The sequence below is a fragment of the Schistocerca cancellata genome, chromosome 4 (genome assembly GCF_023864275.1).
Source record: "Schistocerca cancellata isolate TAMUIC-IGC-003103 chromosome 4, iqSchCanc2.1, whole genome shotgun sequence".
NCBI classification, from domain to species: Eukaryota; Metazoa; Arthropoda; class Insecta; order Orthoptera; family Acrididae; genus Schistocerca; species Schistocerca cancellata.
The window spans coordinates 209,891,645-209,963,733 of record NC_064629.1 but is presented as its reverse complement, the minus strand read 5'-3'; the positions used below and the strand labels follow the sequence as shown (position 1 = coordinate 209,963,733).

The 72,089-nt window shown below is 39.8% G+C and overlaps 1 protein-coding gene across 1 annotated transcript; it reads right to left on the bottom strand.

Moving 5' to 3' along the window:
* Window positions 1–12,216: 12,216 nt before the first annotated feature.
* On the bottom strand, window positions 12,217–71,552 carry LOC126184027 (antifreeze protein Maxi-like). The gene is made up of 3 exons (XM_049926384.1): window positions 71,473–71,552; window positions 29,560–29,806; window positions 12,217–12,351 (listed from the first exon to the last, which is right to left on the bottom strand). The coding sequence occupies exons 1-3, from the start codon at window positions 71,550–71,552 to the stop codon at window positions 12,217–12,219; spliced, it is 462 nt and encodes a 153-aa protein (XP_049782341.1).
* Window positions 71,553–72,089: the final 537 nt, after the last annotated feature.

The window sequence follows — 72,089 nt, the reverse complement described above, 5'->3', positions numbered from 1 at the left end:
TTTTTCTAAATGGGATGCTATACTTTGGTACTTATTTTCTGATATCGGCTATCGAGACGAATCCAGTGATGTGTGATAGTGGGGTCTTTGAAGGTCAACGAAGGTCAAAAAGGTGGTGTGAACATCCATTTACAGAAGGCGTTCGAAGTAAGGACCATTGGTATGAATGCAGTGCTTCAATCTTCTTATCAGGGATTGATTGGTATTCCTTATCACTTCGGCACTTACAGAAGCACATACTCTGACAATTCTCTCTCGTATATTGTGCAAATAATAAATATTTGCCAAATACTAAGTATCCATCTAACATGCCATTGACATGTAAACATCATTCAACAGTTTCGCAATACAACACTAATAGGAACGGTAAGAGTAGTGTCGTCGAATCAAGTGAATGTGAATGATGTATTCCTTCAAAGAACAAGTCGATATGCTTTCCATTTATGGAGAATGCCAACGAAATTCAGTTAGAGCTAGAGACTTGTATGCTGAAAAATATCCTCAATGTACTCACCCTACATGTCGTACATTTAAATATGTGTATGATAAATTCAGAACCACTGGATCTTTAATGCATCAGAAACATATCCGGCAAAGGAAAGTTACTAATGAGGAAACGGAAACTGGTAATCTTGTCACTGTGGTTAGAGATCCTTGTGTTAATTCGTGTCCAATCCTTATGGAATCTGGCATGAGCCAGAGTAGTGTTGTTCGTTTTCTGCATCGCAAATAAATATAAGCCTTACCATATCGGTCTTCACCAAAAATTAACTGTTATGGACTGTATGCATCACATTGAATTCTGCCAATGGGCACAACTTCAGATTCAGAGGCATGACACGTTTGTTAACTTGATTTTATTTACTGATGAGGCTACATTCACGAAACATGGAAATTTTAATTTGCATAATGTGCATTATTGGGCAACTGTAAATCCATGTTGGCTGTGGCAAGTTGCACACCAAAAACCATGGTTGGTGAATGTATGGTGTGGGATTCTGGAGGACTGTTTCATTGAAGGAAATCTTAATGGTAGGAACTACAGTACATTCCTGCAAAAAACATTAGGCCTTTTATTGGAAGAAATACCTTTAGGAACAAGGAACAGAATGTGGTATCAACACAATGGGTTTTTGGCACATTGTTCACTGATGGCTAGAAATGAGTTGCTGAGACAATTCCCAAGTCGTTGGATTGGATACAAAGAAGATGTTTCATGGCCGGCTCATTCATGAGACTTGACGCCTCTGAATTTTTTCTTGTGGTGATTCGTAAAGACATTGTTTATATAGATGTTCCAACTGCACCTAAAGATAAGCGAGAGAGAATTGTTAGAGCATGTGCTTCAGTAAGTGCCAAAGTGGTAAGGAATACCATTCAGTCTATGATAAGAAGATTGCAGCACTGCATTGATACCATGCCACCTTTCAGACCTTCGTTGACCTTCAAAGGCTTTACTGCTACACGTCATTTCATTTGTCTCAATAGCTACTATCAGAAAATAAGTACCAAACTATAGCATCCCATTTAAAAAAACAAAATTAACCTTCACATATCTGAGGCGACCCCACCTACCCACAAAAACCCAACATAATATTAGGCCCAATTTGCCTCATGCAACTTTTCTCCCACAAACTTTTCAGCTCCTATCATACTTTTGGAGTTATTCTTGGTACCTATAGTTAGTGACTCACCCTGTATATTATGATATTAGCCCTTCCACCATAGTTTCACCAGTATGTGTGTTTGGCACATACACTGAACACACCTCCTCCTCCCCCCCCTCTCTGTGTCCCACTGCTCTTCCTTTGTCTGTCCATCACAGCTTTCCACCCTTTATCTGTCTATATCCTCCTCCTCATTCACTCTGTCTCTTGAGCTCCACTTCCCCCCCTCTCTCTAGATTCCTACCAGCCCCTCTCTTAGAATATACCTTCCTCCTCCCACCCTCTGTCCATCTCCACCTTTCCCCTTGCATGCTCATCAGCATGTGTAGCCCCTGAAATACATTTCAATAAAACTGCCCGATACTACCGACAAAACACATCTGTAATACAGGGCAAGCTACACATCAGAGTCTTGAAAATCATTTATTTATTCTTGATATACAGACTGCCATCCAAAGCATGTCAGTAAAGCAGGCCAATGCTACTCCAACACAACATGTGTGACATGCAGACCAAGTTGAATGTCAGCACCTGGAAAACTACTTTCTGTCCTTTATATGTAGGCTGCTCAGTAAAGCAGGTTGATTTGGCAGGCAGCTACTGTTCCCACACATGTCTCTCATGCAGGTCAGCCTGTAAGCCAGGGGCTGGAAAAACAATGTTTTTGTCCTGTCTCCACTCATATGAGAGCTAGAACGGTAGAAATCCCACAGTGCTGATACTTGTGAAACCTGCTGTTCTTGTGTCAACTTTTGTTGAAATCTATCCAGGGATTAGGGAAGAGACAGCAGACATACACACATACACTCTCCCTCATACATACAACAAGTTTCTGTGAACTCTATCTAGAAATTAATAACAATACATTAGAACACAAATAAAGTCTTCAGTAATAAAACACTTTCACTGTTTGAATGAGGGTTATTGAGAAAGATTTATGTGTTCTTTATGTTCATGTCATAGAAGCATTGGACGAAGGTTACTGAGGAAGGTTTATGTCTATTCCGCCTATGCTGAGAGCACAGGGGACATATGCTGTGAAATGATGCATGTATTTAGGGTGTGGAGCATAGTGCACCTGTACCCACATCAGGAGGAAGTTGGGCGACATTTCTTCCTGTGTACTTTTGTTTCATATGCGTGGAGGAAGCTGGGAGAAGTGGATGGAAACTAGGAATAAATGCTTCTTGTGTACCATCAGAGCAGTAGATCGAACTGCAATACGACAAGAGCATATGAAGCAATGTAAGCCACCAGGCCTGATACGACCAGTGGACAAGTACTTGACTTGGCTGAGGATGATATGGAGTGGATCTCAGATGCAAGAAGAATAGACTACATGTTACCACCTCCTGGCTACCTCACAGCAACAATCGAGAACATGCCTATGACATCCTGTTCCAGCTGACACCACCAAAATGAAGGAATTACAGTACAACAGATGTGTATACTGATGAGCCAGACCGAAGACACCTGCAGCTGCCAAACAGCAGCATACCGCCACCTGCCATGTACTGAACCACATGTCTGTTTTCCCCAAACTGAGATGGGAACAGTGCACACCTAAAACGTTAGGAATATGTTTTTATGACAGTTTCTAAAATATGTTTATTTCTGTAAGACATTAATTTTCTTACAAATTGTTGCTGTTTGTTTAGTGTGAACATGTTGGTTTGATTTCATGTAAGTAGATATATTTTACCAGTTCTAGGACACTAAGACAAACTTAAAATAAATTTGGTATTTTATATGTAATACAACTGATATTTAAAACTTCATTATATTTAATGAACTAAACAGATTTTATAACATTAACCAAATACCTATTTTTTACAATAAAACAACTAAATACAATAAAGAACTGATTTCTAACTTCATTTATTTGATTTATAACATGATTCTAACACAATAATATGAATTACTTAAAAAAAAGTTATTTTTAAAAATTTTAAACTGCAAATGTAAGTAAATGTATTAAAATGTATTAGTTAATAAAGGAAAATTATAAAAATTAATGACATGAATATTAGTTAAAACAAAAGTATATTATTTTAAAAATTTTACATAGTGAGTGTAAGCAAATAATTAAAATGTATTAGTTAACAAAAGTAAATTATATTCAAATTTTCAGTCTTTTTTCTATGTTTCTTCAAATGTTTCAGAAATGTATACAAGCATGAAGTTAACACTTTTAGAAATTTTTTAAGTTTTTCACTCATTTATATAGAAGAAAATGTAAATAATTAAAATTTTTGAGTAAGTAATCTATGTTGTGCATCACATGTAAGATTCTTTTTACCATACATAATTATATAAACAAGTGTATCATTTAGAATTTTATAATTAAAAGATGCACAAAGTTAAATATTTGTTTTTAATTCACTTAAAATCAATAAATGCATCATATACTTTAGAAAATTATTTGGTGGATTAATATTCCACATTTCTTGATGAAAACCTCATTTTTACTATATTTTAAATATAAATTGTGCAGTTTAACATGATCAAATAAAGATAAATCTACTAATTGACTATTTTTACGATTTGTCTGAAATACAACAAAAACAAAACATGGTATATAAAATTCAGTAGAGATAGAGTAAATTGTTATATCTAGTTCAAAATTGTTTTTACATCTTCCAGCAACTTCTTCTGTTTCGAGTCCATAAAAAGAAATAGGATTTTTAAAAATATTTTCACATTGTTCAAGTTCGTAATTAGGTTCATATTTAACAACAGGTACACGAATTTCCATAGATTCTATAACTATTTTACCTTCTTTAGGAAGTGTAACTTTTATTTCAACACCAGCATCATTATTATCAAACCAATGTAGAATTGCATCTCCAGAAGATGAACTACATGTAAAAAATACAGTTAAGTATCCTTCAAACATAATTTCTTTATAATCTTTAAAACATCCACCAAGAAATGACAGTGAACAAAATAGTTCATTTTTTACTATTTATTTTCCTGTATTAAGAATATGTCCTTAGAAATTATTTTGTCAGTAAAAAATGAAGTTAGATGTAGTAAAACTATGGATGAAATAAAAGGATGTTTAATTCTAGATAATATATTATTTCCATTTTTATTGTGATAAAGTCAAACAATTTAGTTACATAATTATCCATTAATTTTTTGTTTGATTTTTCATCATAAGTTGGATAGTCTACACCTTCATTTCCAGTAATACTAAAATTCATGTATAATTGTGCATGATTTGGATGAAGCCAACAATCACCAATATTTATTCCAACATCAGTATATTTGTTTGGAAAATTTAAAATACTTTTAGTTTTTTCACTAACAGGAAATGAATAAAAATGATAACTTTCAATTTTATTCATGATTGTTTTAGCAATTACTTATTTATTAAGGTAAAAAATTTATTAAGATATTTCTAAAACAACTGTTACAATAGCAGCATTAATGTCAGTTAAATTATCATTTTCATCAGTTATAGTAACTTCTACCTCTTGATTTGTATTAAAAATAGGAACATTTACAGGATAATTTGGTTCATAAATTATTGATCCAATAAATTTTGCATTATGTTAAAATGAAACAATAATATTAGTTTCTTTATGAAAATGATCATTATGTTTTATATACACTCCATCAGCAAGATTAAATTTTATATTTATTAATTCAAAAGGGATTATTTTAGAACATTTTTACCAACAGCTTTTTCAATAGCTTGAACAATCTGAAAGTAAGTAAACGTCAAATACTCTTGTCTATATCCAAATATAATTTTACGTCACTTTCAATAACAATTCTCTTTAAAATTTCAGCTTCTTTAATGTGTATATAGGGTTTTTCAAACATATGATTTTTTAATTATTTAAACAATATTGACATACAGGAATTTCTATTGTTTCTTCATCACAATAAAGATTATTATTTTTATTGTAATATTTGTTGTTAAAAATTTGAACAAAAACTAAGTAATGAAACATCAGTGTAATTATCTCATATTGGAACAGTTAATCATTTCCTAAGTATAGAGGATTTGTCACTAACTTATAATATTCTATTTGTTTACTATTAATAAAGAAAAATTATTAATATGTGAAACAATTACTAACAACCGAAAAGAATATTAATAAATGGAAAAATATTAATAAATGAAAAACATTATTAATAAATGTACAAACTGATTGGGTACCTAAAGTAAGAATTCCAGAAATTAAGTTACATAACAAACATGGTAAACTTTTACCAAATTCTATAAGACGTGGAAAAATTGGACCAAGTGGTTGTGGGAAAAAACATTAGTGATAATTACATCTTAGCTACTAGATAATTAAATTCGAATAAAATTAATCGTTTGTATCATAATTCAAATAGTTTAGATATCCAAAATATCAAGAACTTATAAAACAACATTAAAAACTGAAGATAAAATTAATGAAAACATTGTTACTTTTATTGACAACACCAAATAAATTTTCCATTAGATGAATGTGAAGATAATTGACTTGTTGTATTTGATGAATTTATTAGAGGAAATCAAGATATTGTTACAAATTATTTTACTAGAGGTAGACACAAAGGTATAGATTGCTTTTACTTAGCTTAATCTTATTCAAAAATTTAAATCTATTAAATATTTTTAAACAAGATTATACAAAGTTAAATTATGAGTTTGTTAGTGGAGATTTAAGGTCTGGTAATTTTAAGGAATTGTGTAGTAAATTTTGGAATGACGGATTTGGTTTTTTAACAATAGGTATGTCTAGAAAACCAAATGAAGGTAAGTTTAGAAATAAAATACAATTTTTATTAACAACATAAACATTAAACATTAACTTCAACATAAACATTAACTTTAACATTAAACATAAACATAAACTTTACTGTTAAACATTAACACAATCATTTGCTTAACCCATGTTAATGTTTTTTCTTCATTAATAAATGTTTGCAAATTATGATAAAAAAGTTGTTAAAAAAGCTAAACAAAATTGGAAGACATTCGTAGAAATAAAAGAACAATTTCAGTTTGGAGAAAGCAAAGAAAAACAAAATAAGAGAAACATAAAAGGGGAAGATCAACCTGTTATTGATGCAATTGAAAAAGTAAAGCAAGGTGTTGAAGGTTAAGGTGGTAATGTTTAAAAATCAATTGTAGAAAATGAAGAAGTTGAAAAACAAATGATGCTGTATCATCATAATATAGATGGCTGACTGGTCTGATGATATTCCTGGAAAATATGCTTATACAATAAGTGACTCAGGAGTTAAAGATACATTAAATAAATACCAAGAAGAAAAAGAAGTAAAAACATAAATGAAACCAAAAACATAAGTGTTAGTGAAAGAATGTTAAGATGTATTCATCATAGTGAAGATAATTTTTTTGGTTCAAAATCTATTGGTATGTTTAATTATGATGGTAGTTTACCAGTAGAATTTAATGCTAATAAATTAACAATTGGAAAAGAAACATATGTAGGTAAAGATGGATTAATGAGACTTTTAACTGAAATGCAAATTACTGTAGATGATATACTTGAATAGTTTCATAGTGAATATTTATCAAAATATGTAGATACATTATTAAATTCAAAAGTATTATATTCTGATAATAATCCAAATAAATTAAATCAAGTAGCAGCAATAAATATAAATATTTAATAAAACCAATTGTTGATGAGTATTTTCCAATCTTAAGAAGAAAAACTGTAGAATCTTCAGAAGTAAGGTTCCTGAAATATTTGTTGAAGTTTCAGTTTAAAAATATACAGATAAGTAATTTGAATATGTTAGGTTGAATTATGTTAGACAATTAATTGATATATTAGCAGTTTTTCATGGCGAAGAAATAGGTGGAAATAATAATTATCATAATGAAAAAGTTAGTATTACACAAAAGTTAACAAAAATATCTAGTACTTTTATGATTCATAATGCAAAAGGAAGTCTATATTTAACTAGGTTTTTAAATAATCTTTCACATCGATTTTGGGAAAGGGATAAATATTCAAAAGGATGATTACCTTACTTATAAATTTCCATTTGAAATGCATCTTCCAGGTTATTAATTTTGTGGTCCAGGTACAAAATTAGAAGAAAGATTAGCTAAAGATGATAAAGGTATATACCCATTAGATGAAGCTGGAAAAACACATGATATTGCTTACAGAGATAATAAAGAATTTCTAACTTATTGCTGATTAAGAACTACAGATAGCTGCAAAATATAGAATGTGTGGAAATGATACTTTATTTGGTGAAAAAGTTGAAGAAACAGCAGTTAGAGGGATTATGCATGGAAAAAGATAATTATGTATGGGAATTGATATTGATGACAATGTTTGGGGATTATATAAATCTTTATAAATTCTTAAACTATATAATATAATTGTTATAAATTTTTTTTCTATACAATAATCTTTATTTATTTTTAACTACAGAAACTTTAAAACTATATGAAAAATTTGTAAATATAAAAACCATACAAAAATATTTATAAATTTTTAAACTATATAAAAAATCTTTTTATTTTTAACTATATAATTTTTTTAATTTTAACTTATTTAAAAAACAATATAAGTTTTTGAACTTATATAAATCTTTATAACTCTTTAACAGTATAAAAATTTCTTTATTAAACTTTTAACTATATAAATTATTAACTTTACAATTGATTATCCTTTGGTAACTAGTGCTAAGAATAAACCAAAATCAATTAAATAATAGTTCAATAATTAACAATTAAATGCACTATTGAATTCCTAATCTTAAAGTTAAAGTATATGATAAAACAAATAAAGGAATTAACATTTATAACAGGTGGTGAATTAAAAATGTACAATTTTGAAATGATTTCGTACTTAAAAAGATTACTGTAGCTGTTATAAATACAAACAGAGATTTAAACTTTAATGATTTTCATATCAAAGTAAGTGTAGCTGGTAAACAATTTCAAACACATACTAATAATCAATCAATAATGGTACACAAAACAATTTTTATAAACATAACAGTGATAGATTCTATTAAAACTGTTCCTGTAGATGCAAATATAATCCTATTTTGTGAAATACTTTAAAATTTAATAAATTTTATATATATATATATATATATATATATATATATATATATATATATGACTGAATAATCACATTTCACTCGTTGTTCTTAAAGTCGATCACATTTATTGTTCGAAATGTACAAAATTTACAAAGATACTTGATTTACATAGAATAATAACTAAAAATGAAAGACAATGAATTGAAGGAATTTGTACAATTTATAATTCTAAAAGGAGCAAATTAACACAAAATTTTGTAGATGCTGAAGGTTTAAATAATATTCAAGAAAATATAATTAATTAACTACATAAAGCAATAGTATAGAATTAAAAAAAAGGAAATATCGTTTTTGTTGGTATAGATAATTTATAACAAGCTGATCTAGTTGATATGGAATCAGGTAAATTAAAAGGAATATCAAAAATAAACAAAGGTTTGAAATATTTAGTAAAATAGTTTAATGATTTTCCAAAATTTGCATTTGTTGTTAAAATTAATGATAAAACTGCTAAAAGTTTAGTTGATTCTTTTTAAACAATTTTTATAATTAGAAAGGCAAATAATTTTCAAACAGATAATGGTAATGAATTCTATAACAAAGAATTTAAAGATTTAATGAAGAAATGTAGCATTAATCATTATTCACCTTGTCCAGAATTGAAAGCTACTCTTGTTGAAAAATTTAACAGAACACTTAAAGAAAAAAAATAGAAGAAATTTGGTTGAGAAGGAAATTATAAAAGGTAAAATTTAGCTAAAAATCAAATTGATAAATACAATAACATAAAACATTTTACAATAAGAATGAAACCAATAGAAGCTAGTGAAAGACATTTAAAAATAAGTAACACTATAGCTACTCAAAATGCTAAATTTAAAACGGGTGATAAGTAAGAATTAGTAAACTTAAAAGTCTTTTTGGAATCGGTTATACAGGTAATTGATCAACAGAAATAATTGAAATTGTAGATGTTATTTTTTCTAAATAAATTACATATAAATTAAAACTTATAAAAGGAAATTTTTATGATCAAGAACTACAGAAAACAAATATCCAGAAGTAAATATAGTTGAAAAAGTTTAAAAAACTTTATAAAGTTTTTCTTAAATGGTACTGTTTTGATAATTCACATACAAGTTGGATAAATAAAGATTAAGTAATTATATAAAGAAGTAGTTTTATATGTAGATTAACAATCAATTAATTTTGAACCAATTAGTTTTTAAAAAATTTATATTAATTATTTACTTTTTCAATCAATTAATTTTTAAATAAATACAAATATTTCCATCGAATTTTAAATTTGGTCATCTTTTGATTTAATTATTTCATCTTTTATTTTAATTCTTTCATGTCATACTTAAATACCCTCATCTTTAATTTTAAGTCTACCATCTTTTAATTTTAATTTTCTCATTGTTTAGTTTAATTACTGTTTGTAGTTTTTCCATAGAAAAATATTTGTGGTTGATTTGATCTTTGTTAAATGTTTCCATGTATATAGAAAAATTTTACATATAAAATATTTTACCAATTTTATATCTATATTTTATTATTAATTTTATATATACAAAATTTTATTTCATTTTTCATTAATGTTGATTTGAAACTTGGTTATGCTAATAAGGAAATAGTGCTAATACCAAACAATGAAAATAAATAAATTAGTTCAGGTAATTAATAAAAAATTAAAAAATGGGGTTTATGGCTTTTGCACTTGATAAACTTTCAACAAAATTAAACAAAAATCAATTAAAAAATATTTTCTCCATTTTTGTTTAAATTAGTAATTAGAAAAGGTGTTTATCCATGTGATTATACGGATTCTTCGAAAATATTTTGTGGTAACACAATTATCAACAAAAGAAAAATTTTACAGTAAATCAAATGATTGTAATATAACAGATGAAGATTATGAACATGCAAAATTAGTGTGGGAAATATTCGATATAAAATATCTTGGTGAATGACTTGATTTGTATCTTAAAACTGATGTACTATTGTGAAGTGATGTTAATGAAAATTTTAGGAAAACAAGCATACAAACATATAATCTATATCCTTCTCGGTATTTTACAGCACCAGGTTACCTTGGGATACAATGTTACAAATTACTGAACTACAACTTCAATTATTATATAATTGTGATATGCTTTTAATGGTTGAAAAATCAATAAGAAGAGGTATTTCACAATGTTGTAAAAGATATGTAAAATCAAATATTTAATATTTAAAAGATTTTAATAATAAAGAAATATATAATTATATAACATATCAAGATGCAGATAACTTAAATGGTTATTCTACAAAATAGTATTTTCCATATGTTTGATTCCAATAGAAGGAAACACATAATCTTAATTGTACAAAAATTTAAAAATTTCAAACAATTGTGAAAATGGTTATATATTTGAAGTAGATTTAGAATATCTGAAAAAATTACATGAGTTACATAAAGTTTTTCCATTAACTGCTGAATCAAAACTTGTTCCACGTACAAATGAAAATAAATTACTAGCTACTTTAGATAAAAAAGTAATTATATAGTTCATCATAGAAGTAAGTTTAAAAGATTACAAATGTTGTTTGTTTATTAATAGGGAACAGAAAAATTAAATTAATTAAAATTGAAAAACATGAAATATATACAATTTCAGTAAACAATAAAGCATTGTCCTTATGATAATAATAGAAATGTATTGGAAAATAAAATAGATACATTGGCATATGGTCATTATAAGACATTAAAAATATCCAATGAATACACATTAAAAGATACATTAAATATATTTTCTATTTTTGGAATATGATTGAGTAATACAGGAAATTCCATATTTTCAAATTTTTTACCAAGTTCAAGATGAAAATTATTATATTTTATTATTTTTTTAGAATGTTGATCTACAGGAAATAAAGCTGATTTCATAGACCTAAAAAATATTTATCATAATCTTATTTACATTAACACAGGCTACTTTGTTTCTTATTACTATAGGTACATCAATGTAAGATAATCTTTTTAATTGAATATATTTTTTAATTACTAGTTCAAACAAATTATTCTATATAATGACCAAGTTGATCTATTTGCTTGAAAATAAGATATTTTCTCTAAAATATCTCATCTACCTTGTTGAAATTTTTTACTAAAACCTTTTTTTGTCATATTAGAATAGTTTCGTGTTTGTTGTCCAAATTCTTTAATGTTTTCATTTATTTCATTTATTTGTAGTTTATTTTCACAACATAAATTAAGATTTATCTTAAAACGAAGAAGTACTTTCAAATAGTTTTTAACAATTTTAATTTTTTATGTTTTTACTGCAGTTAAGAACTAATTAGGAACAAGTATATCATTACTTTTTTCAAAATTTATAGTTTGTAGTCCATTTTCAAGTGGTTTTCCATACTAAATAATCATTAATTGTGTTTATGTCTCTTGGTTTCAGTTTTATATATATATTTGTAGAAAATGGAAATTTTTTTATGGGTCTACCTTCTTTAGTTAGAAAAATCTCAACAATATTATAATAGCTCGCTTGTCCAAATTATTATCACTTACATCATATGTATGATTTTTAACAATTTTTGTATGATTTTCACTTACTTCAGGTGTATAATTTTTAACAATATTTGGTAACTGCAAAAATTATAACTTACTTCAGGTGTATAATTTCTAACATTGTTTGTAAGATTTTCACTTTCTTCTGGTATATATCTTTACCAATATGTTTAAATATTTCAAAAATTAACAGTTACATCAGATGTATTATTTCTAAGAATATTTGTATGATTTTTACCTACTTCAGGTGTATAATTTGTAACAATATTTGGTAACTTTTTCCAAAAATTATCACTTACTTCAGGTGTATAATTTTTAAAATTATTAGTATGATTTTCACTTATTTCAGGTATATAAATTTTAACAATATTTGAATATTTTTTACTTACTTCAGTTATATAATTTTTAGCAATATTTTTAGAAATAATGCTTACTTTGGTGTATAATTTTTAAGAAACTTTTTTAATTATTCACTTACTTTAGTTGTATAATTATTAACAATATTTGTTTGATTTTCACTCACTTCAGGTATATAAATTTAACAATATTTGTATATTTTTTTACTTACTTCAGTTATATAATTGTTAACAATATTTTTATGAATTTCGCTTACAGCAGGTGTATAATTTTTAACAATATTTTTAAATATCTCACTTACTTCATTTGTATAATTTTTAACAATATTTGTATGATTTTCACTTACTTCACATCTATAATTTCTAGTAATAACTGCACTATTACAAATAATAAATCTAATTAAATCAAATTTACATAAATTTGAATTTCCTCATAAATTTAATATTCTATAAAATTCACAAAGCATAGCAACTTTTCATTGTTATAGTTGATAAGCAAAGTATGTTTCCATTGTGTTCTTTCATTTATTAACACAAAAATTGATTAGATTTGCGAAAAATATTTTTTAACAAAATGATAATTATTTATTAAATGGTTAAGGATTATTATTCAATAGACAATTCATCAAAAACAGAATTAGTTTATAATTTACTTTTACGATCAATTTGTTTTTAAACAAAAATTTTTAAAAGAATCAATTTACTATTTAGTTTAACAATCAATTAGTTTACTACTTAGTTTAACAGTCTATTATGTTACGTTTTAGTTTAACAATCAGTAAGTTTTAAAAACTTCTTTAATTAATAAAAAAGAATTATTATTTAATAAATTATGAATCATAAAGTTAAAGCTTTCTTATTCTTAATATATTCTAAAGTTCACTTCATACATTTATTATTATGTTTGTCTTTAGGTGAAGGATTTATATCAAAACAATATAAATTTTTCATTTCTGGAGAATGTCTACATTTCTTTGTAGATGCACTAGTTTCTTTAGTTACTACTTGTTCATTATTCATTGTACATGTAGATTTTTCTTCATTATTTATTGTTAATAATATTTTTGAATGTTCTTTATTTGGATTTCATTGTAAATGTTCCTTAAAATAATATTAAGCAACACTTCTTCATCATACAGAAGGATTTCGATTTTTATTGTAATTTTTTACATGATATTTATTTATACATGGTCTGCATATAGTTCTATAACGTTCGTTTGTATATTTCTGCAAAGTAAAATTATTAATTGATATCTCTGTATTAAAATATTTAGAAAATTTCGGTTTCACAAAACACTCTTGTTGAACTTGCTCATTTATATGTAAAAAATTTATTAGATTTGTGAAAAAGTAAATCTACTAATTTCTTAAAATTTAATGTAATCATCATATAGGATTCAACCATTGTTCAGTTAATGTGATTATAGATATTGGTGTAATGTTGGTCCTTTATTTTTAATAATAATTCTACAAAGTCTACAATTTTCTTTTTACTTTAACCATTTATCAATACAGTCCTTATGAAAAACATGATTGCAGCATGTTTTAACAAATTGATATTATTTTATTGCTTAAACTAATAAGTCAATCAGTATCTTCAGATTCCTCAATTAGTACATAAGTTTCTTTTAGTTTAGTTTGCATTTCGTTTAGGTTCTCCATTTGTAAGAAACAATTTTTGTTAGATTTATAAAAAATAAAAGAATAATTTTCAATAAATCATTTAGCTGTAGGTTCAAAATTACAATTTTTAAAAAAATGTTAAATACAAGCTACAGATTTATTTTTGTAAAAGTAATAAAATTTTTCCATTATAAATGTAAACTACTTCAATCAAGAAAGCTGGCCACAGTGGCACTGCAGTCTGGAACCGCGAGACTGCTATGGTCGCAGGTTCGAATCCTGCCTCGGGCATGGTGTGTGTGATGTCCTTACGTTAGTTAGGTTTAAGTAGTTGTACATTCTAGGAGACTTATGACCTGAGATGTTGAGTCCCATAGTGCTCAGAGCCATTTGAACCATTTGAATCAATCAAGAAACTTAACAGTATAACTATTTATAAAGAAATTAGAAAAGTAAATGAGCTAAAAGTAAATGCTTTATATAATATTATGAACAGTGAATATTTAAATACTAGATATGGAGAACAACTTTGTCTAGAACTCAATAATAATTTTGAAGCTCTTGTACCAAATATATTTTCTAAATTAATTGATGATTTTGATTCTGAAATAATTAAAAAAGGACAAATGAAACTGAAATATAAAGGAATGAACGAACTCGAAAATAGAAATAATGAATTTCACAATCTACAATTTTTAAAATAATGTCCTTTTGTTTTAACTATTCCTTTTTACTATCTTACAATCATGTTGTAAATTTTTATAATTTTCTTTCTTAATTAATACATTTTAACTACATTACTTATGTTCGCAGTGTAAAATTTTTAAAAATAACTTACTTTTTTTTAGCTAATACATGTTAATGTGTTAGAATTGTGTTATAAATCAAATAAATGCAGTTATAGTATTTAGTTGTTTTATTGCAAAATAGGTATTTAGTTAATGTTATAAAATCTGTTTAGTTAATTAAATATACTGAATTTTTAAAAATTAGTTGTTTTATTTATAAAATACTGAATTTATTTTAAGTTTGTCTTAGTGTCCTAGAACCAGCAAAATATATCTGCTCATGTAATATAAATGTTGTTATTTCCATTCTGTATAAAGGATTTATTCTGTAATATCATGATAACGCTTACTGTTCACACAAATGCATCTATAAATGAACTGATTTCATTTTTCGACAGACACAAACCTTTTCACACATTTCTTTCTCTTTTGAATAAAAATAGGAGAACTGCAATGAGACTGTGCTCTGTTATAGTTTTCATATGTATGTGTTGACATTTCTGTGAAGAGTTGCTGTCTAACAATTATATCTAAATGATATCTAAGTGTGCATTCTGCCCAGTTTAAGGTATGAATAATTTCAATATTACTCACTTTCATTTTTTGAAGATGTTTGCCTTTAATCAACAACTGTGTACAGTACATGCAATATCCAATTAACCTCCTACTGGAGAATGGTCAGTTATAAGTGTGAGAGGGGTGTTGTTTCCCAGAGGTGTGAATGTGTCAAGGACATATTTTGTTTTGTACTTTATGTCGCGTAGGTTGGCTAGATGTAACTTTCCCTCTCACCCCAATTTTTCAGCTCATTGTACTGTGAATGGTTCCATCAGTCAGGGTAACTACTGACTAGGGAATAAATTTGATTGTCAGTTACACACTACATTCTACGAAGCATATCATCAGAATAATTTTTTTAAACGCAAGCAGGAGGTGATGAAAATCATTGAAGCCATGTGCTTAGTCTCTTTCGTTCCACAATACTTAAATAAGCAAATTACTACGTTTTAGGTTTGCAAATTAAAGTCAGTCTGGTATTAATACAATTGAAATTGCAGAGACAGCATAAACACATGAAACTTCCTAGCAGATTAAAACTGTGTGCCAGACCGAGACTGGAACTCGAGCGAGGACCTTTGCCTTTCGCAGGCAAGGGCTCTTCACTTTCCCGCAAGAGGCAAAGGTCCCGAGTTCGAGTCTCGGTCTGGCACACAGTTTTAATCTGCCAAGAAGTTCCATATCAGTGCACAATCCGCTGCAGAGTGAAAATCTCATTCTAGCATGAACACATGTTTATATACACTCAAAAGCCAAAGAAACTGGCATACCTGCCTTATATCATGTAGGATCCACGCGAGCATGCAGAAGTGCTGCAACACGACATTGCATGATCTCGAATAATGTGTGAAGTAGTGCTGGAGGGAACTGACACCATGAATCCTGCAGGGCAGTTCATAGATCCGTAAGGTACGAGGGGTTACAGATCTCTTCCGAACAGCATGTTGCAAGGCATCCCAGATATGCTCAATAATGTTCATGTCTGGGGAGTCTGGTGGCTAGAGGAATTGTGTAAACTTATATGAGTGTTCCTCGAGCCACTATGTAGCAATTTTGAAAGTGTGGGTTGTCAGATTGTCCTGCTGTAATTGCCAAGTCTGTCTGAAGGCACAATGGACATGAATGGATGCAGCTGTAGTGGTTTGGTGCCACGAGGTGCCGTATTAAAACTCGTCTGAGCTTTCCAAGTGATGTATTGTTTTTTTGTTACAGTGCTCTCATTCCTCTTGATCTGTGTCACAGGGCCCCGCAATGCTGTGGAAGCACCCCAGTGGCCTGTGTAATGCAATGCTGTGTCAAGCCTGCCTCGTATGCCAGCAGAGTTGCAGTGTGATCAGGATGTTAGGTGTTGGCTCAGTGATCTGTATCAATGCCAACTCAGCGCTTCTCGGTGTGAGCTGCAGGCAGCCAGCTGTGTCCTTCTCGCCAGCGTGGTTAAGAACGCGGTGACAATGAGCACTTGTGACCCGTCGTCCGAATCTGTGGCCCTCGCCTCAGGATGTCTCCGGCGTGTGTCAGGAGCCAAGATGACTGCCTGCATCATCAAGCCAAAGAGTGGCCTACCGCTGGCTGGCTGCGGACCCTGCATCAGCCTCAGGGGGTAGAACCAACGACCTGCCCCGGATTGGAAAGTTGGCACTCGATCTGCTGCCATGTGTAGTCAATGGTGTGACATGCCCCTCCATCCAGGAGAGCTGCCACACTTCAATGAATCTTGTTAGAAAACAGCACCTATTTGTACCTGGCTGTGTGCCTCTGTTTTGCCAAGAGCGCCACTTCGCGCCACGCATACATAACACGCTAAGTTGGCCAGTGGCCCCTTCTGCCTGTGACTTGTGCCATGCAAACTGCTGTGCGTGCCTTCTCCGGCAGTTCTACGCCCCTGTGGCCACTATTTGCCTTCGCAACTACTAGTATGAGTAACCCACTGCAATCCGGCCAACACCTGGCTGTAATTTGTGCTCCAAATATTGCACAAAACTAACTTTCCCTATCCTAAACTGTGGTGCCGCTACACAGGTGATCAGACAAGATGCTTACATATGTGTCACCTGTCAGAGTCGTATCTAGATGTATCAGGGTTCCCATATCACACCAACTGCACATGTCGCACACCATTACGGAGCCTCCACCAGCTTGAACGGTCCCCTGCTGACATGCAGGGTCAATGGATTCTTGAGGTTGTCTCCATACCCGTACGTATCCATCCGCTCGATACCATTTGAAACGAGAATCGTTCGACCAGGCAACATGTTTCCAGTCATCTGCAGGCCAATTTCTTGACGGGGCCAGGCGAGACATAAAGCTTTGTGTCGTGCAGTCATCAAGGGTACACAAGGGGCGTTCGGCTCCAAAAGCCCATATCGATGATGTTTTGTTGAATGGTTCACACGCTGACACTTGTTGATGGCCCAACACTGAAATCTGCAGCAAATTGCGGAAGGGTTGCACTTCTGTCACTTTGAACAATTCTGTTCAGTCGTCGTTGGCCCCGATCTTGCAGGATCTTTTTCCGGCCACAGCGATGTCGGAGATGTGATGTGTTACTGGATTCCTGATATTCACGGTACACTCGTGAAATGGTCGTACGGCACAATCCCCACTTCATCACTACCTCGGAGATGCTGTGTCCCATCGCTCGTGCACTTACTATAAGACCACGTTCAAACTCACATCTTGATAAGCTGCCATCGTAGCAGCAGTAACCGATCTAACAACTGCGCCAGACACTTGTCATATATAGGCGTTGCCGACAGCTGCGCCGTATTCTGCCTGTTTACATATATCTGTATTTGAATACGAAGCCTATACCAGTTTCTTTGCCACTTTGTTGTATATTTGTAATATAGTGATAGCAATGGCACAGGTGATTTCTTTCTCCTTTTTTCATTTCTGCACTTGTCTGTAGACCTCGCATGTGTACTGGGTACAGCTTAAGACGACTTCAGCGAGCTGTGTACACCCCAGATCACTGGACGCTCCAACACGGGGACCTCATATCCCGTCTGCGCTTATCAGTTGGGGAAAAGCACCAGACTGCAGGTACGGGAGAGACCAGAATCGCCTATGGTGTCACTCTCTTCCTGGAGATATGACGCAGGTTGGGTGTCTCAGGTGTATGTTTTACCGCTCTGAATGTCTAGAAAGCGTTTGTTTCAAGGGAGGAAGATTCTTGACGAGCACAGGCAGTTCATCGCACCATTCTTAAGAGAAACTTTCTAGGAGAGACGTACATCTTCGGAACTTTCTATGTGCAGTCTCTGGAAATAATGATCACATTGTACAGCCGTCACTTCGCCGCGTAGGTCAGCATTTTTACTTATTTCTGTCTTCTCACAATGGAAAACGGCGCACCAGAGGCACAAAAAAGTAAGACGCATGGACTGGCTGGACCATCGTGGTGCAGAATTTTTTAGACATATGTTTCTGGAAGTGGAACATCACTACACTTGATTGAGATAGCCACATTTTCTTTGCTGTGGTGGGAGTATAGTACCATCAGCTTCATTTTTTCAGTAGGTGGATGCCAAAGGTAACTTTTCTGATTGACAACTACTACTTGAGGTGCAAGAAACTTTTGTAGACCAGACGCACTCAGCGTTTCTTTCGACATTTCAGATTCTACTCTCAGTTGGGACACTTCAGTCAGGAAGCTTCAGATGGAGACTTCGCACAGCAGACTACTTCTTCAGACCTCGACTAAGGATGATGCAGCTGCTGCGTCCAAAAGGCGTACTTAGCGAGCCATTGACACCACATGCAGCCAACACATTCACACTTCAACGATGGTGAGATTGGTGTGCAACACTGGCTGTACAGGTCGCAATGGATTTAGTGACACACCATAATTTCACGATTAGGTTCAACTCGAACGTTGGGGTAGGCACATTTGCATAATACATTCACTTCTATTTCGAGCATGATAAGCAATCACTCTTGTCGAGTCACGGATTTTATTCAATCATTTTTAATATGTTAGGAAGCTGATTAAACGTTATATACTTTCGTCTTCTAACCGTGTCACCAACAGCTCGTTCCAGTTTTGTTGCTTCGTTTTCTTATTGACGTTCGTCCCTTCAAGAGTAGGTTTACACTGAATTACTTGACAACGTTCCAAAAAATCGTTGATTGTTAATAAACTTGGGGATTTATTTTATCTTTGAATTTCGTTTCACAATTAGTAATTCCGTTCCATAATTAGTGAAAATTAATGTTACCCCCACCCAATGATCCGCTGCTGGGCCATAACTTAGCGTTTATGAATTCTGTTGCACACAGTTTAATTAGCAGTGTTTCATTGGGTAAAGATCTAGGTAGGCGACTAGCAGGCGTCTTTAATCTCTCTTTAACAAAGCCGAGGTTTCGCAGCCTTTTTGGACTGAGGGCATGTAATGTTGTTGACAGTCAAAATTCGTGCTATAAGTGCTGTTTGGAATATGAGGATGTATACGATAGATATTCGGTGACCAATCTGCGCGTCTTTACAGGCCGGTGACTGAGCATAGGAACCCATTATTTACATCATTTTATTCATAATTGAGACAAATGTAAGTAGTAGGGCAAGGATAGCATCAGTGCACATTGCGGGTTGCCTACCTCAGGGGCATGTATACATTCAGGAACAGGTCCTTAACATATTGTTCAACTAAGAGGATTATGACCCCTTGCGATAATCCATGCCTAACCTACTGTTTGTTTGTGTCATTTTCCATGTCTCCCCCACCCCTCTGCCCTCTCACTCTCCTTCCCCCTCCCCTCTCTGGAAAACATGGAAGCACTTCTAATATAAAATGAATTGATTCATTAATTAAATTTATAGAAAAAATTGGAGGGAAATACCTCAGTTGTGCCACTTTCAGTATTCACAAGTTGCTTCGGGTTATTTGAATACTACCCCCTACCACTCTATCAATTTGACTGAGTAATTAATTAAATCCATACCTTCACATTTCCTTGAGCCCACTTCTGAAAATATTGATTTGTGAAAATCGATTGCAGTCTATGGAATATTGTTTTAAAAATTATGGCATTGTGTGGAACAATTTATGAGATTCAAGGCAGAGTATGGAATGTACTTTATTTAAAGAATCTGTCAGGAAATCTAATGCACTGTGTGGAATATTTAAAGAATTTCGGCAATTTTTTCATTCCGATTGGATAAGGAAACACGTAATTACACTGTCACAGACTGCTTCAACATATCACAAAAAAGCCGGCCGCGGTGGTCTCGCGGTTCTAGGCGCGCAGTCCGGAACCGTGCGACTGCTACGATCGCAGGTTCGAATCCTGCCTCGGGCATGGATGTGTGTGATGTCCTTAGGTTAGTTAGGTTTAAGTAGTTCTAAGTTCTAGGGGACTGATGACCACAGCTGTTAAGTCCCATAGTGTTCAGAGCCATTTGAACCATATCACAAAAACTTTGTCATATCGTACAACCTGCGCAAGCTACCCAGAGTGAGGGCACATCGGAGAAACTTCGAAATGTCAATGGCCTCGCTGCACTGCTGTCGGCTTGTCCACAGCCCTGTGGAGTACTGCGCTAATCCACAAAAGAAAAGCACACAACCTGTCAGTATACTATGTCATTTCAAGTGGTCTGTATTCATGAAGCAGCATGTTGGATACCAGCAGACACGAGAGACGCCTTCCGTCAAAAGCAAATACACTATGTGATCAGAAGTATCCGTACACCTGGCTGAAAATGACTTACAAGTTAGTGCCGCCCTCCATCAGTAATGCTGGAATTAAATATGTTGTTGGCTCAGCCTTAACCTTAATAACAGCTTCAACTCTCGCAGGCATACGTTCAATTAGGTGTTGGAAGGTTTCTTGCGGAATGGCAGCCCATTCTTCACAGAGTGCTGCACTGAGGAGAGGTATCAATGTCGGCAGATGACGTTCACCGGACATTCGCCATACCCACACCCTGCCATCGGATCGCCACATTCCGTACCGTGATTCATCACTCCACACAATGTTTTTCCATTGTCCAATCGTTCAACGTTTACGCTCCGTACACCAAGAGAGGCGTCGTTTGGCATTTACCGGCGTGATGTGTGGCTTATGAGCAGCCGCTCGACCATGAAATCCAAGTTTTCTCACCTTCCGCCTAACTGTCATAGTACTTGCAGTGTATTCTGGTGCAGTTTGGAATTCCTGTGTGATTGATGTCTACCTATTACACATTACGATCCTCTTCAACTGTCGGAGGTCTCTGTCAGTCAACAGACGAGGTCGATCTGCACACTTTTGTGCTGCACGTGTCCCTTCACGTTTCCACTTCACTATCACATTGGAAACAGTGGACGTAAGGATGTTTGGAAGTGTGGAAATCTCGCGTACAGACGTATGACAAGTGACACCCCGTCACCTGACCACGTTCGAAGTCCGTGAGTTCCGCGGAGCTCCCCATTCTGCTCTCTCACGATGTCTAATGACTACTGAGGTTGCTGAAGAACCTGGCAGTAGGTGACACGACAATGCACCTAATATGAAAAACGTATGTTTTTGGGGGAGTCCGGATGCTTTTGATCACATGGTGTACTTGACTGGGAAGTTATTAAATAATTAATTTCTGGTCACATGATCGTGACGCACGAGATACAAGGCGGACGCAGAAGCTATTCTCTCTCTCTCTCTCTCTCTCTCTCTCTCTCTCTCTCTCTCTCTCTCTCTCACACACACACACACACACACACACACACACACACAAATTGACAATGTCACAAAACTAGTAGCAGTATAACTTGAAATACAATTTAAAAAGGATCAGAACTAAATGTTGTATGCAAAGAGAGAGGGAGAGAGCTGTAGTTTGCTTTGCAGATGACATAGGAACTAGCATGGGATATTTAAACAATGACACTGTTCCATTCTGATACGGACTCTAAACTGTCCAAGCAGTTAGGACGCACTTTCTTTGTGGTACACTTGACGTTGAATATGAACTGCTTCAGGAGTTATTAAATCTGGTGCGGAATATCATATCTTGCAATTGTCACAAATGTTGCTTAAGAAGATGTACTACAGGTAATATTAATTAAATCGTTAATATGGGCGTTTAAACAACTTGCTTCACACACACACAGTTTAAAAATACTTGGAAAAAAAAGATCGACACTGCACAGTAGTTTGTGTACATAAACAATAGTGTTTTGATTTTGATAAGAAATTTTATTAAATAATCCGAACCTATTAATATTGTTTGACGTTACAACTGGAAGCGGCTACGTATGATCTGATAGTTGAAATTTCAAATTTGTATTTTCATGGTTATGGAGTTCTCGACCACTACAGGCCTGCTAAGTGTATTTTCTTTTTTAAAAGTACTACAGAATTCATGAGGTGACTGGTTATGTACCCCAGGACGAAGAAGGAGGAAGGAAAGGGTCTGTCACATGACAGGATAGTAACAACAACAAATACCATTGTGATGTTTTGAGAAACACGATCCATTCACAGCTAGATGCATGAGATGGCTGAAAACACTCTTATATCACACACAGTCACTTTCCAGAGATCCACACGTAGCGCACTGTATTGCACTACAGCGCCAAACCATGAAGACTGGAGAAAACTACCGCTGTAAACGTGGCCCATGGCCGTCACGGCTGCATACGTGGAAATGCGTATCAGCCAGAGAGAGAGGACCACCAGCCGTGGAGGTCATTCAAAACTCCCAGCTCAGACAGTCGTCATGTTGAATCTCCTCAAATTTCCAAGGACTGTACTCGCAACACGCGTCTTCGCGAAGGCCACCTAAAGAATACTGTGTATCAGTTCACTTTCACCTTTCCAGGGGGAGCTGCAAGACAAATCGTCATAAGCCGTGGCACAACGGATGCTTTCTCGGACATTCCAAACACTTGTACAAAGGATGGGCCAGCCCCAGCCCACAACAGAGTCGACCACTGAGATACTGTTTCCAGCCCCAACCTGCTTGCTTGCTACTATGCTTTCTACGACCATCTCCAGACTCACAAGAATGTTGAGGAGCAGGCACATATTTACCAGTGTACTTACAACAAAATATTACGATTGCTGCTGCAGTCTGACAAGCATCGATTTACTGTAAATGTCTCCCGTTGACCGTTGTGGTCCTGGAACGAATCTCAGTATCTATGGCGAACATAATTTTCCATGGAAAATCTTTCATCCCCTAATGGCTATTGATGTGTTGAATCTATAACTATCTTACGACCGGACAAAGCCATATTCTTTGCACATGCTGGAACACAAGCCCATAGTAACTTTACACTGTAACATATACACATTTCAGACAAGCTGTGCAGCTGTCGTTTATATGTGTATAGCATCCGAAAAATTATGGTCTGCCCACATACACACACCGGCTAGATATTTCGATTCTCCTCAGTTCTAGGGAATTACTTGACGTTTAAGTCTTCCAGTCAGCACGTACAGAGGTGCTACATCCTGCCAACACTTTTTCAAACATGTATTGTAAAGCACAGGCGTCCGGCACTGTGTGATAATCAACAGCACTGCAGTGGACGAAAGGATTGGAGAGACATCACCAATATGGGTTGGTGTACTGTAATCAACATCACAGTCGATAATGCAACAAAGGAAAAATTTGGATCTGCTTAGGGCAGCCGATCAGGGGACGTTTTGTCTAGCCACTTTGTTATTGCTCATACCGTTTATATATTATAGCAGATCCAGTTGAACCTTTCGTTGCTTTATTGAGCAGCTATTTACGAACTAAACCTATCACCCTTTACGTTCGGATATATTCCTCAGGACTGATGACCATAGATGTTAAGTCCCATAGGGCTCAGAGCCATATATTCCTCAACTTGTTGAAATCAAAATTAACCACACCAAATCTATCTTCCCCTTACGACTAGACATACAGGGTTATTACAAATGATTGAAGCGATTTCACAGCTCTACAATAACTTTATTATTTGAGATATTTACACAATACCTTGCACACACATACAAAAAACTCAAAAAGTTTTTTTAGGCATTCAAAAATGTTTGATATGTGCCCCTTTAGTGATTCGGCAGACATCAAGCCGATAATCAAGTTCCTCACACACTCGGTGCAGCATGTCCCCATCAATGAGTTCGAAAACATCGTTGATGCGAGCTCGCAGTTCTGGCACGTTTCTTGGTAGAGGAGGTTTAAACACTGAATCTTTCACATAACCCCACAGAAAGAAATCGCATGGGTTTAAGTCAGGAGAGCGTGGAGGCCATGACATGAATTGCTGATCATGATCTCCACCACGACCGATCCATCGGTTTTCCAATCTCCTGTTTAAGAAATGCCGAACATCATGATGGAAGTGCGGTGGAGCACCATCCTGTTGAAAGATGAAGTCGGCGCTGTCGGTCTCCAGTTGTGGCATGAGCCAATTTTCCGCGGGCTACGCGTGAAACTTGCCCGCACGCGTTCAACCGTTTCTTCGCTCACTGCAGGCCGACCCGTTGATTTCCCCTTACAGAGGCATCCAGACGCTTTAAACTGCGCATACCATCGCCGAATGGAGTTAGCAGTTGGTGGATCTTTGTTGAACTTCGTCCTGATGTGTCGTTGCACTGTTATGACTGACTGATGTGAGTGCATTTCAAGCACGACATACGCTTTCTCGGCTCCTGTCGCCATTTTGTCTCACTGCGCTCTCGAGCACTCTGACGGGAGAAACCTGAAGTGCGGCTTCAGCCAAACAAAACTTTATGAGTTTTTCTACATATCTGTAGTGTGTCGTGACCATATGTCAATGAATGGAGCTACAGTGAATTTATGAAATCGCTTCAATCATTTGTAATAGCCCTGTACATAATATTTTTACGTGAATAGTTGTTTGATTGCATCCCACAAACGTCTGCTGATATGTCGCAACATAAGTCACATTACCTTTACGTTCTAGCAGCATAACATTTCTGAAATATCATTTATAGGTGTATAAAAAGACTATGATATGTCCACACTCACACTGGCTGGGTGCCGTTTTATACTGCCCAGTAGAAAACATTTCTCCCGCCATCACATATTTGTCGATGAATTATGTATGTAATTACAATTTTAAAAATCCTAACCATCTTTTTTTTGTTTTATCGATTTCACCACTTCCATGAAACCTTTTTGTATTTTTGATACTTGTAAATCCAGGCAACACACACATGCGTCATATACGTGTTCAGACCACCAGATCGGAGTTTGTGTCAGTCCATTTCATGCACACCTAGTGTAGACCTACCATCCAGATCATACAAATTTCCCATGGCCCAATAAATCATTCCAAGTGCAATACATAATAGAGTACGTCCATTTGGAGTTAATTTTCAGGGACAAAGAAAATTGGAGGAGAAACCGCAAAACTGTTCTGTATCGAGTCTAAGCACAATTTAAATTCCTGTTGCTAAGCACCATACCTGTTTAACACTTTGGAGCAAAAGGAGGATCACCGTCAGATGGATCTGTTGTTGCAGCTGGTAAAATTGAATTTGTTACGAAAAAAAAGAACGAACCGGTTAACACGTCATACAATGATTTTTTTGTTACATGTGTGAGAAATGGCGACTTAATGATACATACTTGATTAGATCGTATAAAATGTGTGTTGGAGCTGAATTTTAAAAAAGGAATACCATGTTATGTAGAAACCTCCTAAACGTTTGAATACAAAGAATGGTTTATTCAAGTTTACAGTAGACCTCTGTTTGTCCCTTTCAGGACACCAGCTGTATGTCACTGAATAATCACTATGAATCCATCGTCATTCAGTTATTCACCTTCAAGTGTGGGCAGGATGTCTGTGAATAAGGTAATGCCTTAATTCTAATAGCTACTTTGAGGGGTTATAGTGAGTGTATTGGTCAAAGTATCGCTAATACATGGGGATAATAACTGCACAACTCTGCTTATTCAAGAACACAGCTGTACCAACACATTAGAAAAAATATTCTAGAGCTCTTACTTCCTCAGCATATTACGACAATTAGCCTTGAGAATTATGGATTCGCTGGGAAAAGGAGAATGTTACTGCTTAAACGGGTTTGAGCGAGTGAGATCAAGAAATGGGTGTAATGTGATCACGGATATTTATATGAAACTTATTAAGAGCAGACGCCGCGCGAACGCTCTTGACTCTTACATGTTCCCTACACAACTTGTAGCGGTACAATATCATATACAGGGTGTTACAAAAAGGTACGGCCAAACTTTTAGGAAACCTTCCTCACACACAAATGAAGAAAATATGTTATGTGGCCATGTGTCCGGAAACGCTTAATTTCCATGTTAGAGCTCATTTTAGTTTCGTCAGTATGTACTGTACTTCCTCGATTCCCCGCCATGATTTGATACGGGATACTCTACCTGTGCTGCTAGAATATGTGCCTTTACAAGTAAGACACAGCATGTGGTTCATGCACGATGGAGCTCCTGCACATTTCAGTCGAAGTGTTCGTACGCTTCTCAACAACAGATTCGGTGACCCATGGATTGGTAGAGGCGGAACAATTCCATGGCCTCCACTCTCTCCTGACCTCAACCTTCTTGACTTTCATTTATGGGGGCATTTGAAAGCTCTTGTCTACGCAACCCCGGTACCAAATGTAGAGACTCTTCGTGCTCGTATTGTGGACGGCTGTGATACAATACGCCATTCTCCAGGGCTGCATCAGCGCATCGGGAATTCCATGCGACGGAGGGTGGATGCATGTATCCTCGCTAACGGAGGACATTTTGAACATTTCCTGTAACAAAGTGTTTGAAGTCACGCTGGTGCGTTCTGTTGCTGTGTGTTTCCATTCCATGATTAATGTGATTTGAAGAGAAGTAATAAAATGAGCTCTAACATGGAAAGTAAGCGTTTCCGGACACATGTCCACATAACATATTTTCTTTCTTTGTGTGTGAGGAATGTTTCCTGAAAGTTTGGCCGCACCTTTTTGTAACATCCTGTATATCGCAGAGATTTTATTTGGTACCTGACGTGTTTAAAAGAGATGAACTCATTTCAGAGAATGAGCCCAGCTTTAAGCCCTGTGACCCGAATGCGCTATGCCAGATTGAGTGATCACCATTAATGTCCCTTGTCTCACTTCAGTTTAAGCTTTGCAGCAACGTGAGTCTCTGTTTCTCTGAGTCGTATCGCGGTTAATTTGTTATTAAGGTGTTTGATTGTTTCAAGTGCACTCAAAATGCCGTAGAGGAAGAGTTCATTCAAAGACAAATATTTAGATAAATGGTTCTTCATAAAACGAATGAGGCGTGACTATGAAGCAGAACGTGTAATTTCTAAGTGTTATGATATTATTGCTGATGGGGGGAGAGCAGATATTAAGGATCGTTTAACTAACGTAAAGCACTAATCAAAAATGCCTCTGGAAGCACTTAAAGAAGTGGACTCCTACCTTGTTTCAAATTCAGTTACACAAGATCAATTAGTAACAGCTGCGAAATTAACAATGAGCTCTCATATCATTAAACATCATTATATCTTTGAAATCAGTGAACTATACTTTCATGCTAAGCTCTAAACTTTTTAATGTTTTCGAAGCCACAAAAAACTGTGATGCTGGGCACATCAATATCAACTGCAATTGTAAATCATTGTTAGGGCCAGACACCGTCAGACAATATGGAGTGACCTCTCGAAGTTCCGCTGAAGCTGTTCGCAACTAAAAGAGGCATGTACTGTAGTCTTTAACTTTTTTAAGCTTAAGCGAAGTGGCCCTCCTTGTCCCTTGTCCCGGGTTATCCTCCCCTCGCCGGCCGAAGTGGCCGAGCGGTTCTAGGCGCTACAGTCTGGAACCGCGCGACCGTTACGGCCGCAGGTTCGAATCCTGCCTCGGGCATGGATGTGTGTGATGTCCTCAGGTCAGTTAGGTTTAAGTAGTTCTAAGTTCTAGGGGACTGATGACCTCAGAAGTTAAGTCCCATAGTGCTCAGAGCCATTTGAACCATATCCTCCCATCCATTTTTAGTTAGTTTGAGAGAAATGTCCCGGTTTGAGAGACAGAAATTATGGCAACACTAGATACACAGAAAGCTGAACATAGAGCTATACCGTAGTGCGGGCGAGGATTACCTATATTTAATCTCACGTTCGGTTTTGTCGAATAGCAAAAACCCACAACCTGCAGGTCACAAGGCTGTGCTCGCAGACCGGCACAGAGTGCTCAAACCGGCACCGACCAGCCGTGAGAGCTCAGACCAGCATTAATCAGTAGATGAGGTAGAATGCTGCACTTCTATTGGCTCCCTGGGTGAAACGGTAGACAGAGGGGACACCCCACACCCTGTCACCCTCATTCTGTCGTCAACCGCCGTAATCTGAGGTCGATTGCCTTGCTCGCTAGTGTGCGTTACTCGTTAGTTTGGTTCATCTAACATGAAACGTTCAGTTGCATCATGCACCATCGGTAGTGTTAGTGGCGGCAACGACAGAGACCTTTAGAGCCGGATGGAGCGTTACCTGGAAAGTACAGACTCATATCGGTAACTGTAACTTTTTTTCCTCCACTAAGAATTACATACTATTGAATACATTTCTTCATATTGTTTCAATGCATATCTACCAACACCAGAGCGTGGATGAAATGAATGCTGAGGTGCAACAGCAGAGGCGGCGGCTGCAGCTGCAATAACAACAGCAGTGGCTGCATCTGCACCAGCAACAGCAAATGGCAGCAGCTGCACCAGCAGTAACTGCAATAGCAGTGGCAGCAGCTGCATCAGCTGTAACAGCAACAAAAGTGGCTGCAGCTGCACCAGCTGCAACAACAACACTAGTGGCTGCAGCTGTAACAGCAACACAAGTGGCTGCAGCTGCACCAGCTGCAACGGCAACACTAGTGGCTGCAGCTGCAACAGCAATAGCAGTGGCAGCAGCTGCACCAGCAGCAACAGCAATAGCAGTGGCAGCAGCTGTATCAGCTGCAACAGCAACAGCAGTGGCAGCAGCTGCATCAGCTGTAACAGCAACACAAGTGGCTGCAGCTGCACCAGCTGCAACGGCAACACTAGTGGCTGCAGCTGCAACAGCAATAGCAGTGGCAGCAGCTGCACCAGCAGCAACAGCAATAGCAGTGGCAGCAGCTGTATCAGCTGCAACAGCAACAGCAGTGGCAGCAGCTGCACTAGCAGCAACAGCAGTGACAGCACCTGCTGCAGCAGCAGCAGTGGCAGGAACTGCAGCAGCAGCAATATCACCGTAAATAGTATATACACTCCTGGAAATTGAAATAAGAACACCGTGAATTCATTGTCCCAGGAAGGGGAAACTTTATTGACACATTCCTGGGGTCAGATACATCACATGATCACACTGACAGAACCACAGGCACATAGACACAGGCAACAGAGCATGCACAATGTCGGCACTAGTACAGTGTATATCCACCTTTCGCAGCAATGCAGGCTGCTATTCTCCCATGGAGACGATCGTAGAGATGCTGGATGTAGTCCTGTGGAACGGCTTGCCATGCCATTTCCACCTGGCGCCTCAGTTGGACCAGCGTTCGTGCTGGACGTGCAGACCGCGTGAGACGACGCTTCATCCAGTCCCAAACATGCTCAATGGGGGACAGATCCGGAGATCTTGCTGGCCAGGGTAGTTGACTTACACCTTCTAGAGCACGTTGGGTGGCACGGGATACATGCGGACGTGCATTGTCCTGTTGGAGCAGCAAGTTCCCTTGCCGGTCTAGGAATGGTAGAACGATGGGTTCGATGACGGTTTGAATGTACCGTGCACTATTCAGTGTCCCCTCGACGATCACCAGTGGTGTACGGCCAGTGTAGGAGATCGCTCCCCACACCATGATGCCGGGTGTTGGGCCTGTGTGCCTCGGTCGTATGCAGTCCTGATTGTGGCGCTCACCTGCACGGCGCCAAACACGCATACGACCATCATTGGCACCAAGGCAGAAGCGACTCTCATCGCTGAAGACGACACGTCTCCATTCGTCCCTCCATTCACGCCTGTCGCGACACCACTGGAGGCGGGCTGCACGATGTTGGGGCGTGAGCGGAAGACGGCCTAACGGTGTGCGGGACCGTAGCCCAGCTTCATGGAGACGGTTGCGAATGGTCCTCGCCGATACCCCAGGAGCAACAGTGTCCCTAATTTGCTGGGAAGTGGCGGTGCGGTCCCCTACGGCACTGCGTATGATCCTACGGTCTTGGCGTGCATCCGTGCGTCGCTGCGGTCCGGTCCCAGGTCGACGGGCACGTGCACCTTCCGCCGACCACTGGCGACAACATCGGTGTACTGTGGAGACCTCACGCCCCACGTGTTGAGCAATTCGGCGGTACGTCCACCCGGCCTCCCGCATGCCCACTATACGCCCTCGCTCAAAGTCCGTCAACTGCACATACGGTTCACGTCCACGCTGTCGCGGCATGCTACCAGTGTTAAAGACTGCGATGGAGCTCCGTATGCCACGGCAAACTGGCTGACACTGACGGCGGCGGTGCACAAATGATGCGCAGCTAGCGCCATTCGACGGCCAACACCGCGGTTCCTGGTGTGTCCGCTGTGCCGTGCGTGTGATCATTGCTTGTACAGCCTTCTCGCAGTGTCCGGAGCAAGTATGGTGGGTCTGACACACCGGTGTCAATGTGTTTTTTTTTTTCATTTCCAGGAGTGTATATATATGATGTGACAAGCGAGCCTGTAGATGATTTCGAGGGACCAAACTCTTTAACTGTTACTTTTTCGCCAAGAGTTTCGTATTGTTTCAGTACATGTCACGTCTAGGTGCTTTCTTTCTTTAAAAATAAAAAAAAAACATTGTATATGTAGTATGTTGTTCTAGTTGCTGTCAAAGATCAAAAATCGATAAATGTTGCTTTTTCAGAAAGAATTTCATTGCTATGATTAGAATTTCATTTTGTTGCATATATGCTGTGTATATACAGTTCCCTTTTGAAACTATTTCATCGTTTACGTAATGTGTTGTTGCTGTTGTAGATGATTTCGAAGATCAAAATCGATAAAACGTTACTCTTTTCTCTTTACTAAGAATTTCGTATTATTTCAGTAAATATACCCATTAGTTTTTTCACCCTCATAGTACTGTGTATACGTAATTAAATTTCATCTTATATGTAACATGGTGCATATTCTTTGTCGTATATGATTTCCTGGAAGCTGAAGAAGGGAGACTGGGAGGAGTATCTGCTGGAGATATGCAGGAACCATCGCAGTTCTCATGTAGGTGCATATTCTAAAAAGGTACTTTTGTTTCCTGTAATTTTTGTGCTTATATCTTTTTATTATTAGATCATTGTATTGTAGGTGATATTATTGAGATGAACCGACAGGCCCTCCCCAATTCAGGCGAGGGCGAAATGCCACAGTGAGTGGAGGAGATGCAGCGACACCTTCGTCATCACGAGGTGATGAAGGAAATGCCAACGGGCAAGTGCGAAGTCGGTAATACACTCTCACTGCACTTACAACTAGCAGTTTTCTTTCTTTCCTTACAGCAGCAGCGGCAGCATGTGATCCATAGAACGCTGTACTTAATTTTTTTCGTTATTCTTTCTCTCATATACAGTGGCTGCGTCCGGGGAACAGTTTCCACAATACACTGTGGCTCGTGTACCGGGGTGTTCGAGCCTATAACAGCGAGATGGGGTCCTGTGTCACATGCTACGCCAGCAAGGGCACCGCTAATCGCCGTGCAGGACGCCGCCGCCTCTGCCGCCGCCGCCCTCACACCAGTTCCGCAATGGCATCCATGGGTGAATCTCATCCTCACCGATCTCGCGATGTACAGCACATACCCTCAACACACCGCAAGCAGCTTCATCATCTAGTTGTAGTTATTAGTAATAGCAACGATCCTGTGCCTAGTGGCAGTTTCCTCTCCCGCCCTTTTAGTGAAGCAAATTAGGTCAGTGTCACCGTACTGCAGTTAGAATACTCGGCGATTGCAGACGTCTTTGAGGAGCGAATCTCGTTCACAAGGATCGAGAATCCGGCAGGAGGGTACCACCACCCTGTCGAGTTATTAAGAATGTGTCTTCCGTCGTGGAAACGGAGCTCCTCAAGGTGGGCACAATCTGAGGTATCACACCATGAAATGCAGTGTAGTAGTGTGCATCGAACTGTCACATCCGCCCAAAGTTGTCTCTGGTATTGAAGAGACAAGTCTTCACTAACTTTGGGGGAATAATGGCGTGATAATGCAAAGCACATCAATCTGCGGGTGGTCTCGTGAATCCACCTTGAGTGCTATATGGACCGATTTTCCGAGATGGAAGTTAGAGGGCCAGCTAAAGTACTCAGCTGAATACTACACTTGGACATCCATACACATCTCTCTGGTCCGGTAAATGGAGGGTCCAGCTATATAGAGCTACCTAAAGATATAGCTATTAAGAGGGCATGCATTAATGTCGAAAATAGGAAGGATCAGGCTTGTTTCGCATGCTCAATCGTGGCTTGCGAGAGAAATCACGATCATCCTGAGCGTTCCGGTACATACCATGTAGATGATAATGGTCGTGGGTATTATAATTTTGGTGGTATCGAGTTCTCCGTAAAGATCCAGGACATACCTAAATTTGAGGTTCAGAATGCCAGAATGTCGATGCATGTCTATGGCCCGCAGAAGAAATAAGCCATATGTGCAGGACAAGCATATAGTCGTTGGCCCCCTCCATTTCTCAAAATTTGCGTAAGGTGCATGTAGACTTGCTGCCCTTCTCTAAAGGTGATAATTATCATTATGTTTGGATCAAAGACACGTCCCAACTCCTATTCCCTGAGTTGAGTAAACTTGAACATCAAAAGCATATGTGCTCAAGGTGCCCCAGTGCCTTTTCCTCAGACAAGCTATTAGCAGAACATCGTGCAGATTGCGCTTCCGAGGGCCCAGTACGTCTTCTTATGCCTACTGTGAAAAACAAATTCATAAAGTTTTAAAATGCTCACCATCAGGAGCGATTCCAGTTCGTAGTGTCGCCGACTTTGACTGTTTCCTCGCTCCTGTGACCCACAGTGAAGATGACCCTATGACCTCACACACCACTTTCGCAGAAAAAAAATTTACCATATATGGCAGTGTAACAAACTGTCTCGTCCTGTGATTCGAGTCTTAACCACTATAAATTTTTTTCTGGGGATAATCCTCTAGTTTGGCTGCTCATTGAGCACGAAAAACTTTCATGGGAGTTTCATAAGCTTTACAGTGACAACGTTTCCATGACCAAATCGAAGGAGAATGAAGATCTGTACAATAACGCGATTGACTGCCTTATTTGCGGGCTGCCATTAGACAGAAAAGCGGAAAATCCTCGTAGGGACCACTGCCATCTTATGGGGAAGCTCACAATACATGCAATTTGAAGTATCAGCTAGCAAGGCACACACCCGTTTTCTTCCATAATTTAAACGGGTATAACGCTCACTTTCTTGTTGAGAACTTGGTTGATTTCGGTCGGGTGAAAAATGAGGTCAGTCTCTTACCCGAGAGCGTCGAGAAATACATTTCATTCTCGAAACGAATGACGCCGCGAATTATGCTCCGCTTCCTTGGCACGCTGCGTTTTATGCAGGCGCCACTCCAGAAACATGTTGAGACTCTACCTCGGGAGGATATGCATGTCACTCGAGCTGCATTTCCCAAGCACGAAAAGTTTCGGCTTGTGACTAGGAAGGACGTTTTCCCATACGAGTATGTGCATAGTATGGCAAAACTTAACGAAACCAGGCCTCCCGACATAACTGCATTCTCCTGTAACCTTACAGGCGATGCCATAACGGATGCAAAGTATGAGCATGCCGTGAATGTCTGGCAGGAATTCAACATCTCCACCTGACGAGTGTGTGTACAGCATTACATGGATACAGACGTGCACTTGCTTGCAGACGCTTTCAAGAAATTCCGGAGTCTATGCATGACGACATATTCCCTGGATTCCGTCTTTTATTACACCACACCTGTGTTGTCTTGGAATGCAGTTCTCTAGAAAACGAAGTGCAGCATTGCATTATTGACCGATGCTGATATGCTTCTTTCCTTTGAGCGAGGGATCGATGGGGGACTTTGTCAATGTATCCATAGGCATGCGAAGGCAAATAACCCATGGATGGGTTACAGGTTCAACACATACCTTGTTATAATAACTTATACAGGCCCGTCATGCAACAATCACTGCCGATTGGTGAGTTTCTATGGGTGCTCGAAGACGAATGCAAGGGATTAGGTGGAAATATCAATGGAGGGTGTGGGGGGGGGGGGGGGGGAAGGGTTGGCAGTATGTAGTGGAGGCAGAACTCACATACCATATTAGTTTGCATGATAAGCACCCCGATTTGCCACTGTGTCCAGAGCGACTAGTTCCACAAGGAGGTTCCACCCCAAAACTGATGACAACGCTGGGGAATAAGTGGAGATACATTATTCACTATCTTAATCTCCAGCAGTGTCTCAACTGGTTAGAATCAACCAGGCTATTTCCTTCAAACAGTCCCCTTGGTTGAAGGATAATATTGATCTGAATATTTGACAGAAAGCTTCTGCAACGTGTGATTTCGGAAATATTTTTATAATTTAATGAATAATTCAATTTTTGGCTAAACAATGGAGAATTTGAGGGAACGTTGCGAAATTTTGATTAGAACCGAATTGTATGGGCACTATGGCGTAAGAAAATCCATTGCCAGACCAAATTTTAAGGGGATCACCGTATTCAATAAGAACTTTGTTGCTGTGAAGATTGCGAAGACTGAAGTAGATTTTACGAAACCTATTTACGAGGAGATGTGCGTACTAAACCTATCCAAACTCCACTTGTGCCACTTTCATTATAAGTTTGCGAAAACTCATTTTGCAGATCCTAAATTACTTTATATGGGCTGCGTGGAGTGGCCGCGCGGTTTGAGGCGCCATGTCACGGATTGCACGGCCCCTCCCGCCGGAGGTTCGAGTTCCCCCTCGGGTATGGGTTTGTGTATTGTTCTTAGCATAAGTTAGCTTAAGTAATATATAAGTCTAGGGACTTATGACTTTAGCAGTTTCATCCCTTAGGAATTCACACACACACTTTACATGGATACAAACAGCTTCTTCTGTTGGGCGAAGAACTGCGATCATATGAAGTAATGAGGTACCGCAATAATGAATTCGACAAGTCTTCATACATGGCCGATAATCCTTATGGTACTGTTCGACAGAAGAAGAAGGTTATCGGCATTAAGGAAGACGAAGCGAATGGACTGCCGATTGTGTAGTTTGTAGGTCTACGATCAAAAATGTGTGTGTATTGCACACTGGAAAGTGTTACCCAGAGGCGGGCTAAGGGTTTGCATTGTATGGCATCAAGCCCTGTCTCTATCAAAGGCTATTTGCAGTGCCTGTACAGCGGTGTTAGCAGTGCTGCACCACAGCTGCCGCGTATGTAACGGCAAATTAGCATTCGATTGTGAGGACACGGAGTGTACACTGCTGCAGTCTAAAATCGGCCTGTCGCCTCATAACGATAAAACGGTCATTTGTGATGACGGGACTGAAACTCTCCCATAACCACACCACTCACTTGCAGCGGGAGAAGGAGTGACAGACTCTGATTGAGTGTGAGGGAGAGAATGAGTGAGAGAAAAAGCGTGTGTGTGTGTGTGTGTGTGTGTGTGTGTGTACTTATTAATTGATGTGTACTATGTAACACATGTATATATACACTCCATGTGTGCGGAAAAAAGGTAAAAAATGTGTATTTGTGAAAAACTGAAAAAGTTAAAAAATGTAAGCAAAGGCATAAACAGAAAAATATTTGTATATTTATTTATTCATACAGAATGTGTATGTACCATGTAATTATATATATCTACATATCTTGAGCGCCTTGTAAATAGAATAGTTTTTAACTCTTTCACCTGCCACTGGCCATCCGAGTCTCATTAGTTTTCCAGTATATATACTTAAAAAGTAATATATATTTTAAGATTTCACTCATCCATGGGATCTTCGCCATCCCCTTGACGTAGATAGTTGCCGAATAATCGAATATTGTAAAAACCTTTACTGTTGGGACTGTGGAAGTTAGTTTCTAAGTGTACACAGTCCAACAGAATTATTGTAAAAGGTATGCTACTGGCAACTGTTGAATTTAATAGCAGTAGTAAAAAAAAAAGTATCTCCGCATTAGTTTTTCATAAAAAATGTAAAAACATTCTCATCTAGCGTTATTCGAAAAAAAATTGTAAAAAATATTCTTAACCAGTGTTAGTGCAGCCGCGTGTAAGTTAAAAGTAGCTCTGCATCTGAATATCAGAGCCAAATTGTATCTCGAGAACTATATTGTACCTCAAGAACTATATTGTAACCTCAAGAACTGAACTGTAATCTCAAGAGCTGAAGCGTAACGACAGGAACTATACTGCATTCGCAATAACTGAACTGTGTCTGTGTGAACTGAATAAACGAAAAAATTCGTTAACAAACATCTTTGTTGTTTTTACTTACAGTAAACCTATCCCTTATTGCATTGTGTGTATATAAAGGATGTGCATGACACAAATGACATTGGTTTTTCTGAAGATGAACGCTATTAAGGAGGTGAAGTTTAAGACAAAGAATAACAAAATATTTGTAATGGTTGCATGGGGCTCGCCGGCCTGTGTGGCCGTGCTGTTAAAGGCGCTTCAGTCTAGAACCGCGTGACCGCTACGGTCGCAGGTTCGAATCCTGCCTCGGGCATGGATGTGTGTGATGACCTTAGGTTAGTTAGGTTTAAGTAGTTCTAAGTTCTAGGGGACTGATGACCACAGATGTTAAGTCCCATAGTGCTCAGAGCCATTTGAACCATTTTTGCATGGGGCTATGCCTACTGCGCTGCATGAATTGCATTATGGGGAGCAGGAGGCACGTGACCGCATCCGCTTCCAAAGACATACAGCAAATATGTCTAAAAAATTATGACTGGGAGAACCACAGACGTGGTATCTGGGAAAATTTGCATAAAAACGAAGTGTGTAAGACAAAATGTACACACAGAACGTGAAGTAAGAAACTCATTTATTTCTCAAAGTAATTTTAGATTTTCGTAAGCAGATACAACACAATATTCACACCTATTGTTGAGTCGATGGAGAGCAGGGCACCCGTAGAATTCCCGGTCTCGAATACTTGTGTACTTCAAGATTTCACGCATCCATGGGATCTTCGCATCCCCTTGACGTAGATGATGGTTGAATAATCGTAGCGATGTCACCACATCTTTATAGGGTGTACCAGGATCATCGCAGTGAAGGCCACTGTAGAAATAGGTTAACCACTTTGCACCCTTCGGTGTTTTACGACACTTCACATGCTTGAAAGACCTCCGCAAGCAATGCTTGCTGATAATGTATCAATTTTACCAGTATGTTCTGTGTATGCAATATCTTTAAATATTAACTGTCTAAGCTCATCATCATAGAAACCATGAAGTAAAGCAATAGCTTATTAAAAAATTAGTAACATCTTACTTGGCTACGGCACAGACATAAATATTATTGTTATTATTATTGATGTTTTCAGATATAAAACCAACACAATACATTTTACTTGATGGTGGTCCGTCAATCTGGCATCGCGAATTCGAGTCATGGTGTTTAAAGCAAAGCTCATCATTTGAAATACATCAGATATCAAATAAAATCTATGCATTATATATGATATAGTACCGGTACAAGTTGTGAAGAGAACATGTAATAGTCAAGAGCTTTCGCATGGTGACTACGCTTAATCAGTTTCATTTCTTACACACATTTCTTAATTTCACTCGCTCAAACAGTTTAAGCAGTAACATTCTCTTTTCCCAGCTAATCCGTAGTCCTCAAGGCTAATAGTCTTAGTATAATGAGGAAGTAAGAGCTCTAGAATATTTTTTCTATGTCTGTACAGCTGTGTTCTTCAATAAGCAGAGTTGTGCAGTCACTGTCCTAATTTAATAGCGATAACTAAATGATGACCATACTTTATACATTACATTCACTGGCACTCCTTAGATTCACTATTCGAATTACGGCGTTACCTTATTCACAGAGATCCTGCCCACACTTGAAGTTGAATAACTGAACGACGATGGATTCATAGTGACTGTTCAGTGACATACAGCTGGTGCACTGAAAGGGACAATCAGAAGTCCATCATACGCTTGGAAACGTCCCCTTTGAAAAATTTAATGAATTACTGTGCTGATAAACCTCTTACATTATTTGATTTTCAAACAGCTGAGCAGAACTGAGCTTACTCAGACATTTCGCTCTTTACCTATTCTGATCAATACTAGACTCACACAATATTTTTAGCGCAACGCAATCTGACTTTCAATAATCCCTTCGAAAGAATGGCCCTGACTAACATTAAACTATACCTTTCACAAATCACTTAACTCACAAAAATCTTCGTTACCGAACTACTGCAATACAGCGAGCGCCACTACTGCCAGCTAATAAAAGATTCAAACTACTGAAGGCACTAACTGCTGATAGGCATAGTTAGCAAATGAAAGATTTTGATAGAGAACAAACAATGTATTTACCTTAATAGTGTTCAAAAGTCATAATATATACAGCAGTTCATGACATCCAGTCTTACAAATTTACTATCTCTGATGGACACACGTCCAGATCATCCGCTCTCAAAACTCCACCATTTCTCTCCCCACATCCATCACTGCTGGCGGCTCACCTCCAACTGCGCAATGCTACGCGCTGTTAACAGCCAACTGCCCAACGCTACAACAGCAAATTCCAACAATGCAAACCAGCCACAGACTGCACACAGCACAGCCAGTGATTTTCACACAGAGCGCTATGTGCCAATACCAATATAAAAACCTAAACAGCCTACTTACAGCTTGGATAAAGGGTTCTTTGCATTCAAGGCCAATGGGAGATTTCTACATAACATGATATTCCTTTTTGAGAATTCAGGTCTCGCACACACACACACATGTTATAGAATCTAAACAGTTACATATACACTCCTGGAAATGGAAAAAAGAACACATTGACACCGGTGTGTCAGACCCACCATACTTGCTCCGGACACTGCGAGAGGGCTGTACAAGCAATGATCACACGCACGGCACAGCGGACACACCAGGAACCGCGGTGTTGGCCGTCGAATGGCGCTAGCTGCGCAGCATTTGTGCACCGCCGCCGTCAGTGTCAGCCAGTTTGCCGTGGCATACGGAGCTCCATCGCATTCTTTAACACTGGTAGCATGCCGCGACAGCGTGGACGTGAACCGTATGTGCAGTTGACGGACTTTGAGCGAGGGCGTATAGTGGGCATGCGGGAGGCCGGGTGGACGTACCGCCGAATTGCTCAACACGTGGGGCGTGAGGTCTCCACAGTACATCGATGTTGTCGCCAGTGGTCGGCGGAAAGTGCACGTGCCCGTCGACCTGGGACCGGACCGCAGCGACGCACGGATGAACGCCAAGACCGTAGGATCCTACGCAGTGCCGTAGGGGACCGCACCGCCACTTCCCAGCAAATTAGGGACACTGTTGCTCCAGGGGTATCGGCGAGGACCATTCGCAACCGTCTCCATGAAGCTGGGCTACGGTCCCGCACACCGTTAGGCCGTCTTCCGCTCACGCCCCAACATCGTGCAGCCCGCCTCCAGTGGTGTCGCGACAGGCGTGAATGGAGGGACGAATGGAGACGTGTCGTCTTCAGCGATGAGAGTCGCTTCTGCCTTGGTGCCAATGATGGTCGTATGCGTGTTTGGCGCCGTGCAGGTGAGCGCCACAATCAGGACTGCATACGACCGAGGCACACAGGGCCAACACCCGGCATCATGGTGTGGGGAGCGATCTCCTACACTGGCCGTACACCACTGGTGATCGTCGAGGGGACACTGAATAGTGCACGGTACATCCAAACCGTCATCGAACCCATCGTTCTACCATTCCTAGACCGGCAAGGGAACTTGCTGTTCCAACAGGACAATGCACGTCTGCATGTATCCCGTGCCACCCAACGTGCTCTAGAAGGTGTAAGTCAACTACCTTGGCCAGCAAGATCTCCGGATCTGTCCCCCATTGAGCATGTTTGGGACTGGATGAAGCGTCGTCTCACGCGGTCTGCACGTCCAGCACGAACGTTGGTCCAACTGAGGCGCCAGGTGGAAATGGCATGGCAAGCCGTTCCACAGGACTACATCCAGCATCTCTACGATCGTCTCCATGGGAGAATAGCAGCCTGCATTGCTGCGAAAGGTGGATATACACTGTACTAGTGCCGACATTGTGCAAGCTCTGTTGCCTGTGTCTATGTGCCTGTGGTTCTGTCAGTGTGATCATGTGATGTATCTGACCCCAGGAATGTGTCAATAAAGTTTCCCCTTCCTGGGACAATGAATTCACGGTGTTCTTATTTCAATTTCCAGGAGTGTAATTAAGTCAGATTTTCTCGCACGTGTAACAAGCAATACCTATGTATGACGTTTCAACAAGCTCATTCGGTTTTTTTCGTAACCAACTGAGTTTTGCCCGCTGTAGCAACATAACCGCTTAGCGGTGATCCTCCTCCTACTCCAAAGTGTTAAACAGGAGTTTAGACTCGATACAGAACAGTTTTGCGGTTTCTCCACAAATTTTCTTTGTCCCTGAAAATTAACTGCAAATGGACGTATCCTAGTATGCATTGCACTTAGTATGATTTCTTGGGTCATGGGAAATTTGTATGATCTGGGTGGTAGGTCTACACTAGCTGTGCATGGTATGGACTGACACAAACCCCGATCTGGCGGTCTGAACACGTATATGACGCCATGTGTGTTACCTGGATTTACAAGTATCAAAAATACAAAAAGGTTTCATGGAAGTGGTGAAATTTATAAAAAAAGAAAACAAGATGCTTAGGATTTTTTAAATTGTAATTAGATCCTTAATTCATCGACAAATATGTGTTGGTGGGAGGATTGTTTTCTACAGGTCAGTGTAAACCGACGCCCAGCCAGTGTGAGTGTGGACATACCATAGTCTTTTTATACACCTATAAATGATAATTCACAAATGATATGCTGCTTGAACGTAAAGGTAATGTGACTTATGTTCCGACATATCACCAGACGTTTTTGTGAAGTAATCAAACTACCATTCATGTAAAAAAATTATCTATGTCTAGTCGTAGGAGGAAGATAGATTTAATATGATTAATTTTGTTTTCAACATGTTGCGGAATATATCCGAACGTAAGGAGTGATAGATTTATTTCGTAAACTGCTGATGAATATAGCAATGAAAGGTTCAATTGGATCTGCTATAGTGGATAAACAGGACGAGCTATAGGGCTGTAACAAAGTGGTTAGACAAAACGTTCCCTAATCGTCTGCCATAAGCAGATCGTAACGTTTCCTTTGTTGCATTATCGACTGCGATGTTGATTACAGTACACCAATCCATATTGGTGATGTCTTTCCAATCCTTTCGTCCACTGCAGTGCTGTTGATTATCACACAGTGCCGGACGCCTGTGCTTTACAATACTTGTTTGAAAAAGTGTTGGCAGGATGCAGCACCTCTGGACGTGCTGACTGGAAGACTTAAACGTCAAATAATTTCCTAGAACTGAGGGGATGGAGATACCTAGGCAGTGTGTGTGTGGGCGGACCATAATTATTTTGGATGCTATTCACATATAAACGATAACTACACCGCTTGTCTGAAATGTCTATATGTTGCAGTGTGAAGTTACTGTGGGCTTATGTTCCAGCATGTGCAAAGAAAATAGCTTTGTCCAGTCATAGATTCAACACGCCAATAGCCATAAGGATATGAAAGATTTTCCATGAAAAATTATTTGCGCGATAGATATTGAGATTCGTTCCAGAACCAAAGTCATCAGGAGGCCACATTTCCAGTAAATTGCTCGGTGTCAGACTGCAGCAGCAGTAGTAATATTTAATTGTAATTACACTGATAAATATGTACCTGCTCCTCAATATTCTTGTGAGTCTGGAGATGGTCGTAGAAAGCATAGCAGCAAGCAAGCAGGTCGGAGACTGAAACAGTACCCCGGCGGACACCTTTGTTCTGGGTAGGGGCTGCCCATCGCTTGTTCACCAGTTTGGAGATTCGGAGAAAGCTTCCGATGTGTCACGGCGTATGACGATTTGACTTGTGGCTCCCCCTGGACAGGTGAATAATGAACTAGTACACAGTATTCATTAGGTGGCCTTTGTGAACGTGCTTGTTGCGAGTATATTTCATGGAAATTTCACAAGATTCAATATGACAAGTGTTTGCACTGGGACTGTTGATAGCGTTCGAACGTATGGTGTAAGCGTGTTTCCAGGGATCTCAGACATCTAGTCGTGAATGGATCATGTTTCTCTTGTTGTTACTATCCTATCATGCAGTAGACATATTCCTCCCTCCTTCTTCGTTCTGGTATAGCTGAGAGAACCAGTCAACTCAGGAACTCTATAGTACCTTAAAAAAAGAAAATACACTTTGCGGGCCTGTAATCGTCGGGAACGCCACGACCATGACTGAGTAAATTTGAAATTGCAACTATCAGTTCATGCATCGCCACTTGCAGTTGTGACTTCAAATAATAACAATAGGTTTGGATTATTTAATGAAATTTCTCACAAAAAATTAAACACTATTGTATATTTGCTCAAACTACCGTGCCGTGTCGCCGTTTTTCAAGTAGTTTTAAACTGTGTGTGTGTTTGTTTGTTTGCGTGTGTGTGTGTGTGTATGTGTGTGTGTGTGGGGGGGGGGGGTGGATGGGTGAAATAAATTGTTTAAACGCCGCCGGCCGCAGTGACGGGGCGGTTCTAGGCGCTTCAGTCCGGAACCGCGCGACTCCTGCGGTCGCGGGTTCGAATCCTGCCTTGAGCATGGATGCATGTGATGTTCTTAGGTTAGTTAGGATTAAGTAGTTCTAAGTTCTAGGGGACTGATGACCTCAGATGTTAAGTCCCATAGTGTTCAGAGCTATGTGAACCATGTTTAAAAGCCTATATTCACGATTTAAATAATATTTCCTGTGATACGTCTTCTGAAGCAACATTTGTAACATCTTCAAGATATGATATTCCGAACCAGATTTTATAGCTCCTGAAGCAGTTCATACTCAACGGCAAATGTACCACAAAGAAAGTGCATCAATAAGGCTGGGGCAGTTTAGAGTCGGTGGCAGAATGGAAAAGTGTCATTGTTTAAATGTCCGATGCTAGTTCCTATGTCATCTGCAAAGCAAACTACAGCTCCCTCCCTCTCTCTTTGCATACAACTGTTAGTTCCGATTGCCGGCCGCTGTGGCCGAGCGGTTCTAGGCGCTTTAGTCTGGAACCGCGCGACCGCTACGGTCGCAGGTTCGTAAACTTCCTCGGGCGTGGATGTGTGTGATGTCCTTAGATTAGTTAGGTTTAAGTAGTTCTAAGTTCTAGGGGACTGATGACCTCAGATGTTAAGTCCCAAAGTGCTCAGAGCCATCTGAAACATTTTTAGTTCCGATCTTCTTTAAAGTGTATTTCGATACATCCTGATACTAGTTTTGTGACATCGTCAATTTGTGTTTGTGTGAAATAGCTACTGCTTCCGCCTTGTATCCCCCACATCACAATCATGTGACCAGAAATTAATTATTTATAAACTTCAGCAGTATTTCTGAATCGATTCCTAGTCAAATATTTGCTTTGGACAAAAGGCGTTTCTCGTGTACGCTGGTAGGCTGTTTGACGCATACAGACCACTTGAGATGGCAAAGAACGGCGACAGGATGTGTAGTTTTTTTTTTTTTTCGGGGATTAGCGCAGTACCTCAGAGGGCTCTGAAGTAGCCGACAGGCGACAGCAGTGCGTCCAGCCCGCTGGCATTTCCGCGCCCTGGCTCCGAGCAGGCTGCGTTGGTAGTGAAATGCGAGAAAAGCTTAAAAGCGGTCTGTGACAGTGCAATTACGTGTTTCTTTACGCGAGCAGAATGATAAAAGTGCCGCAATGTGTGCTGATGCCGCCCTTGCCCAACTATTGATGTAGATTACGTTATTATAACTGAATGTTACGTTGTCCTCTATAATCCCGTCCCCTTAGATATTTTTGCAAGAAATGGGTATGTTACTTGAGAATAATCTGAACTGTGCTGGGTATTACTTTTTCCGCGATTATGATCGTCGTTTACTGATAGAATGTGAACCGATCGTGCTAATTGTCGTACTAATATCGTTGGTGAGTGTGTAGCTATGTTATTACTGAGGAAGGTCTTTGAACAAGAAATCTGTGTATAAAGATCAGATTTTAAAACGCGAATTTTAATGTAGTCCTATTTCTTTCTTTGTCTTCAATGTTTGTCTTAGCTGTGACAGTGTCCGGTAATGATTGATAATTAATCGCAGGCAGTTATTTTACCTTTATGGCGTTGAAATCTTTCGTCACTGTGTAATGGAACAACGTAATATTTTAAGTTTACTGTGGAACATTAAAAATTTGTGTTTGATCGATGAACTGCTGCTATAAATCCTTGGCCAGATGCCCTCCCTAACGCCGCAGTTATCAGTTACGCTAATGGAGGAACGTCTTGAGTTCTATCTATCTGTCCATCATGTAAAATCTTTTTTTTTTCTTTTTGTCGTCATTGAGACGATAGGGCTGAAAAGGAAAAGAGATATCGATTTGTTTCTTGTACGTTGAATTCAGGTCTTATTTTGAATGTCACTTGCCCGGTGCACAGTTATCAGCATTTCCACTACTAAAGTTATACAGCTACTGTTCCACCACCTCAGAACCACAAGATCATTTTCACGGAGTGATCAGGGAATGTTAAGTTTCACGTTGCACTACCTCGTTGATTACGTGATGTAATCCTATACATCAGACACATAACATGAACAGTTACCTCTGGTGCAACTTGAGACAAGCTCCAAGGACGGATGACGCGCAATGTTTCCATGGATATAGCTGTGTATAACGATCCATGAGCGCCAGTAAACAAAATGCTCATTCGCAATCTTAATTTCCATATGTAATAAACAAAAGTTGCAACAATTTTCAATAAATTAATACATTTCAACTAAAAAAACATACATGTTAATACACTTCCAAACAATATACATTTCATCTTTGATAGGTATTTTGTTTGATTGTAAAAAAAAATGGCCCTGAGCACTATGGGACTTAACATCTGAGGTCATCAGTCCCCTAGCCTTAGAACTACTTAAACCTAAATAACCTAAGGACATCACACACATCCATGCCCAAGGCAGGATTCGAACCTGCAACCATAGCAGCAGTGCGGTTCCGGACTGAAGCGCCTAGAACCGCTCGGCCACAGGGGCCTGCTTTGTTTGATTGTTATTAGTATTATTATTACGCGCGTGAACTCTCGTCCTTATTTAGCGTCAAAAATTATTATTCATTGTGAAACGAACAAAAGTGCTATGAATGTGTGTAAATTTCTTGCTTTCCAAACTATACAAGGAAATAAAATTTAAATTAAAAACAGTCTTTTTAAAGGAATTGGCGCCCGATTCTACAAAACAGAATTTACGTTATTCGTGACAAAAACGTGGCATATTGTTAATAAATTACTACATACAGTCATTCTGTTATGTAACAAGTAGACGAGAACTGCAACTTCGTTCCAACTATGAGCTGTCGCTGCGTTTGACACCGACACTGGATGAGTGAAGGATTTATTAAGGTGCTACGTATGCGGAACGACCAATAGTGTATATGCCTCTCTGTGGTCGTCGTAGGGGGTACGATTGCAGTGCACACACAGAAATGTTTACTGATCTGAAGGTCATTGGAAGGTAGTTTTCGTCAATTATGAGTCCATTTTTAACGAGAAAAGTAATCGAATGTGTTTTGATTTGACAAGAATCGAAAATTAATTATCATCCATCAAGCATTTCTGATAGAAACGCATCGACAAAGGCCATGTGTGTGGTCTCTCAAAACATCACGCATTTCCATGTGGTGTTACGACTTTGTAGGTGTACAGATATGATGTCCTTGATGTTTATGATCGTCTTTACGGCAGTCATGTAGGTAATGATTTCACCCTATAAGACAACAAAGCTTGAAGCTGCGTTGGCTCATCTCGTGAATGAATATCTTCTAGCTCGATTTCTCGACGTAAATCTCACACAGTATGTGGGAAATTCCTATTTGGTGCTCACAGTCCTCGACCCCCTCTGACGTGTGCCAACAGTCCCTATATTCAGCCTATGGTCAACATTTTGAACAGCAACTCGCATCGACGCTTGTGCAGTACTGCTGCTCACAGTAATAAAAATCTGTACTGACGGTGCACCTAATTAGAAAATTTTGGAATGCCCTAAATTCCGAAACAAATCGATGTCTAGCATCGAGATTTTATATATTTTTCTCATGCGTTCTACTTTCGGCTAAATTTTTAATCATTCAATGGGTACCTTTTTAAGTGATCGTTATATTTGCGATTCGTATTTGAGTCATGGGAACTACAATTATGAACGAGCGCCGTTAGTACCTTATAGTCTACAGCCTCGAAAAAATATTAGTAACACTAATCAAGTCATAAATATCCTGACCAAAGCGGGAAATCAATTCTTTTTGAGGTCACTCAGCAGCACCTCACAGTAAAAGACGGGGCTACCGAAAGTAAATTTAATAACACGTAGCACAAGTGTAAGAATGAAGACTTAAGTATCTCTCTGAAATCTGCTGCAGTCGTCTTGGTGTACATACGGCAAAAACTACCTCAAGAAGTTATTGTCCATAGCAAAATCATTTTGAACAGCAACTCGCATCGACGCTTGTGCAGTACTGCTGCTCACAGTAATAAAAATCTGTACTGACGGTGCACCTAATTAGAAAATTTTGGAATGCCCTAAATTCCGAAACAAATCGATGTCTAGCATCGAGTTTTTATATATTTTTCTCATGCGTTCTACTTTCGGCTAAATTTTTAATCATTCAATGGATACCTTTTTAAGTGATCGTTATATTTGCGATTCGTATTTGAGTCATGGGAACTACAATTATGAACGAGCGCCGTTAGTACCTTATAGTCTACAGCCTCGAAAAAATATTAGTAACACTAATCAAGTCATAAATATCCTGACCAAAGCGGGAAATCAATTCTTTTTGAGGTCACTCAGCAGCACCTCACAGTAAAAGACGGGGCTACCGAAAATAAATTTAATAACACGTAGCACAAGTGTAAGTATGAAGACTTAAGTATCTCTCTGAAATCTGCTGCAGTCGTCTTGGTGTACATACGGCAAAAACTACCTCAAGAAGTTATTGTCCATAGGAAAATCAATGCATACTAAATTAAGAGTGGGTACTAGAAATACAAGCATTGTATAGATAATGAATCATCATCGTCATCATTATTTATTGCAAGTAAACAAACCATTTAGGCCCATGGCAGGGGACAAAAATATACAAATTCACGAACATAAAACATAACGAAATGATCAACATATCCAAATACAAATGTAACATTACAAAAATTTATTACATATATTTCCCCATTTACTTCTGTTTCGAGTATCCTAAATCCTGGTTGTTGGATGTGCTTCTTCCAGGGTCACTCAAGTTCTGTCTTTCCATCTCGCTCACGAACGACCTCTTCGACGTCTGCCAGTTGGCTGCTGTACCAATACTTTGTTAGGGAGGAGAGTGCCCTCTGTTCGAAGAACATGTTCTTCCCACCGTACCCTTCTTCCTGCAATCGCTCTCTCAATACCAGCTTTATGAAACCACCGATACAAATCTTCATTGTATCTTCTTTCCCATCTTCCATTTTCTGTATTTGTGTACTGGATCACAAATTATCCTTAAAATCTTCCTCTCAGACGTAAGGATGTGCTCTTGAGTGGTGTACTTGCCCATATCTCAGAACCACAGTATATCGCCGGTCGTACTAGTGACATGTACAGCTGTATCTTGCTTTGCTGAGATGTTATGCGTGGCATGTATAGGTGGTCTAAACTGTAGTACACCCAGTTTGAATGTATTATTCTTTTTTAATTTCTTACTCTATCTCACTTTTATTCGACAATATTGACAAAAATTCGACAGTTTACTCACAGTTAGCATACATCGAAATGTATCCGCTGTAACCACATCCAGGGTTTCGTCCACAGTCACCACATCATCTACAAATGCAAGGGTCCTTTCACTTCCAACCAAGTGCACGTCTCACCTTTTCCAACGCAATGTTGAACAGAACTGGCGACAGAGGGTCGCCCCCTGTCAACCCATTCTTAACTGTGAAGGGTGCCGACAGTTGATCTGCAAACCGTACTTGGCAATTTGATCCGTTTTAACAAGCTGCATTCAGCCTTTTGGCTTCATTGGTATAAAGAATGAATAGAGTAAAACAATGAGCAGAGTTTAAATAATTGAGGTAAAATAATATGTACGCCGCAATAAAAATCAGAACAACGATTCACTCCAAAAATTATGACGTTTTATATCAGGCTGTGCTAGTTCATTGAGCGTATTAGCGCGATAGCCTCGCAAATTCCTTCATTCAGAATTAGCAAACCAGTTGCATTTAAGCATTTACGTGAAATGTTAATCCGCAAAAACTAATGGCTTGGATAAAGCCTATGTCATATTTTGATACCTAGCATCTGGCTAGTTGCAGTCCGGACTGAAGCATCCCAATATCGCAGGGTGGTCCATATTTCGACCGGCGAATTTCTGAATCCTGTATACTAAACCGTGAGTAAATTTATATCTTACAGGCTAAAACTGTCCACCGACAGCTATTTCACGAGGACTCCATAAAAAAACAGGAACGTTGTTATTTATTTCGTAACATTAGCTCGTCGGTAACTTTCTGAATAACAACTTGTATACTTCAAGTTCCTCGTGTATCACTTAACCAGTTTGACAGAACGGGATGTTTTCCAATAACTGAAACACTAATAAGCAACATCTGTTTGTAGAGACAATGACTATTCCTCACAGATGAGTCCGCTCACCGCTCACTGTTATTACGAGTTAACGTTCATCAGAGGATCAACAAGAAGAAATTAGGCCGGAGGCATAGATACAACTCTTACTTAAACTAATGTTTAGCTGCGCGTAAAAAGTTGATGGTAAAACTCGTAAAACCACATCGATTGTCTTTTGACTCAACTGCGACCAAACAGTTGTACAACTATCAACAGACAGCCATCGTATGTACACTGTTCTGCGTTGGCAATCACATACATTCAACTAAGCAGTCGATCCTCAGTGGTTCACATACATTTTAACAGTCAATATAGAATGCCACATTCTTCGTTGAAGCTCTCAATAGGCTTATAGCGGGAATTGTCACAGTGGCACAGATTTTTGTGTGGATAGAGCAGAAAACAGGCCTGCAACATATTTAAAATTTCTGAAAGCGTATTCCTGTGAAAGCTTTCTCCAGAAAGGGTATATCTTCAATGTGTGGCAAAAAATCGAATTGAATATTTACATAGGCCTACTGACAAAAACCAGTAAAAATTTATATTATATATGACAGTTCCATAAATGCTGAAATGTACGGATCGCAACAAACAGCTATGGAAAGGCGTCTAACAGTCAGGAACAAAACATTTAATAGAGAATGAGAAATTTCAAACTAAAATCAAAATCGTTCAGATATTATATTTTTTCAGATATTATTATTATTTATGGAGGATGAAATCTTAAAGTATGACTGCCTTTGAGGAAAACATGACAAACAACTCCACACGACCTACATGCCTCGGTGCAGGATTTTCTCAGTGCTTCCATAGCCCTCTTTTCAACGCCCTCCCTTCCCTGCGACTTCGAATTGTCTGTAAAATTTGTCAACAACCTACGTAAAGAATTTCGGTCCTACACCTGAAAATTTTATACCTGATTCGTCGTCATGGTCATCGCCAGACTGAATGCAGGTCAGACTCTTACAACAGTTTACTTAACAATTAATCATTAATTACTGATTTTTATTAATAATTAATAAATAAGTAATAAAAATAATTCCAGATATTTGCAAATATGCTCGAACTACTTTTCTTCTAGTGGTATACAGCACTTGTATGATGTGTCACGCCCGCATCTCGTGGTCGTGCGGTAGCGTTCTCGCTTCCCACGCCCGGGTTCCCGGGTTCGATTCCCGGCGGGGCCAGGGATTTTCTCTGCCTCGTGATGGCTGGGTGTTGTGTGCTGTCCTTAGGTTAGTTAGGTTTAAGTAGTTCTAAGTTCTAGGGGACTTATGACCACAGCAGTTGAGTCCCATAGTGCTCAGAGCCATTTGAACCATTTTTTTGATGTGTCACGGCGTAGTACATACGATCGAATTACTAACAGTATTTCATTAAAATTCTCTCACGCCATAAAACTTGAAAACCGTTTCTGAATACATCTCTTGTTGAAAGTGTAACGCGTGAAATCTTCCATTTCATGTTCTGTGCCCGATAATGGAATATGCACAGTTTCCACTTCTCGTTTCCTTTGTTTTACGTGCTATATAATCCAAAACTCAGGAGAGTTCGCATTTGTTACACCGTAGAGTGAGTCGGCAGCGCGTACTCGAACGCCTGTTAGCACGTACACTAAGTGATCAAAAGTATCCGGACACCTGGCTGAAAATGACTTACAAGTTCGTGGCGCCCTCCATCGGTAACGCTGGAATTCAATACGGTGTCGGCCATATTGCCTTGATGACAGCTTCCACTCTCGCAGGCATAAGTTCAATCAGGTGCCGGAACGTTTCTTGGGGAATGGTAGCACATTCTTCTTGGAGTGCTGCACTGAGAAGTATCCATGTCGGTCGGTAAGGACTAGCACAAAGTCCGCGTTCCAAAACATGCCAAAGGTGTTCTTTAGGATTCAAGCCAGGACTTTCCGCAGGCCAGTCCATTACAGGAATGTAATCGTCGTATAACCACTCCGTCACAGGCCATGCATTACGAATAGGTGCTCGATCGTATTGAAAGATGCAATAGCCATCCCCGAACTGCTCTTCAACAGTGGGAAGCAAGAAGGTGCTTAAAACATTAATGTAGGCCTGTGCTGTGATAGTGTCACCCAAAACAACAAGGGGTGCAACCCCCTTCCGTGAAAAACACGACCACACCACATCCCCGCCTCCGAATTTTACTGTTGGCACTACACACGCCGGCAGATGACTTACACCGGCCATTCGCCATACCTACACCCTGCCATCGGATTGCCACATTGTGTACCGTGATTCGACACTCCACATAACGTTTTTCCACTGTTCAATCGTCCAATGTTTACGCTCCTTACACCAAGCAAGGCATTTACCGGCGTGATGGGTGGCTTATGAACAGCCGCTCCACCATGAAAGCCAAGTTTTCTTACCTCCGCCTAGCTGTCATAGTACTTGGAGTAGATCCTGATGCAGTTTGGAGTTCCAGTGTGTTTGTCTGGATAGATGTCTGCCTATTACAAATTACGACCCTCTTCCACTGTCGGCGGTCTCTATCAGTCAACAGACGAGGTCGGCCTTTCGCCTTTGTGCTGTACATGCCCCTTCACGTTTCCACCTCACTATCACATGGGAAACAGTGGACCTCGGGATGTTCAGGAGTGTGGAAATCTCGCGTACAGACGTATGACACAAGTGACACTCAGTCAGCTGATCACGTTCGAAGTCTGTGAGTTCCGCGGAGCGCTCCATTCTGCTGTCTCACGATGTCTAATGACTACTGAAGTAGCTGATATGGAGTACCTGTCAGTAGGTTGCAGCACAATGCATCTAAAATCAAAATCGTATGTTTTGGGGGCGTCCGGATACTTTTGATCACATATTGTATCTAGAGCACGAACCCTTCCAACGAAACTGTTAAGTCGATCTGAAATCGTGAGGCACATCAATTGCGATTCAATAGTTTAAACCATGGAAAAATATTATTGAAAGTACCTAGTATGAAGGTACAGGTGTGCTGAATCGATCTGATATTTCTATTTGAGTATGCACAACAAAACGTTATGTTCTCCAGCGTGGAAGCATAACTGCTCACCGCTGTTGTTGCTGGATTTTACTCAGAACACTTCGGCGCGTAGAAGGGAATAAGTAGATGACTATTTGAATGAGGACCAGATCCAAATAGGCAACGTTTCTATATCGCAGGAGCAAACATGTAAAGCAATATGCTCCATCCTGCTGTGAATTCTGGGCAAAGAAGAGATAGGCATTTACTGTAGCTCTGGTAAACAATACCGTTGGCCAGTAGTATCCACTATTCTAGCAGTAGAAGTCGAGTTAATTCGTAACGTGATACGTGAGTACCACACATTTCGTGCGTACCTCAGAACTGGTCGCCGTTTCCATATTAGTTTGTTGCTTACAAATACAGCAATCACCAGAATCGTCGTACACTGCTATCGCTCGCCGCCAAGCACATGCGCGTGAGTAGAACATATTATTTCACATATTTTTTTCCTGTATTATTGAGTCAGCGTGTCTCCGGAAAACGTATCTAATCAAATCATTTTCTACCCTGAGTCTTCTACACATCGTAAGAATTTCTAAGGGTACTTTAGAAATATCCAGTCTAAGGATGATATTTTGGTTGTTCCTACAACACTAACGTTTCTGAAAATTGTAACGGCAGTAAGAATACGTGTGACTAAAATTAATTTCATACATTTTAATACATAACAACGCACAAATAATTACGATTACAGAACTGAGCAGGATCTCTGATGTTGATAATTAAGTACAGTGTGAGGCCAGCACGAGTTGCCACACGGAAAATCTCATTTCACGCTGTCTGTATGCGAGCCCACAAAGCTTCAACAGTAGTTGCGAGAGGACCGCGACAATCATGTTGCCAGCCAACCATACCCAGACGTGTTCTTTGGGCAGTATGTGAAGAGCCCACACAGTCCAGGAAAGCAGTAATACTTGTCGCTCTTCAAAATATCTTTCTCATTCCTTGTTACTCGTGGCTGGGGCATATCGAGTATCAATGTAGCACATCGAGTTTATTGAACGAAGAGCAGTAGCTTGGGCTCCTATACCTCCCTCAAGTACAGGTTGGTGTTTTGGTTTCTCTCAGTACGAAGTCGTAGTCATATACTCTGTCAAAGATCATCACAATGCTGCTTCAGTGGACTGGCTGAACCAGTGTGGTATGTAGTGACAACAGGCTGTGAATTTTTTGTTTTTGAGGTTTTCGATTAGCCTTTATCCAGGAGATACATACAGATATTTAGAAGTGGCGATCGTAGACGTCGTTATTGCCCTACACTGCTAGCCTTAACGGGACCATGGGGTCACCACATGTGGCTCTGGAAATTATGATACGTGGAAGAATTGGAACATAAGATTTTCCTTGCTTTGGTACATAATTAAGACACAAATTTGGTTCCTTCTTATGCTACATACATTCCGTGTGTTAGACACCTCTTTAGAAGTGACTCGTCTTTATAACTGCAAAAAGTTACGAAACGTTGAATAAATGTTATCATTATTGCATTCGTCTATTTTATTTCCAATAAGAATATTAATTTTTATGTCACATGTGGCAAAGATCGATAGCGTTGCTAATTTCACTAACTGTTGCTGAAATTGAAAACTGGCTAACATCTTGCGGCTACTATCAATCAACACATCTACATTCAGTCCCATGACTTCAGCTTTCAAGATAAGTATAGTACAACTTAAATTACTATCTCTCCTTGTTTGTAGAAATCCCATTTCTTCGGATCTTTTATGCAGTGCCGGTCGGTGTGGCCATGCGGTTCTAGGCGCTTCAGTACGGAACCGCGACACCGCAACGGTCGCAGGTTCGAATCCTGCCTCGGGAATAGGTGTGTGTGATGTCCTTGGGTTAGTTAAGTTTAAGTAGTTCTAAGTTCTAGGGGACTGATGACCTCAGATGTTAAGTCCCATAGTGCTCAGAGCCATTTTTTTAATGCAGTAAAGGCTGTCTTGTCTGACTGACCCTTCTGGTCTAGTTCTCATTCGAAAGTTGGTACGTGGATGTCATTTGCTTCGAGCTGACGTGGCTGGTATGTACATCTGCCTTTCTCCCTCTAATTGTTTAATCTGCCTTAGTCGTATTTCAACACAGGGATGGACCACGCTGGAAATGATCGATCTTCACGTCTCCATAACCCCAAATATCTTCCTTCTTGTAACCAGTCATATTGCTCAGAGCTTTTGTCATGATCTGACTAAGCGATATGGCGCAATGTTTAAGACGTTGCAATTTCATTGGGAAGAAATGGGGCTTAAAACCCCATCTGGCCTTTTCCATGCTTTCGCTAAAGGCAAGTACTGGGATGGCTTCTTTGAAGAGGATACGAGCTATTTTCTTTCTCATGATCCGCAGTCCTAGCTTATGCTCTCTCTTTAATGACCTTATTGCAGTGGGACGTTAAACCTTAATCTCCTCCCCTTCATCTCATGAGCGATATGTTCAGCTTTATGTAACAATAAATGCATTTACTGGAACTTTTTTAGATGGATCAATTGGCACTTTTCGTCTTACTGCTAAAGACAGTTGTAAACTCAAAATCTCAATTAATTTTACGTCTTTTACCGAATACTTCACGTACATGTGTTTGCCACAAGTCGTTTGACATGTTCCCTTAACGTACCACTACTACGTGAATGCAGTCCTGGAGTTGATAATATTCTTCTCGGGTATGCAGCCGGATCATAACGTCTTCATGACACAATATTTCCGCGGTCCAACTGGCCGCCATCTTCAGGTGAGGGAAGTCAGTTGCGCTAGGAAGTCAGTTCCGGCGAGATCGTGCACCAGCACCCTCACCTGAAGATGGCGGCCAGTTGGACCGCGGAAATATTGTGTCATGAAGACGTTATGATCCGGCTGCATACCCGAGAAGAATATTATCAATTATTACGCCGGGAAAGCCTTCGTAGCCACAGTCCTGGAGTTAATAAAGTTGGCCACTTTGCCTTTCTGTGGGTTCAAAGCCTGTAATGCTAAGGGGAACCGTTTCTGAGTTTTGATAAAAAAAATCGTCTGCAGGTTTGACAAGCCCTCACATTTTCTTCTTCCTGCGGAAATTCAATGATTATAGCTGTGTTCATTTGCTTGGACCATAAAGTTATGAATTCGCTGTGAAACTGTTTAATAAATGCTACAGGATAAATGCCGCATGACTGGTTAAATTGGTGGAACTGTTCATTGTACAGTAAGGTACATTGTAGTACATTGATCTGGATGATCAAATGGATTTCAGCCTCGCTCCTTGTGAATACAAGTCCAGAGTATTAACCACTGCATTTCCTTATTTGGTACCAAACTCGAAAGATACATAGGGCAGTGTTCAAGTGATTAAGTTTGCAGAGAAATATCACACATACAGGTCCAACAGCGTCGTTTTCAGTGTGACCAGGAAGGTCATTGTTACACCTCGGGTAATCCAAAGGAGACCATAGTATTAAGAACCTTGTCCATCCAAAGACGTTGCAGTACTAATATACTCCTACATTTTCTCTTTGCTATGATTTCAGTTTCCGCCCCTCATGATAGCACTATTTCTTTGATTAGTTATGAAAAGTATGCTAATTGGATTTTCTCGTGGGAGACTTGGTAATGTGGATTTTTCACAGATAACATCCGGCGGCCATTGAACGTATCTAGGACACGCTTGACCATCGCATGTGGATGTTTAGTGGGCTCTTATACAAGCAGCAATGAGGGAGAGTGCCCCATACATGCAAGCATTCTTTGGTTCTCTGCGACAACATTGAAAGGCTCTGGTTGTAGGTTATGGGGGTTTAGTAACGTAGTAAATTCTCAGAGAACGCTCGTGTGATATTAGTTATACGTGTAATATTATGTACCTAATCTCTGGTGAAAAGTTCTTCACATTTCAATTCTCACAAATATACTGAAGAGACAAATCATTGTGACCACTGCCCAGCGCGACGTTGGATGCCTCCTGTTAGCGTTGCGAGCGCGTAACGCAGTAACAAAAGTATGCGAGAGGAGCAGACACAGACGAGGGATCACTCTAGCGAAGACATGGGCTGCAAATGGGACAATCCATTGGATAAGCGATTTTGACAAAGGGCATATTATTATTACCCAGAACCTGTGAGTATCTGGAAAATGGCGAAAGTGGTCGAATGTTTACGTGCTACTGTCGTGTGCAGCTATGGAAAGAGATAGGACAGTGAAGCTACCACCAGGCGCTAAATGGATGGACGTCCATGACTCCATAGAGCGTGGACATCGGAGGCTTGTCTGTTCTGTGAAGTAGTATAGATGGCGATCTGTGTCATCGCTGCCGAGGGAGCACAATGCTGGTGCACGCACAAGCGTTTCGGAGCACACCGTTCATCGTACGTTGTTGAACATGGAGCTTCGCAGCAGAGCACCAAATCGTGTTCACATGTTGACACAACGACATCGTCAACTACGATTGCAGTAAGTACGGGACCATCGGGACTCGACCGTCGATCAATGAAACGTGTCGGCTCTTCGGGTGAATCATTTTTTGCTACACTAGGTCAATGGTCGTCTCCACAAACGCCGTCATCGATGTGAACGGCTGCTCGAAAGGTGCAGCGCGCTACGGATGCAGGCTCGTGGGAGCAGTATTATGCTATGTGAAACATTCTCCTGCGCTTGCGTGGGACCTGTGGTTATAATCTAAGACACGCTGACAGTTACGATCCACCTGAATCCCTTCGTTCTTGATGTCTTCCCCAACGGTTAGGTCATCTTCCGGCAGTATAACTGTCCGTGTTTCGTAGCTAGAACCGTAATATAGGGGTTTGAGGAGCATTATAGTGAACTCAGGTTGATGTCTCGCCGAGCAAATTTGCCTGGTGTAAATCCTATTGAACCCGTCTGTGTCGTTATCGGGCGCAAATCAGCAGCCCGTTATTTACACAAATTACATGACCTGTGCGTAGACATCTAATGCCACATACCTCCACAAGCCTACCAACAAACTGTCGGATTCCTGATACGCAGAATCAGTGATGTATTTCAGTCCCAAGACGGAGAAAGTAGCTATTAAGCATGTGGTCATAATGTTTTGGCTCATCAAAGTGTATGACGAGTCTATTGGAAAGATTGTACAATGCTACGACATATATCTATTCGGAGAGGCGACTATGTAGAGAAGTAGCTGGAAGGTGTAGCCAACTGTTTCAAATAAAACAGTTTTGATTTTCACTGTAGTTTCCATTTCGTGACAGATCATTCCTTACTTTCCGAATAGCCCTCGTACGTGTACGACTGAAAGCTTTTTGTCGTTCGTGCTACAGGGCCTGAAGGTGATTCTCTTGAGGAGTTGAAATTGATCGCTTAAATAAAAAGCTAAATAAATAACGGCTGTTGGAATACAGTTTTAACAATTCATCCCCCAGCCGCAGTCCAATACTCCATAACTGCAAGATAGAGTTATGTTTACTATTTGTGTGTGTGAATTGGCCAGTATAAAGAATTGGAAGTTTGAAAATTTGGTTTACAGAGAATCTTGATATAATGAGCTTCAAGTGAGACTTCACAATGCTCATACGTTAGCCTGCCATCGTCAGTCTTAGTCGAGCTGGGCGCATCTCTTGAAACATAGCAGTATAATAGTTCCTATCATGATCTAAACTAGCGTATAAGGAATCCGAATTTTCAGTATTTTTTAAGTGTATACGTCTATCATTACTCTCTGAGCTAGACCCTACTCCTGTATTTATGTTCGTAGCTACTTTTATATGAATTCACGTTAACATTTCATTTGATACTATATGTATATTTTCATCCTTTATGGTTCAAAAATGGTTCAAATGGCTCTGAGCACTATGGGACTTAACATCTGAGGTCATCAGTCCCCTAGAACTTAGAACTACTTAAACCTAGCTAACCTAAGGACATCACACATATCCATGCCCGAGGCAGGATTCGAACCTGCGACCGTAGCAGTCGCGCGGTTCCGGACTGAAGCGCCTAGAACCGCTTCGCCACCGCCGCCGGCCATCCTTTATGGCTATTTCTTTGTTTTTCTTGATATGATCTGAGTCTCTATTCTCTTAATTTCGATATTAAAACTAAAATGTGATTCCCTGAAAGGAAGTGCCCAGATAATAAGTCACCTGTTCAATACCCCTGACTGTCGTCAGAGTAGTTGTTACACGCGCCAAGAGTTTCATGTTCGCAGTTCGGGAGTTAGTGAGCTCCATTAAAAAGTACGTAGGTCATATAAAAAAGGAGAAAATAGCTATTGCTGTGGCTGCATACATTTTGAGACGATGTGGGATTAGTGCAGTAAATGTTGTTAAGTACCTGATTCAAAATTAAAGGCATCTAAATTGCAAAAATAGTATACCGATAATTTCCACTAAAGAACTTATCATTTCTATCGATATAAATTCAACTTTCATATTAAAAATCTTAGAGCATGCTTCTATATATCGAAACAACGCTACTTGCAAACTATAGGGCATCTGATGTACTCATGGAAAGGTCTATTCGGAATACGTGGTTCGCTAACATCCCAGATGTCAACATATCTCAACGACCTATAGAATATATATAAAGACGGTAAAAAAAGTATATAGGGGCAATGCCACATCACAAGAGTTCGTACGAAGAGTTCTTGATCAAAAACGCATTACCTGAAGGCACTGACTGTAGAAAATGGTAGAAAAAAATTGGTGGGGACGCCCACAAAAGTGATGATTATGTGCTATAATTTTATGGAATTTGGCTTCCTACATGAGATACATCATTAGATGGGGGATACAGTAAAGTAGTTAAGGAATAATGATAATTAGCTCCTGAGAAGCATATATAAAAGGCATATAGGGCTTAATTTGTACTACATTGCATTTTATCAAACCAAAAATAAGTACGGATTAGTCTAGCAGTGCATCAGAGCACCCTTCGTCATAAGCGAAAGCTGTGTCCCTTAAATAACATAAGAGCTCTGTAATCATCTGAGAGTAAACCCGTCTTTGGCTTCTTTCCAACCTCCGCTCCCACACACGGAAAAACCTCAAGAAATTATGTTCATCCGAACATAACCCTCAACGGCGGCAATATAAAAGCAAAACCCAGTACCTGATCATATAGAACTATGAGCTATAAAAATTACCTTTAATAACAGACAGGACGGATGCTTTGGAACCTTAGATCATAAAAGAGGCCACGACAATTATTTTGGTAAGTGTACAATAAAACATCAAAAATCACTATAAAATCGATTATCATGGTACTTAATCTTACGGTTTCTTTTATAAGAATGGAAAAACAAAGAGAATCACACAATTAAACACAACTTCTGAAGTAACTACACTACATACGTTTCGTAATTTTTAACACGTCTTATGAACCCGCGAGCAATCTTATCGACTAGTGTTTTACTGATAGTAGCAAAAATACCGCCATCTAGCCCACACGAATATGTGATCAGTGCTTTGAATAAACACTGGAACCGTAATAAACAGGTAACTACACAGGCTGCAGTGACATTCCGCCAGATACTAGCCAGCTCGGGACTACCACAACCTCGTCAGTTGCACCGATCCGGGAGGGTGAGTACTGCGTGTCTCCCCCACGTGTGTCTCGGTTATTCACTGAAAGGCTTTAAAATAACACTGCCACAGATAGCGAAGTCGCCTAAGATTCCCCAGTCAAAATTTAAACTACATTAAATTTAATGATGAAAGGTCCTTTCAAAAAAATGGTTCAAATGGCTCTGAGCACTATGGGACTTAAATTCTCAGGTCATCAGTCCCCTAGAACTTAGAATTACTTAAGCCTAACTAACCTAAGGACATAACACACATCCATGCCCGAGGCAGGATTCGAACCTGCGACCGTAGCGGTCGCACGGTTCCAGACTGTAGCGCCTAGAACCGCTCGCCCACGCCGGCCGGCAAAGGTCAGGTTCGTTTTTTCACTAGGACTAATAGTTTCTACGTTTCAGAGGATGTAAAAATCAGAGATCATTAAAAATAGTGTTTTAATGGTGTAAAATTGATGTTTATTGTTAAATGAAACGGGTTCAGAGCAAAAAATTAAATGTGCAGTAGAGTTGTGTTAGGGAATAAAGTGTGTTCTGCGGGTGTAACAGGGTGGGAAGGCGGACGTGGATGTTGGAAGAGTAAGGGGAGGTAGGTCGAAGGAATGTGGCCATGCACTTCCTTCCTTCATAGCTATGCAAAATGAAGAGCGAGTAGAAAATTTCCCACATTAAGTCACAAAATCCGGTAAAACATTAAATCTCTCATATCGCTGCTGCCGGAAAAAGATGCTACAAGAACGGGATCACCGACGACTGAAGAGAATCGTTTAACGTGACAGAAGTGCAACCCTTCGGAAAATTGCTACAGATTTCAATGCTAGACCATCAATAAGTGTCAGCGTGCGAACCATTCAACGAAACATCATCGATAAGGGCTTTCGGAGCTGAACGCCCCTCGTGTACCCTTGATGACTGCACGACAGGAAGCTTTAGCCTCTCCTGGGCCAGTCAACACCGAAATTGGACTGTTGAGACTGGAAACATGTTGCCTGCTCGGACGAGTCTCGTTTCAAATTGTGTCGAGCGGATGGACGTGAAGGATTATAGAGTCAACCTCATAAATCCATCTACCCTGCATGTCAGCAGGGGACTGTTCAAGCTGGTGGAGGTTCTGTAATGGTGTGGAGCGTGTGTAGTTGGAGTGATATGGCATCCCTGATACGTCTAGATATGACTCTGACATGTGACACATGCGTAAGCATCCTGGCTGTTCACCTGCATCCATTCATGTCTATTGTGCATTCCGACGGACTTGCGCAATTCCAGCACGACAATGCGCCGCCCCACACATCCATAATTGCAACAGAGTGGCTCCAGGAACACTCTTCTGAGTTTCAACACCTCCGCCGGCCACCAAATACCGCAGACATGAACATTATTGAGCATATCTGGGATGCCTTGCAATGTGTCGTTCAGAACAGATCTCCACCCCCTCGTACCTTACGGATTTATGGACAGCCCTGCAGGATTCATGGTGTCAGTTCCCTCCAGCACTACTTCAGACATTATTCGAGTCCATGCTGAGTCGTGTTGTGGCATTTCTGCGTGCTCGCGGGGGCCCTACACGATATTAGGCAGGTGTACCAGTTTCTTTGGTTCTTCAGTGTATTTCAGTTTATTGAGTACTTATTTCCAGTTGTTAAGTGAGCTTTTATGTAAAATACGTTTCTGTAAACAATGGCTGAGAACTGCTTAATTTTTGTGGTGTTGTTCGCCCCATTAGCTGAATGGTCAGCGCGTTGCAGTGCCACGCACGGGGGCCCGGGTTCGATTTCCGCCTGGGGTGGGAGATTTTCTCCCCTCAGGGACTGGGTGTTATACTGTCCTCGTCATCATTTCATCTCCATTGTCGACGCTCAAGTAGCCCAACGTGGCGTCGCACTCGATAAGACTTGCACTTGGCGGCCGAACTTACCGCCTGGGAACTCCAGGCCACTGACGCCATACAATGATTTCCGCTTTGTGTGATGTTTTCCGTTACCTATGTAGTGTTTATGGGAAAGGGATTGGACTGCTAAATGCGGCACTTGCTGCTGTCAGTCGTTGACAGAATATTTTAAAGCCATATAATTGTGTTGTTGTAGGCACTTGGTGGTGAATTAATGAATGACCAGAAAGCTACTGCACTTTTCTCACCACTAATTGTGTCACTGGAAGACTTTATAAATCTCTTCCTGGCATCTGTAGAAAAGGCTGCTCTGAGTGGAGTCACGTAGCAAACATTCACGGCATATCTTGCAAGGTGGGTGTCATTATGTCTGACGGAACAGGACTAATCATCTTTAAACCTGCAACAGTAATTTGCTGTAATACAGTCCTTGGTTGGTTTTGAAATAGCTGAAGTTCCATAACACCTAGGTGACCTATGTCTCTCACAGAGGTATCAAATTTAAGCCTCTGGCTCTCCTAATATGTCGGGAGAGCTGAGACTGAGGTGATGTATTTCAACGATTTATAGCGAGGACAATGAAATCGACATTGTCGAATACATATTGACAGCATGTTACACTTGAGGTAGGCTCTTCAGTGTGGTAGGCAGCTAATACCTCCAGCTGTTGAGCATTTTTTACATAATAGTTCATTCAACAACCACAAATACATACTTAATACACTGAAAATAACTCCTCTATAAAAACATGAGCTCAGTGAAGTGATTCTGTTTACTCGCATGAGAGAACCAGACATACACTCCTAGAAATGGAAAAAAGAACACATTGACACCGGTGTGTCAGACCCACCATACTTGCTCCGGACACTGCGAGAGGGCTGTACAAGCAATGATCACACGCACGGCACAGCGGACACACCAGGAACCGCGGTGTTGGCCGTCGAATGGCGCTAGCTGCGCAGCATTTGTGCACCGCCGCCGTCAGTGTCAGCCAGTTTGCCGTGGCATACGGAGCTCCATCGCAGTCTTTAACACTGGTAGCATGCCGCGACAGCGTGGACGTGAACCGTATGTGCAGTTGACGGACTTTGAGCGAGGGCGTGTAGTGGGCATGCGGGAGGCCGGGTGGACGTACCGCCGAATTGCTCAACACGTGGGGCGTGAGGTCTCCACAGTACATCGATGTTGTCGCCAGTGGTCGGCGGAAGGTGCACGTGCCCGTCGACCTGGGACCGGACCGCAGCGACGCACGGATGCACGCCAAGACCGTAGGATCTTACGCAGTGCCGTAGGGGACCGCACCGCCACTTCCCAGCAAATTAGGGACACTGTTGCTCCTGGGGTATCGGCGAGGACCATTCGCAACCGTCTCCATGAAGCTGGGCTACAGTCCCGCACACCGTTAGGCCGTCTTCCGCTCACGCCCCAACATCGTGCAGCCCGCCTCCAGTGGTGTCGCGACAGGCGTGAGTGATGATAATGATGTTTGGTTTGTGGGGCGCTCAACAGCGTGGTTATCAGCGCCCGTACAATTTCCCAACCTTTGCTCAGTCCAATTTCGCCACTTTCCTGGATGACGATGAAATGATGAGGACAACACAAACACCCAGTCATCTCGAGGCAGGTGAAAATCCCTGACCCCGCCGGGAATCGAACCCGGGACCCCGTGTTCGGGAAGCGAGAACGCTACCACGAGACCACGAGCGGCGGACGCGACAGGCGTGAATGGAGGGACGAATGGAGACGTGTCGTCTTCAGCGATGAGAGTCGCTTCTGCCTTGGTGCCAATGATGGTCGTATGCGTGTTTGGCGCCGTGCAGGTGAGCGCCACAATCAGGACTGCATACGACCGAGGCACACAGGGCCAACACCCGGCATCATGGTGTGGGGAGCGATCTCCTACACTGGCCGTACACCACTGGTGATCGTTGAGGGGACACTGAATAGTGCACGGTACATCCAAACCGTCATCGAACCCATCGTTCTACCATTCCTAGACCGGCAAGGGAACTTGCTGTTCCAAAAGGACAATGCACGTCCGCATGTATCCCGTGCCACCCAACGTGCTCTAGAAGGTGTAAGTCAACTACCCTGGCCAGCAAGATCTCCGGATCTGTCCCCCATTGAGCATGTTTGGGACTGGATGAAGCGTCGTCTCACGCGGTCTGCACGTCCAGCACGAACGCTGGTCCAACTGAGGCGCCAGGTGGAAATGGCATGGCAAGCCGTTCCACAGGACTACATCCAGCATCTCTACGATCGTCTCCATGGGAGAATAGCAGCCTGCATTGCTGCGAAAGGTGGATATACACTGTACTAGTGCCGACATTGTGCATGCTCTGTTGCCTGTGTCTATGTGCCTGTGGTTCTGTCAGTGTGATCATGTGATGTATCTGACCCCAGGAATGTGTCAATAAAGTTTCCCCTTCCTGGGACAATGAATTCACGGTGTTCTTATTTCAATTTCCAGGAGTGTAAAATGCTGGAGAGGTATAGCCTGTCTGTAGACTGATGAGAACGCTACAGCTGCCGTAAAGGATGACTAAGAATCTAGCATTGTAGGGCAGTGTGGAGAATCTTACGTAGGTGCTGTCCATACATGTTTATTGCGTTAGTATTATTAGTGATTCATATCTGTATTCCACGTAGCGTAAACGCAGTTTGTGGAAACTAAATAGCCCCGGACATGTTTGCACACTGCGTCGCCAGTGTTTCCTCAGGTGACGTGCGGAAGGGTCGGTGTAACTATGTGAAGGACCCTGTAATTGCTTCTTGTGACGTACTGAGGTAAATCTGATGCAGAATTATCCGCTCGCTGTTCAGTTTACAGGCTTAAGAAGGAAGGAAGTGCATGACTGCAATTCAGCAACCTACCTTCCTTCACACTTCTAAGCTCCACTCCTGCCTTTCCTACTACCTCTTACTCCTCCAGAACACAATTTATGCCTCAATACGGTTCAGCTGCTCTTAAACATGGTACAAACATTTACTGTTTGTTTTTAATCCACATTATTTTACATTATACATTAATTTTATAAATTAAATCACTATTTTTAATAATATATGGTTCTTCCATCGTCTGATCCTCTCCAACGTGAAACTATTAGCCCTAGAGAGAAAATGAATATGACATATTTTTGCAGGAAATCTAATGTAGTTTAATTTTGTACTGGGAAATATTTTCGAGATATTAAAGAAAACCTAAAAAGGTGAACTCTGACGCATCCCCCAACCACTCGCTCACAGCCAAACGGTTAGGATTTTTAGTATGTTGTGCATTACACTCCCCCTACACTGCACAAAAACTTGCGACTACACAACTTTGTTCTCTAATTTTCTTTCGTTGATTGGACTAAATACAACTAGGTAACTATGATGTAACAAAGGTATGTGTGAAACCCTGATCCGACGTAAGAGAAGGCCTGATAGTCCTAATCAGACCAGGTTAAATAAATAAAATAAAATACAGCTCCTGTGTGGTTTGAAAGGGACTCTTATACCATTCTTCCTTCAGAATAGTGGGTAGCTCAGGTAACGATGATGGATGTGGATAGCAATGACGCAATTTCCTCTCCAAAAAAGACCACAAATGCTCAATAAAATTGAAATCTGGTGACTGTGACGATCAGGCGAGATAAGACCAGTGCTCAGAAAACCAATCCTGGACGATGTGGTCAGTGTGAAAAAGGGCAGTGTCGTTTTAGAACACAGTACCACCAATGGGGGTCAACCCAAATCGTCACATAATCCTTGGTAGTAATGTATATCTTGCAGAGCACCCATGGCACCAATGGAATATCATGATAAGGTCACCCAAATCATCACCGAACCTGCGCGACTGTGTAAAAGCAGATCATTTAAGAAAGGAAGGTGTACATGAAAATCTTTAAGAGTTTGGTAAACGCTACGTAAGACAAAAAATAAGCACTGTAAAAGAACGTTGCATTGAACACCATCTCTACACCCGCTTTCTACAGCCAAGTAAACCTACAGTGGCTGAACATTGTATTTCCACTGATTATTCCATAGATTCCGCGAAGCTAAGATACTCTCCTCAACCTACTGGGATTTAATGGGCAAGGAAGCTGTGGAAATGCAGTTAGCACACGGCATGCTCAACTGAGATGAGCATGGGAGCTCCTAATTTCACGTCTGCGCTCTCAAATGAACTATTGGTCCATGTTTTTGCTGCGTGGCAGTCCTACATAGGCCATCCATAATAATCAATCAAATACTTCATAAGTGCTGTGGATTCACCAGCTCTGAGCTTTCTCTGTCATACTGTTAGACGCGTAAAGTTTTATTTATGACTGACGCTATTGTCACCAACATGTTATATCTGAATCACGCTCGATTTTTCCACAGTATTGTGTAAAATGATTTAAAAATCTTGCAAACAACTCACCTTGAGAATAGCTGAAAGGAAGCCAGCCAACATATCGCAAAAAGGATTACTCCTTTCCCGGATTCAAGCCCGAAAAATGATGGAATATTCGATCAGACGGGAGAAGTTCAAGAAACACAACGCCAAGGATGAGTATGTTCAGAGCAGTAAAATTGTCATTTTCCACAGAGAACCCCTGTCGGAAATGCATAATTTCACTGCTGTGAGGCGAATACGTTCGAGGATTTTTGCCTCAGATATTCTTAGACAATGTTCGGTATCCTAATTAAATACGCAACTCATTAGTCACCAGTCTAAAGCGGACTCGCGGACTGGGGCTTCGAAGCGCGTAGTATGTTGATCAGAACGGTAAGCAGATCATTTTTCAAGCCGGAATCCATGTCCAGAAATTCATGGTTAGGGCTCAGTCAGTTTGGATCTGGTGAAGTGTCGGTGTTCCACATTTCGCTACGGAATCCAACAACAGCGTGACAACCAGCAGCATATTACAAAAGGGGCTCAAGATTTCGGCATCAGACATGATTCCATAATTTACTACGGTGATATAGAAACTACTGCATATTGTGAAATATGTCCGGCTACGCAGTCCCAGCATAGATTTATACAATAAGGCCCTTTGATGACGTTACCGGAGTAGTGTACACCATCATCCTCATAGCGCCTCGCAGTAAATAGTCAAGAGGAGTAAGATTTGGTGATCTGGTGACATTGATGACCCTCGTATCAATCCATCAGTCTGCATATATAGCGTCCAGGTGATGCTGCACATTTTCGTCAAAATAAACTGAAGCTCGCTACTCCTTTTGTAGACATATAATCTGACGAACTTGTAGTGGCACCTCCTCCAGAAAGGCAGATCTCTCGCGTTATAATAATAACGGCCCAAAGACTTAATCACAAACTATCCCCATCCATAGAGTCACGCTGAACCAGTATTGGTTACTTCTAAACACTTGAAAAAGGAGATCTTAGTTTACCCAAATATGAATATTGTGCAAGTTCACAGTGCCTTCCCGAGTGATCGCACATTCATTGACAAATAGCAACAATGTCGGATATTGTGCCTGGAGAATGTAGTGCTGTAATTACCGTAGAGACAATGTACTTATAGTGGATAGCCGTTCACTATTAGTGCCTGAACTTACTGCAGATGGTATGGGTGTACCTCTTGTTCACTGACAACTGTCCATACATCAGTATGAGATGTACTCAGTTCTTGCACTACTTGGCCAGTGCTGGTTGACAGTTCCTCCGCAAAGTGTTGCAAAACATCCTCCTCAAAGGAAACCATCCGAACCGAGAGTGGACGGTTGGTATTAGTTTTTGACATCTAATACCGGTCAGAAATTCAGAACAGTTGATATGAGTAGCCAACGGTCATCGCAAAACACTGGCTGTGATGCTCAGTCGTCGCCTACAAAAGCAACTGTCGTACATTCGTCTCCGTTCTAGAGCCCTGACGCCCCACGTTCAAATCGGCGGTGATCTAACTCAAAGTAGACACCCGGAATCACAGTTTGGCTCGGCAAAGGAGACGTGATGTCCGTTCGCTAAACACTACTGGCCGTCTTGTTCGGTGGTTTACGCGTATAAAACCACTTTTACTGCGATATTGAAGATCGACCCTAGTCGCTATTGACCTCGTAAACTCAAATTATTGTGTAGTCTCCGAAACGTCATGACCCGTGTACGTCTTTCACCGATTACCATTCCAGGTTCAAAGTCTGTTAACTCGCGGCCATGTTTACTACACACCTGTCTGTAGAAGACTATACAGTTATTGCGTCTACCCGAGCGCATTTAGCCGCAATATTCGGATGTCTTACACAACAAATCCTTAAATGAAACAACCCTTCCCATGCCTTCTAGTCACTCAGCTTTACAAACGCTTACCGTAGGTACAACAAATATCTTAGTGCCACGTAGTACTAGTAGTTGTATAGCAAAATACAACAAGCAGAGATAATACCTTTTTCTGTACACGCACGCAAAACTTTTGGAAAAACTCCAGACAGAAAATACATTACTACATGCAACTTTTCGGTCACTAACAGTACCTCAGTTGCTGCGGTTGTCGAATAGTTCGGAGTATTTTTGTTGGGCATCCTTTCCTCACACAGTTGTACAGCATCTCTGCTTACTCCACAGGCACATAACACAACCACCCAAACGCGTTGTGAAAAAGGAACTATCATTAATTATAATATGCATCTTGTAACGATGTTAGATGAGTGTTTTACTCTTTTACTTCGTTGGTATAGTCGTTATGGGCATTTGCAATTGACCAGTTAAGTAATATAATGCATCATGAAGTCAAGGCTGTAAAATCCTTTATATAACATGACCTGAAATCTAACAGGCATTTTTACTTAAGCTGCTCTAACACTCCCTATTAAGATATTCAGCTATAGACTAGAAGCAGTTGCCTGTCATAAAGTCTTTCAGACTCCGTTTAAACTGTGCTTTATCTGAAACCAAGTTTTTAATGGTTTCTGGCAATTTATTGAAAATATGTGTTCCTGAATATTGGACCCCTTTTTGGACCAAGGTAAGTGATCTTAGGTCTCTATGTAGATTGTTCTTATTCCTAGTATTGATACTATACATTGTGCTATTGGTTAGAAATAGAGATATATTACTTGCAAAAATTTTCATCAAGGAATAAATATAGACTACTGAGAAGCAGTGGCTATAATACAAAGTTCCTTGAACAGGTTTCTACATGATGTTCCTGAATTTACAACACAATTGAGTCTTATTACACGCCTTTGCACACTAAAACTTTACCTTGGTTTGACATATTGCCCCAGAATATGGTCCCGTATTATAAAATGGAATGAAATTATGAAGTATGCAAGATTTTTATATTTATATCTCCTACATCTGACATAATTGTCACTGCAAACACAAACTTGTTTAGGCACTTCAGCAATTCTAAGATATGCTCTTCCCAACTGAATTTATATCGAGTTGTAATCCCAGAAATTTATGACTGTCAACCTCATCAATCTGCATGTCTTCATACGGTATACACGTGCTGGTCGGAAATCTCTTACAGGTTCTGAACTACATATAGTGGCTGAACTACATATAGTGGATCTTTTCAAAGTTTAATGACTATGAATTAGCTTTCAACCATTTATTAATGTCAGTGAAAATTATATTAGCAGCCATGTCTAAATCTGTACTTAACTTGCTACTTATTGCAATGTTTGCATCATCTGCAAACAAAACAAACTTGGCACCTGGCAACCTAACAGACGATAAGTCACTAACGTCCACTAAAAAAAAAAAGACTGCTTACTGCACAGCTATTTCGCAGCGATACCCTTTGTTTCCTGTTAGTTGGATAAAACTCAAACCATTTCGCAGCACTGCCGGTGACACCATAATGTTCTAATTTACTTAAGAGAATGCTGTGATTGACATAGTCAGAGGCTTTTGACAGGTCACAGAAAATGCCAGTAGCCTCTAATTTGTTATCTAATGAATTAAGCATATTCTCACTTTACCAGTAAATTTCCCATTCCATTTTGCTGCACTTACACACTTTCCTTTCTGCGTCAAATACCCCAAACGCCACCAGTTGGCACTCAATCTTGTGATGAGCATTGGTTATAATGTACTGGCTTAGTGTACATACTTTCGCTAAGTTTTACAATGCCTGTGTTTGTACAGTGTCTGTATCTTCACAGTACATCATCATATCTATTCCGAGATATTCGAAATCTATATCATTGTTCCACTTTGAAGAACTTATTAGTTATGTGTTAGTTCCAGTAGAAACACCAGACATTGTGAGACAGGCCTTGCTTTCTAAATTAAAATTATTAATCACTTTATGCTTTTTACTTAGTAAAGGCGATTCCTTCAGCGTATTTGAACGCATGTCCACACTGTCGAAGTGCGTAGTATCCTTAAGACACTGTAATCATCATTGATATATCCATGCCTCGACGGGCTACAAAGACGATATATTTGTCTGAATGTGCGAGAATCACGAATTGTAAGGGTTGTGACTACGTGATATACGAATTGCATGAGTTCTCGCGGCTTGCTTGGATAGCCGAAGTGGCCGAGATTCACACAATGGAAGTGGCTTCCTCTCGATACTAAGCAATTAATAGCTTATTATCTACTACTGAACGTCTTCACCGAATTTGACTTACAGACACGGCAGCATGTCGTCGATGAGGATTCTTGGACATGCTTCCGCATAGATTTACTTGCAGTGGTCAGATGGAGAATTGGCACTGGCTGTGGAATCAGCTTGCTTTCCTGAGCACTCACCAGAACTTCTGTCACTGCTTACACCACCAACATTACCTTACGGCCAGATTCCTCACTGTTTCCGAAGTCGTCGACTAATTCCGTGATGTGGTTATTTGCTCATTTTGTACACTTTGTTGTTTCTGGTTTGAGAAGGATGACTTTTTGACGTTTCAGCAGTACATCTACATCTGCGTGATTACTCTGCCTGCAGTTTAGTACTTGTGATTTAGTCCCTCATAAGATAAGTGGATTCCTTCTCACAAATGTCATAACGTTTATGATTACTTAAAACCTGTACAAAATGTTACAGTCTTTGCATAATCACATTGACCTACATAAATTTTTACTCCTTATTTCTCAAACTCATCAATTATCAGATACTGAACGAAAACGCTTCAACTTTCCAAAACTATTCCTTCATTCCTCAGAATTACAAGGCTTTTTATCACTATTTCTAATGTTTTATACTTTCATCCCAAGTTGCCCACAAATATATCTGATAAAACTGTCGAGCAGCTACAACAAAATAACACATCTTAGAAGATAATAACATAAAATATAGGATTTAGACTGCCTTAGTGTTGACGTTGTTTAAAACGGAATTACTGGTGACACAGGACACACTATTTCTCTGAAAAGAACTCCTCCATGCCCTGTTCTGCTCATTTACTTTTCTGTCTTTGCCCGATATTATACATGCCTTGCTGCCTTCCCTCCTGTGCTCTGACTTTCTTTGCCTGTCTTTCACATCCGACAGCCTCACGCAGTTATTCAGAAGTATGGGAAGAAGGCGACATTTGCTAAAGGAATAACGCGCAACAACTTAGTACCTGCGGCTTCTATCACCGTAGTCATATCCACCACCACGACATACACAATCATCATATGAGGCTGAGCAGCTTCCACAAACCACACCTCTACCATAGCTTTGCTAGAAGCCACCACCAAACCCATCACTTTGCCGACCGCGTTCGTAACTCTGATTGGACGGTCCAGTAGCACATAGCAATGTAGCCCATAGTAAATGCAAGGAATAAAATGACATCTGCTGCCTTAAAATTGTTCTTTTCCAACAAAAAAGGTTCCCAATGCTAATAATGTGTTTATTGCCGGCGTTGCTAATTTTCGGAATCAATACAAAAGAGAAATTATATGTGAGTGCAGGCTTTCTCGGCGAATTTCATATATGAAGTCTTCACGGGTTGTCAGCCGAGTAGCATCGTCGTCTCGTAGCAACGTTTCGATGGAATGCGTCGCCATCATCTTCAGGCGAAGTGTCGGGATATCGTGCTGCTCTCAAATGTTGCTTTCCCCTCTTTGGGGAAGTGTGAGGGGGAGTCTGTAGCCTTTCGGCTTTTACTCCCCTGTGAACGTGTGTGTGTGATTTTTCTATAGTTTTTGGTGTCTGTGATTTGTGATGATTGTTGTGAGTGTGTCTGGTACTTGCCTGAGGTAGGCGAGAAGTTTGGTGTTATATGGGAAGGAACAGGA

Excerpts from the sequence above, each read along its gene's own strand:
- LOC126184027 (XM_049926384.1), bottom strand. The coding sequence starts at position 71,552 with ATGGGTTTGGTGGTGGCTTCTAGCAAAGCTATGGTAGAGGTGTGGTTT. Across the intron at positions 29,807-71,472 it reads CAGCCTCATATGATGATTGT|GAGTGTATATACTATTTACG; the intron begins GTATGTCGTGGT and ends TTCAATTTCCAG. Across the intron at positions 12,352-29,559 it reads GTGCAGCTGCAGCCACTTGT|TTACCAAATATTGTTAAAAA; the intron begins GTTGCTGTTACA and ends TAATTTTTGCAG.